A 72,089-nucleotide genomic window follows, 5' to 3' on the forward strand; every position below is an offset into this window, starting at 1 on the left:
CCTATGTCTGGCCTACTTCAGACCGTTCCCCATGCAACCCCTCAAGATCTCACTCTTCTTAGCCCACTGTAGGAGTTGTTGATATTGGATGATTTGACTTGCTTGCTTGGCAAGTGCAAACCTTAATAGTTGCGGTGCAAAATCTACAACGATAGGCAAGTAACCTCTTGCCAGCCGGCTGAGCCACAAAGACACCTCGATACAAAGTAGCGGCCACCACCATCCTAAGCAAGGCTAGGGGCGTGACTATCCTCCCTCAGATGCAAGTTCTAATTTCGGCAAGTCTCCCCTTGCTGGTCAAAGGTAATATCCAAGCAGAAGGTTGACCTCCTCCATGAGATCGAGGAGATGCATCATCGGATGAAGGTCCTATGGAGGCAAAGGGCCGAAATAGAAGATGGTTTGGAGGCAATCAGCGATCTCCCCTTCACTAGGAAGATTTTGGAAAAAACCTTGCCAAAAAGATATAAGATACTGTAGTTCGAGCATTATGATGGCACCATCGACTCAGTGGATCATCTAGGAAGCTTCAGATCTCTCATATTGCTCTAAGGAGCCAATGATGCCGTGATGTGCCGGACTTTTCCAACCACCCTTAGAAAAGCCGCTCGGCTCTTGTTTTGGAGCCTTCAACTCTTTCGATCAACTGAATCGTCGATTCATCAGCCACTTCCTTGGCAACAGAAGGCAAAGGAGGATCTCCACCGACCTGTTAGCCATCAAGCAGTGTGCGATGAGTTCCTCCGAAGCTACATTAGCCGACTCAACATCAGAACCCTGGAAGTGCGCGAGCTAGACCTCCTACTTTAGCTTTTCGCTAGATAAGAGGCCTCCTAGGGATTTAGCTAAGCTCTTCTCCCGAGTGTGGAAGTATATCTGACTTGAGGAGGCTTTGGCTGCTTGGAGGAAGGTAGTTGGAGGAAGGAATGGCAAAAAATGCTCATGCCACGAGGAGAAAGATAAGCCTAGAAGGAAGCATGGTTGAAAAGAAAGGGCCACTGCATGGTCCTCGAGCCTACCTCAGAAGTTCAAGAGGTACACCTATTTCAACGCTCCGAGAGCTCAAATCATGATGGAAATTCAGAACCAAGGATATCTAGGCCATCCTCGAAAGATGAGGACCTTGTAAGCAAAAGTGATATCCAAGTAAATTTTGCCAATTCTACAAAGACTACGGGCATGACTCTGAAGAATGGCTCCAACTATGGGATAGATCGAATTTCTCATTTGATGAGGATATCTCGGCCGACATAGGAGAGAGTGTCAGTAAAACATGTGGACCCTACATGGGCAAGATAGTAATAGGCTACTACTGGAGTGATTGAGAGCTCGTGACATGGAGAGCCAAGTAGCAAGGTTAAATCCTAGACATACCAAGACCACCAGGAGAGGAGAGCATCGGGCATTGTTGTTTAAGAAAAAACTAGGATAAGTCTTGCCAAAATGTGTATGTACACAAATATAAATAAATATATCTATCTATATTTATATATCATGTATGCATCGCCATACTAAAATCACAGTATTACTAAAATATTTTAGGCGGAAGTTTACTTAACAGGCTTGTAGGGTAAAGAAAAAGTCACTTAATATCATATCATACGTGATCTTGCTAATTAGCCGTACAGATTCTTCAAAGCTCTCTGATCTTAGTTTCAAGAACTTTGTCTCCTCTCTCATGGCAGTATACATGGTTGGGAAGACCGCATGCCCACTAAAGAAGAAGAATGCATATACACCCACACCGTTATAGGAATTCCACTCCATTTCAGAAGGGCTCCTCTTTCATGAAACCCAACCCCATCAACCGCTCCAACCCACTGAATAGAGGCTACCACAATGAGAGAGGCCAAGATGCCACCAAGAGAAAGAAATGCAAGCATGCTCAACCTCCGTAACCATGGTGTGGGCAAAATAACTAAGGTCGAAAGCAGAACAAATCCTTGCTTACCTAATATATTGAAATATAAATTTGGTAATAACTTCTCGAAATTATCACCTTCTAACTTCAGGAACTGAATCGCCAATAGGTACAACTCAAGGTACATAATTATTGCCACTACATTCCTCCCCTCGTGGCCAAAAGCTAAGTCGTTAGCCATCCTCCTTGAGACAATGCATATGGAACTGATAGTATTCCAAGTTCTGAAAAACACAGATAATGATATACATTTGGGTTTAGACCTTCCGCCTGTGTTTCATATTTGTGCAACAGAAGATGAAGATAGATAAATGACGTCCAAGGAAGTTAATAGCCAATAGAGTTTCTTAAGGGCGTGTGCTGGGAAATTGAGCTTTCTTAAGCCCATTTGTTGCTGTAGCTGTCTCCACTCAAGCGGCTAAAACTAACTTATCCTAGTTCAAATCAATAGGACTAAAAATTAATCAAGATTTGTGGACTAGGGACTAGAGCTATCAAGCGTTTGTTTGGAAGCAACTCAAGCTCCACTAGTTCAATAAAGAAATGAGACGAATTAGAGTTAGATTTCACTTGGTTGAGCCTGGCCCATTTAATCGCAAAGTTAAAAAAAAGGTTAAACAAATTTTAGATTGGGTGAAATGGGCTCAATGCCTCATTCAAAAGAATCGAATTCTCCTTACAAATAATTTAAGTAAAAAAACATAAATCAACAAATATTGAACACAGTTGAAATATTGATTCATAGGCCACCTGCATAACATGCACCAAGATCCAGTAGGTCTAACAGTACTGCTCATTTGGTTCATTTCACTATGGTTAACCTAACCATCGATATGCCCTTCGCATCAGCTTGTGCCTAGGGGGGATACCGGTATCCTTTTATCACCTACGGGTATCTGATATTAGATATATTCATCTGGCTGGTTGGGTCGAACTCAACCCGAGGTGTAACTAAGATTAGTTAGGTCCAAGTCTGAATGAGCTCGGTATTTACTTGAGCTTCAGGCTTCAAGCTAGGTCTTGAGTTTATTTGTTTATTTTAAGAAATATAGAATGTGGAACAAAAAAGAGAAGAAAGGAGGAGGAGAGAGGACCAGGCTCAGGCCGAGCTAACCAAAATTCAAGCTTGGCCCATCTAACAAATAGCCTCGTATTTTAGGCCCGACTCAGCCTGTCGAGCTTAAAATATAGATCCAAGACTGTTTGAAATGCTTCGGACTTGATTACTTGAATGGCTCATCCGGCAAGCGAGCAGGTCTATTTGATATATCTGCCTATTTTTATAAATATGCATTTGATGGATAATCACATTTGACTTCATCTCTAATGGCAGAGGGGATGTAATAAGCTGGTTGCTTTCTTTGGTCCTTCCCTTGTTGATGAAATATTTAATGTTCCAACGTCTCGTTTTGGAGGATATGCCTTTGATACTTTAGAGCCGTGGTGGTGCAATAACGTCTACTCTTATCCTCTGCAGCCTTTAACTTACCTGCATGATAAATGGCTTGGGTGGAAGATTCTTTGGAAGGTTCCGCGGCTCCTCGAGTTTCTATGTGGAAGCTACTTCGAGGACACCTCCGTACCAAGAAATATCTTCACCGACCGTGGTATCTTCCATGACTCTCTATGTTCTTTATGCAGCTTACATCCTTAAGGGTACTCTCATCTATTTTTTGAATCTCAGGATATCAAATCTACTCGAACTCTCAGGTCTTTGTCTCAATGCTGATGGTCTTTGGCTCTCAACATCACCATTCTTTTCCTGTTGGGGATGAAACTATGAGGAATAGGTTGAGCTCATTGCTAGAGATCTTGATGAGGTATACAAAGTCAAACTAGTATTAGTGGGACATGTATTAGGTATTAGATATACGATGAGTTAAACAATGCATTATCATATTTTGAGGTACGTATCAATAGAACATAAGATATATATAACAACCCAGGATCTCAAATAAAATGACTAGTTGGAAGGTATTTTTTGAGTTTCTTGATTCAATATAAGTACCTAAGATCTCTCCATATAAAATGACTAGTTGGAAGATATTTTTTGAGTTTCTTGATCCAATATAAGTACTAAAGATCTTTCCAACGAATAACTGATATTAAACTAAATGTACGCCCGCACGGATCGTCACATATTCTTCTCATCTAAGCTCCGACATCCTCATTAAGCTAAGCATTTAAATCTATTTAAATCTATATTTTTTCCTACGTTAAAAAAATTCTCTTTTTTTTTCATTTTTGTACTTTTTTTTTCATAACATAAATATTAGAAAGAGAATTCTGATGTGGAAAAGAATGGTTTCGATCCATATGCCGCTACAAGACCCCTGTAAACCACCCTTAGCCAAAAAACACAAAAGACAAACAAAAAGAAAATCCCCAAAAAGGGAGGCTGGAGGTGTACAGTACAATTTATCTTTTTAAGATCCATGAGATGGGATATATGGCATGCTGGAAAAATAAAAAATCCCCAGACGATATACTTTGTTGATCACATCCTGGAGTTTATTGGACTAAACCCAATCTGGATGGATTCCAAGATCCAGCCCGCTGCAACGCAAGGGCGGGCTTCATCACTTTTTTTTAAAAAAAAAAGCAAATGAAGCCCATCATATCTTTTAAAACCCAACCGTCGACAAAACCGCGTCCTGAGATGTTATAAAATCACTCCCTTTAACGAATAGAACGGCCGGGTGATTCCCCGCTTTTGCCTGAAAGGAGTGTAAATATTTTAAAACGAAGAGTGGTTTTATAAAGGAATCGTATATTCGAGATAACAGTCGCCGACTTGATTGCTCCCTCTCTATTCTCTCGATTGGTCTCTAGGTGTCACACCTCTGGCTTTGGCGCGCGCGGGGCGTGCGCGGGCTCTGCCATGCGCAGGTCGTGGCACTGGGCGCACGGCCGGGCAGACCGAGGAAGTGTGCGGCGGAGCACACGCGAGTGGCCAAAGGCCGGTGCTGGCCTGTGCACGGGCTGTGCGAAGGAGGCGCACAGCCAGGCCAGGCGCCGGGGCGTGCGCGGGTGTACGCACGCAGGATGGCCACGGGCGCGCAGAAGGCGTGCCGAGCACTTGGCCAGGGCCAGGCCTTGTGCGCACCGCACAGTGCGCAGGTTACAGCGCAAATGGCAGTGGCCCTGTGCAGCGGAGACAGGCCGGATCCAGCCTGTGCACAGGGGCGCACGCAGCGGAGACGTGCGCGGACGCTGGCCCATGCGCAAAGGCGCGCGTGGATGGGTCAAGCGTGGAGGCCAAGAGAGCGCGCGGTGCGCGTAGGCGTCGGCCCACCTGCAGGCCGTGCGCGGGGCACGGAAGGGCGGACGCTGCGGCGTGCGAAGGAGGCGCACGCACCAGGCCTCGGGACGGCATGCGCAAGAGGCGCGTGCCCAGACTTGGCCGTGAGCAGGCCGTGCGCAGGAGCGCGCGCGGCCAGGCCGAGCGGAGAAGTGCGCGCGCGGCGCGCGCCCACAGTCGGCGGACCGTGCGCGGGCGTGCGCACGGCAGAGCGGCATTGACGCGCGCGGGGCGCGCGCAGAGGTGCTGGACCGCGCGCAGGTGCGCGCGCGGCCAAGTGAGCCAGGGCCGGGCCTTGCGCTAGGGCAGTGCGCGGGGCGCACGGCAGGAAGGACGCGAGGGCCGCGCAAGGGGCGCGTGGACGAGGCCAGACCCTGATCAGCGTGCGCGCGGGGCGTGCGCGCACAGAGACGGCGAGTCGGGCGTGGGCGCTCGGTGGATCAGCAGGGCCACGCGCAGGTGCGCGCGCGGCCGAGCGACCAAGGCCAGAGCAGTGGCCGGGTGGGCCACTGCTGCGCGCAGGCTGGCGCGCGCAAGAAGCCGCGGGCGCAGGAGCGCGCCCGCCCAGTCTGGCGCAGGGCAATGGCCGCGCGCCGGGCGCGCGCGCGCGGGCGAACCAGGGCGCTGGGCGGCCCTGGGCGGCGGGGCAGACAGCCGCACATGGGTTGTTCCCTCAGCAGGCTGCAAGCGGGCAGTCACATGGGCTGTCCATGGACACTTGGGAGGCTGCGGTGCATTGGGCGGTGGCTGGGCAGGCTGCTGGGCAGCTGGGCAGGAGGAAGCACATTCCTCAACCGCCAAGGAAGCACAGATCCGGGTGAAAGGTCTATTGGCCAATGGGAGGCCGTGGAGGGCTTGCACACGGATTGGTTCAGCTTGAGGGAGGCTACAACCAGATGGCTAAGGGCTGGCTATAAAAGGGCCCTAGCCTGATGCGAGAGAAGGATTTTGGCTGAGGTCTTGTGGTAGGATTCTAGCCAAAGGAAGAGAGCTTGGAGGCTTGGGTGGGGCTCTACTTTTGGGGCTGTTTTGAGGGTCGCCAAAGGAGCGCCGAGCCACCAGGCCCTTGGCCAAAAGGGGCTTGGCCAAGGCATTGAGGCATTCGTGAAGGTCCTTGGCTGGGCACTTGCGGAGGCATCCAGGAGGCTGCTGTGGGCACTTCGGGCTGAGGCTTTTGGCCACTTGGGAGGGTTCCAAGTGCTGGCCGAAAGGAGCAAATAGAGGTGAGTGCAGTCCTTGTGTGGATTTCCTTTGGGTGGCTTGGTGGGGATTTCGTGTGCCAAAAAGAGGGAGGGCATTCGGTCCTAGGAGGAGGCGGGTGCATCCCACGGCCAAAGAGGGTCTTTGGCCGGGCTAAGTGTTAGCCGAAAGGGGGTTTTCAGGGCAAAGATAGGCTGAATACGTGAGTTTTGTATTGAGCTAGCCCCTCGGCTTGTGAGGGCACATTCTTGTATTCTTGGGAAGAAATACATGACCCTTTCCCCTTATCCTCGTGTGCACTGATTCGGTTCATGGAAGTTCTTGAGCCATGACAGGGTTTAGAAGGGCTGAGGTGAGCAAAATCAGTGGGGGACTTGGTGGCTGTTCTAGAGCCAAACCAAGGTGTGCTTAGGGGACGATCCTGCCCCGGGTTTGCACAAGGAGGCTGACCAAGGGCTTGGGCAAGGCCAAGACTTGGTTCTGCACACCGAAAAGAGGAAGAACTCAAGAAAAATTTGGTTACTCCATTCCGACCTTTTCAAGGGTGTGACAGTTGGTATCAGAGCCGCGTCGGGAGCGGTTCTTGGAGGATTCTTGGCGGGCAGCTCATGGCACAGTGCGCAGGAGGCGCACAGCAGCCTTGACGGCAGGATGGCGGCACCACAGGCCTTGGCGGGTGGCCAAGGCAGGGCAGAACCTGGGCGCAGCCCTTGGCAGGCGGCCAAGGCAGTGCCCAGGCCACTGTGCAGCCAGGCCGTGCGCAGGTGCGCGTACGGCGCGGCCAGGCCAGACCGTGGACGGCGCGCGGGGCGCGCGCATGGGTTCTTGGCCACAGCAGCATGCCGAGGCGCGCAGGGGGCTGCCGGGCGTGGTGCAGGCCCGTCGGCCAGCAGGCTGGCCAGGGCCAACATGCGCCCAGGGCGTGCGAGCGGATAGGCTGCGTGAGTGTCGCGCGGCAGAGCGGAGGGGCCGGCCATGAGGAGGAGTCCTCAATGGTGGACTTGGACGATCTTCCGGGTATGGGACCGGGAGAAAGGTCCAAGGCCGCGGGTTTGTCCCCACTTTCGGGTATGGGACCGAAGGTGAGGGCAAAGGCTGCGGACGGGCGAGGCAACATGAGGCGGAGGTCCACCATTCGGGTTGCCTTGAGGGGAGCCGTCGACGAGGGCGTCGACTTCTTCCGCCGGGGGAGGATTGTCACACCTCTGGCTTTGGCGCGCGCGGGGCGTGCGCGGGCTCTGCCATGCACAGGCCGTGGCACTGGGCGCACGGCCGGGCAGAGCGAGGAAGTGTGCGGCGGAGCACACGCGAGTGGCCAAAGGCCGGTGCTAGCCTGTGCACGGGCTGTGCGAAGGAGGCGCACAGCCAGGCCAGGCGTCGGGGCGTGCGCGGGTGTACGCACGCAGGATGGCCACGGGCGCGCAGAAGGCGTGCCGAGCACTTGGCCAGGGCCAGGCCTTGTGCGCACTGCACAGTGCGCAGGTTACAGCGCAAATGGCAGTGGCCCTGTGCAGCGGAGACAGGCCGGATCCAGCCTGTGCACAGGGGCGCACGCAGCGGAGACGTGCGCGGATGCTGGCCCATGCGCAAAGGCGCGCGTGGATGGGTCAAGCGTGGAGGCCAAGAGAGCGCGCGGTGCGCGTAGGCGTCGGCCCACCTGCAGGCCGTGCGCGGGGCACGGAAGGGCGGACGCTGCGGCGTGCGAAGGAGGCGCACGCACCAGGCCTCGGGACGGCATGCGCAAGAGGCACGTGCCCAGACTTGGCCGTGAGCAGGCCGTGCGCAGGAGCGCGCGCGGCCAGGCCGAGCGAAGAAGTGCGCGCGCGGCGCGCGCACACAGTCGGCGGACCGTGCGCGGGCGTGCGCACGGCAGAGCGGCATTGACGCGCGCGGGGCGCGCGCAGAGGTGCTGGACCGCGCGCAGGTGCGCGCGCGGCCAAGTGAGCCAGGGCCGGGCCTTGCGCTAGGGCAGTGCGCGGGGCGCACAGCAGGAAGGACGCGAGGGCCGCGCAAGGGGCGCGTGGACGAGGCCAGACCCTGATCAGCGTGCGCGTGGGGCGCGCGCGCACAGAGACGGCGAGTCGGGCGTGGGCGCTCGGTGGATCAGCAGGGCCACGCGCAGGTGCGCGCGCGGCCGAGCGACCAAGGCCAGAGCAGTGGCCGGGTGGGCCACTGCTGCGCGCAGGCTGGCGCGCGCAAGAAGCCGCGGGCGCAGGAGCGCGCCCGCCCAGTCTGGCGCAGGGCAATGGCCGCGCGCAGGCGCGCGGGCGAACCAGGGCACTGGGCGGCCCTGGGCGGCGGGGCAGACAGCCGCACATGGGCTGTTCCCTCAGCAGGCTGCAAGCGGGCAGTCACATGGGCTGTCCATGGACACTTGGCAGGCTGTGGTGCATTGGGCGGTGGCTGGGCAGGCTGCTGGGCAGCTGGGCAGGAGGAAGCACATTCCTCAGCCGCCAAGGAAGCACAGATCCGGGTGAAAGGTCTATTGGCCAATGGGAGGCCGTGGAGGGCTTGCACACGGATTGGTTCAGCTTGAGGGAGGCTGCAACCAGATGGCTAAGGGCTGGCTATAAAAGGGCCCTAGCCTGATGCGAGAGAAGGATTTTGGCTGAGGTCTTGTGGTAGGATTCTAGCCAAAGGAAGAGAGCTTGGAGGCTTGGGCGGGGCTCTACTTTTGGGGCTGTTTTGAGGGTCGCCAAAGGAGCGCCGAGCCACCAGGCCCTTGGCCAAAAGGGGCTTGGCCAAGGCATTGAGGCATTCCTGAAGGTCCTTGGCTGGGCACTTGCGGAGGCATCCAGGAGGCTGCTGTGGGCACTTCGGGCTGAGGCTTTTGGCCACTTGGGAGGGTTCCAAGTGCTGGCCGAAAGGAGCAAACAGAGGTGAGTGCAGTCCTTGTGTGGATTTCCTTTGGGTGGCTTGGTGGGGATTTTGTGTACCAAAAAGAGGGAGGGCATTCGGTCCTAGGAGGAGGCGGGTGCATCCCACGGCCAAAGAGGGTCTTTGGCCGGGCTAAGTGTTAGTCGAAAGGGGGTTTTCAGGGCAAAGATAGGCTGAATACGTGAGTTTTGTATTGAGCTAGCCCCTCGGCTTGTGAGGGCACATTCTTGTATTCTTGGGAAGAAATACATGACCCTTTCTCTTTATCCTCGTGTGCACTGATTCGGTTCATGGAAGTTCTTGAGCCATGACAGGGTTTAGAAGGGCTGAGGTGAGCAAAATCAGTGGGGGACTTGGTGGCTGTTCTAGAGCCAAACCAAGGTGTGCTTAGGGGTCGATCCTGCCCCGGGTTTGCACAAGGAGGCTGACCAAGGGCTTGGGCAAGGCCAAGACTTGGTGCCGCACACCGAAAAGAGGGAGAACTCAAGAAAAATTTGGTTACTTCATTCCGACCTTTTCAAGGGTGTGACACTAGGGGTAAACTCCCAACACTAACCTTTGGTCTGGTCTTCCTCCTCTTCCAATTCAAGTTCATCATTTCTGCGATCTTAGTTGGATTTCGGAGGTTTTTTCTGATTTGAGGTCCGCGAATTCCTCCTAGTATTTCTTTTGGGAACTTTTTCGTGTCTTCTGATCAATTTGGTTGTTTTATGCGATTCCCTTATCTCTTTAAAAAAATAAATTGAAAAATTTTCCATTCTTTCGCTTCTCTTCTATGTTTTTGATGGCTATATAGTGTTTATATTTTTGATTTTAAGTTAAATTTGCTTAAATCTGTTTCAATTTGTTCGATCTTCTCTTCTCCATCGTTCTTCTGATGGCAAATCTAGTTCGAATTAGGGTTTTTTGTGCACAAGAGAAGATTTTGTTTTTTATTTGAAAATAAGGTTTTTTTTGTTTTTTTTTGGTTTTTCTTCAGTTGAAATTGATTGTTTGGGTGAGAAATTGAACTATTACTGTGGGTATTTCCTCTCCTCAGGTGGTATCGGGGGATTGGGATCTTTTATCGCCCTCATGGCGGCGCTCAAGGAACTCCTCCCTGCGGCGAAATCCACCGGTGCTTCCTACTATGATCACTCGAAGGACCCATGGTTTAAGGAGCGGTACAGCTCCTCCTCGGACCCCTCCCGGTCCTCCGCCGTCAAGCCTAACCCGGTCCCGTCATATGGGAAGCGCTCGGGTTTCATCCCTCGGAAGCCGGAGGGCTTCGGCGATGGGGGTGCTTTCCCTGAGATCGATGTTGCCCAGTACCCACTCGGCATGGGCAGGAAGGACGATAAGCCCGGCTCTAAGATCCTTTCCCTTACTGTTGACTCCCAGGGGAATGTCGCATTTGATGCGATCGTAAAGCAGAACGAGAATGCCCTGAAGATTGTGTACTCCCAGCATAAGGACCTTGTCCCGAAGGTGGTGTCAGGAGAAGGGAAGCATGAGGAAGAGGTGGAGAAGGAGATCGAGGAGACTACTGAGAGGGCAAAGGCTGCTTTGTAAAAGATTGTTAATGTTAGGTTGAGTGCAGCGCAGCCGAAGAATGCCCCCTCCCAGTCATTAGAATCGAAGTTTATCAAGTACAAACCCTCCCAACAGCGTGCAGCATTCAATTCTGGGGCAAAAGAAAGGATCATTCGGATGGTTGAGATGCCTGTCGACCCTCTCGAGCCCCCCAAGTTCAAGCACAAGAGGGTCCCGAAGGCATCGGGTTCTCCTCCGGTGCCGGTCATGCACTCCCCACCTCGTCCTGTCACCAGCAAGACTGGAAGATTCCACCTTGCATCTCGAATTGGAAGAATCCAAAAGGTTACACGATCCCCTTGGACAAGCGTCTGGCTGCTGATGGAAGGGGTCTTCAGGAAGTGCAGATAAACGACAACTTTGCAAAGCTCTCTGAGGCTTTGTACGTGGCAGAGCAGAAGGCTAGAGAGGCTGTTGCGATGAGATCAAAGATTCAGAAGGAGTTAATGCTGAAGGAAAAGGAAAGGAAGGAGCAGGAGCTCCGTGCACTGGCTCAGAAGGCCCGGTCGGAGAGTACTGGCATCGCTCCTGCCCCTGCTGCCCATGTGCCTGCGGACAAGAATATGCTTGATGATGATATGAGAGCGGAGCCCCATGAGCAGCGGAAGGAGACGAGGGAGGAAAGGGAAGAGAGGCTGCAGCGCGATAAGGTTCGTGAGGAACGGAGGCGTGAGAGGGAGAGGGAGAGAAGGTTGGAAGCTAATGAAGCTGCAATGGGAAAGAAGAGTAAAGATTACAAGGGACAGGGACCGTGATATTAGCGAGAAGGTTGCTCTTGGTATGGCTAACGTTGGAGCTGGACGCACTGGGGAGGTTATGTATGACCAGAGGCTGTTTAACCAGGACAAGGGAATGGAGTCTGGATTTGCTGCTGATGACCAGTACAATATTTATGATAAGGGCCTGTTTACAGCTCAGCCTACACTTTCAACGCTGTACAAGCCTAAGAAGGATGCTGATGCAGATACGTATGGAGGGGCTGATGAGCAGCTGGAGAAGATTATGAAGACTGAGAGGTTCAAGCCTGACAAGGCTTTCACTGGTGCTTCTGAGAAGCCATCTGGTAGCAAGAGAGAGAGACCAGTAGAGTTTGAAAAGCCAGAAGAGAATGATCCCTTCGGGTTGGATCAGTTCTTGACAGAGGTGAAGAAGGGTATATAAAAAGGCAATGGAAAAGATTGGTGGTGGAGGAACTATGAAAGCAAGCGCAGGGTCTTCAATGAGAGATGACCACGAGGGAGGAGGATCTGGAAGGACTTGCATTGCATTTGAAAGAGGACGTTAAGAAGGCTACCAGGTTCAGATATTTTCTGTTTACTTAACCTCTCAAGCACCTGATTCTTAAATAAAGTTTCAGGCTAAAGGTAAGCTTCGAGAGCTCAGATCTATGATTGTCTCCGGAACAGCATCGATACGGTTGATCAAGTCACTACGCGCCGATAGATGAAACACTTATAAATGTTTGAGCTGTTGTGGATCTTTAATGCCAAAGTCGTGGGTCTTTAAAATGATCGGTGTATGCTTGTTCATGACTGAGAACTACATCAGTGTGTGGTAAACTTCTCTTTTGAAATAATTAGTAAATCTATGTTGTCTTGAGTAGATCCTTTAAGTTAAGGTAGATTAGTCTTTTTATTTCAGATAGTCTAGTGGATTTACAACATCATGAATGTTTGCATTATTGTAAATAAAAATATTTTTCTTATTAGTGGAATTGATCTTAATGTAGAATCATAGAGGTTATATCTTGGTGGAAATTTCTATAAATCTTTGAACTAGATTGTTAGATTTTTGTGGAAAAAAAAATTTATAAATTAAGGCTATGTGTTGATCATGGATTTTGTATCACCATAGGAGAAATGCTAGTGGAATTTCATGAGAGGCATCAATGAGTTTAATCTAGAAGAAAAGATTTGAGGTGGTTGAATATGCTAAGAGTAAGTTAATCTAGTATTTATCAATAGAGCATACCATTAATATTCTTAAAAGAGAGATCAATATCAAATTGTATAAAGAAATTGTCAAAAGAATCTAGAGTTGGCTTAGTTCAAATTGAATCTAGAATATGATTACTTGATCATACAACGGCACAAATATGGGAATTATCTCGAGGGTTAATCATGATCGAGTGTATTTGGAAAGTAAGGATAAAATTTTGCTTAGATTTTATTAAAAAAATGATGATGATCTAGGGTTATTAAGAAATTTTGGTTAATATTGATCAGAGTTGTGCAACGAAAGTATGGTGGATTGAGTCATTTTAAACTTGTCAAAAGTATTAATTGTGTTTTGTAATATGTTATGATAGAAGACTAGATTTTTCAATAAAAAAGGCTTTTGTTAATAAGAAAAGGTGAATACTGTTGATTTTTAGGTTAATCATGATATGACTACGTTATCTTTTTGATAGATTTTTCTATTGTTGATATGCTAAAAAAATTTTGAGCATTTCACGACTAGGGTGAGTTGATCATTGATTGAATATGATCTAAAATTTTTAAGAAACCAAATAAGTCTGAGTGGAGGTCCACGTGAGTGCAGCCAAATCTAGCTCTAAATTTATTTTATTTTGTCAAAAAGATGCAGTATGTATGTCAATGGTTGAAACACATCCGTTATCCCCAACCCCCATTTTCTCCCTCACCCAAACCTTATTCCTTTCTTTTTCTGTTCTTATCTTCTCCATTTCCTTTTTCTTCCTCCCAATTGAGCATGGAGTTTGTTCCTTTCCTTTTCTTCCCTTCCTTTTTCTTTTCCTTTTTCCTTCCTTTTCTCTCTTTCCTTCTTTTCTTCCCAGCAACTCAGCGAGCTTCCTCCTTTTTTTCTTTTCTTCTCATTTTGTTCCTCCTTCTCCCCATCAATTAGGCAAGCAAAGCTGCTTCTCCTTCTCTTTCCTTTTTCTTGTCCTCCCCTATTCCTTTTCTTCTTTATCCTCTTTATCTTCTTCTTCTTCTTCACTTCTTCTTTAACGCAATAATGGGTTAATGTCACCATGCAATCCTTCTCTTCTTTTTCTTTTTTCTCTCCTCCCTTCGTACATTGTCTCTCCACATATGCCAATTGAACTCTGCTTGACCTTTCATTTTCTCTTCTTTACTTTCTTTGTTCTCTCTCTCTCTCTCTCTATTATAGCAATACTGCCCTTCTTCTTTTGTTTCTCTCTTCCATGCATGTGTCCTCACCCTTTCTCTCTCAAGACACTGGAACTTTCTTCCTCTCCAGACATCGGAACCTCTCTTCCCAGTAATACAGGCTCTTCCCATGAGAACCCCAACGGCTCTCTCAATTCAAACTTCCATAACGTTTCAAACGGTTTAAAACGTTTCGTAAATAGTAACTGTTGAGACGGAGAAACGGAAACCAGTTGAAACAGGACTTTGAACTTCATGATCTAGAAACTTCATCCCTTTGAATTTTAGATTAGTTACATTCAGTTACAATTTGCATTGCTTAATAGCTAGATTAGTTACACTTTAAATCCAGCTCAAATGTATATAAATATCACCAATCTGTACACTGAAAGTGAAGAGAAAGAATGAAAACAGCTTCTTCCTTCTCCCCTGTTCCCAGCTTCAGTTCTTTCTTTCTAACATGGTATCAAAGCAGGTGCTAGAATTTCGAATCAAGCTTCTTCTTCTTCTTTGAAGATGCATTAATCTGTATCAGCCATTTCTTTTTGTCATAGGATTGTTCTAAAATGGCAGATGGAGAATCTTCAGCTCATGTATCCCCTGCATACTCTTCAACTCACATTCCTTCTCCCTCCGAAGATCCAAACAGTCCATTTTTCCTTCATCACAGTGATAACGCTAACACTGTGGTGATCACTCCTTTAATAGGATCCAATTATCTCTCATGGAACAGATCCTTCACTTTGGCCATTTCCGTCAAGAATAAGCTGGGATTTCTTGATGGAACTATTCCCACACCAGAATCAACAAGTCCTTTTTACTTACCCTGGTTGAGATGCAATAATCTAATCCTTTCATGGATTCTGAATTCCATTTCAAGGGAAATTGCATCCAGTGTTTTGTATATAAATTTTGCAAGGGAAGTATGGGAAAAGTTAAAAATCCGGTTTGCACAACCGGATAATGTAAGGATCTATCAACTTCAACAACAACTCAGCTCGGTGATGCAGGAAACCCAATCAGTAAGTGATTATTTCACTCAATTCAATGCCATTTGGGAAGAATTGCACAACTACAGACCACTGCCTTCGTGTACTTGTGGATATTTTACATGAAATGCAGTGGGAACTATCAGTGAAGTTCAACAGAAGGATTATGTGTTCAAATTCTTAATGGGACTGAATGATTCATATGACAGTATAAGAGGTCAGGTAATTCTTATGAGTCCTATGCCCTCCTTAGATAAAACTTTCTCATTAGTTTTACAAGAGGAAAGGCAAAGGGAAGCACGTGCATTAACACTTCCTACCTCTGAATCCTCTGCATTTTCTGTAACACATACAAAGAGAAGAGAGAAGTCAGAATTAGTGTGTTATCATTGTGGGAAAATCGGACACATTAAAGACAAATGCTATAGGCTGATAGGATTTCCACCCAACTTCAAGTTTCCCAAAATCAAATCCGGAAATCCCAATAGTATTCCTTGGAACAAATATTCAGCAAATCAAGCAATCATTCAGAGCAAAGAGAAGGAACCAATCTCATCTCAGACAGCGCTCACACAAGCTCAAATGCAGCAACTCATTGATCATTTCAATGCTCAGATGCTTCATCAACCTAAGTCAAATGACTCATCTTCCCTGATGATGGGGACATCAGCTAGGTCCTCATTTTATTTGCATATTTGTTTATTTTTATTTCTGGGTTTATTTGTGTTTTAGGGTTTATTTGTGGTTTATTTTATTGTGGGCTTATTTGCATTTTTAGGGCTTATTTGTGGGTTTATTGGGAATTATTTTATGTAAGGGGTTTTATTTTAATTGTTCTTATGGGGCCCTATTTATAGGGAACTTTTATGTTGATTAGGGTTTAATGAAGAATTAGACATTTTCTCTCCACCTATTCTCCTCCTCTCTTCTTCTCTTCTCCTCTTCTCCTCCTCCTCCTCTTTCGCTTCTCCATCTTCTTCTGTTCTGATTTAAATCCCACTGAAGTTTTTCCTCCAGATTTGGTGCGGCATCAACTTGGTATCAGAGCAAGGCTGGTTTTGCCCCTGCTGCCAAAGCCCCGATCCAACAACAGCCTTCCTTTCCCTCGGTTCTCACGGTGCTTCAAGGAGAACAGGCCTTTCCCTCTATCAGTTCTGCTCAACAACAAAACAAAAAGATCGTTCTTTCGGTTTTCACAAAAAGGGGACAGAGGGAACAACCCTGATTCACCGAGCTTCTCTCGGTTCCTCTCCTTCCTTCTGTCAGCTTCACATAAAAAAAAAGAGAAAACTTTGTGTAGCCGAGAGAGGAGAAAGAACAACAGTCCCTGTGCCGGATTCCCCCTGCCCGTCGTCGCACTTGATCCTGCCGCCGCCATCAGTCGCCGCCGCTTCCCCCACCACCGGCAAACACTGTCAGCCGGTGTATGGCCGAGCGCCGACGGATCCCCGGACTCCTGTGGGCGCACGAGCTCTACGCCGTACCCCGACCACGGACACCGGAGCGTGTCGAAGGGCCACGAGTGACTCCTGCTGCCGGAAAGAGGAAGAGCGTCGCCGATCTATTTTCAACCTTGTCCCTCGGCACTGTCGACGCACCCGCCGACCACCGCGCACAAGGGAATCTCGGCCGCCACCACGACCAGCCGCCGCCTGTCGCCGCCGACAACGGAGCCACGGCTGCGATCTCCGTCGCCGTTTCGTTTGGCCGCTCCGCAACCACCGCCGAAGCGACCGGAATGCCCTCCCGAATCGATCGGGAGGTTGAAGAAGAAGTTATGGTAACGGGTCGGTTCTAAACCCGTTACCCACAACCCGGTAACCCGGGTCTCTAAAAAAAAAAAAATATTTCACGTGACCTGCACGTGCTGGTCTTTACAGTTATCGGAGCGGGTTTCATCCGAAACCCGAAACCGATAACCCGAACCCGTTAAGGTTCAAAAAAAAAAAAAATCCCGTAGGATCACGTGACCTGCACGTGTTCCCAAAAAAAAAAAACTAACCTCTGTTCTGCCGAAGAGGAAACCCTAGGGTTTCCACCGCCTCCTTCGCCGCCGTCGCCGAGCTCAGCCTGCAGCGCCACCACCAGCCGCTCCGCCTTTCCTCCTCGCCGCCTCTGCCGTGCCGTCTCTGCCGCCGACGCCTTCTCCTCCGTCAACCGAGCCCGTGCCGCCCCTGTGCCCGTGCCGTCCGTGCCGCTCCACCTTCGCCGCCGAGAGTTCCTCCACCCGTGTCGCTCCGCCGTCGCCGCCTCTGCCCGTGCCGCTTCCTGCCGCCGCCGAGATCCGCCATCGCCCTAGCCCCTCCGCTACGCCGCCCGAACTAGCTGCGACGCCGTTGGGCAGCTAACACACCTTCCCCTTTCTCTCCACTCCCCTTTCGGTCCCCAATTTACTCCTTCACTCGCGCCCCATTTCTGCGCCCGATCCACCGTATCACCTGCGGCCCAACTGACTGCAGGGCCCGCCACTGATTCAAGGATCAACTCACAAGCCTCCCTCATTTACAGGCCCACTAGCCACACCACACAGTACACCCCAAAGTTGACAGGTTCAGCAGGCCCCCCAGTTGCTGTAACTCGACCAGATTCACGCCATCCGACGAGCTGACTCAGCGCGCCCCGACCGTCGCCCCAGCCCACGAGTACATGATTCTGATTGACTGTATCCGCCACAGGTATCAGGTTTTTCCTCCTTTTGGGCTTGTTTATCTAATTATGTTCTAGTTCTCTTGCATGACAATCCTATTTTGAAACTTATTTTCTTGTCAAACTGCAAAACCCAGAACATTTAACACCACACCCGTCCTACCTACCATTTAAATCTATGTATTAAATTAGCACACCTTAGCGACAGGATAGTTCTCAACATCCATAGATCAGATTACTTTCGGACGTTGAATGACCGTAAAACGTGATTGCAACCTAATTTCTTATAGTGACTAATTTTCTACTTTAATTCTGAAATAACCAAAGTACCAATTAGTAACATTTAATTTTAAGTTACTTTTGTGAAAATTTGCTGATTTCCGAATTCATAGTAGGTTGCATTAGTAGGTCGTCCTGCATCACATTTGGTCAATTAGGGTTCATTATTAGCATTGCATATCATATCATCAACTAGAGTAGTTCCTGCATGCCCACCCGTAGTGGTAGAGAGTACCTCCTTACTGACTCTCAGTCCCCTTTACCCACCATGGACCCCAGAGTTTTACAAGATATTTTGGACCAACTAGCTGCATTACGAGCTGATCAAGACGAATTCAAACGAGAGATCCGTGCTCTAGTGCAACATCCTACGACTCCTGAGCCGTCAACCCCATTCGCGGCTTACCCCGAGCTTGGTTTGGCTACACCACCGGTGGCTTTTTCCCATCCTCCTAGGAACCAACTTCCTTCTGATCACCAGCGCGATTTTGATGAGCGACTACTTCGTACCGTACGAGTAGATGCCCCCACATTTGCTGGTCAATTAGAGCCGAGCGTCTACCTTGATTGGAGAGCAGCCATGGACAATTATTTTGAGTGGTACGATATGACTGAAGATAGAAAAGTACAGTTTGCCAAAATGAAGCTTATTGGGCAAGCTCACTGGTACTGGCATAACGTTGAACATCGGCGTGAGACCCAGAGGCTTCCACGCATCACCACTTGGGAGGATATGAAAGAAAAACTGAATGAGAAGTATCTGCCATTCTCTTACCGACAACGCCTTATGGATAGGTGGCAGAAACTAACTCAAGGAACTTCAACTGTTGCCGATTACATTGCACGATTTGAGGAGTTTCACATGAGGTGCGGTGTAATCGAAGAGGAGACTGTTACTCTTTCTAGGTTTCGGGCAGGACTCCGCGAGGAGATCCAGAAAGAATTGATCCTCCGAGAGATTACTACCCTTGGCCAGGCATACCAATTGGCTCAAGATGTGGATAGTTTTTTACGAGTCGCTGTGGTGAGACGTACCGACTCTCGGTTCTTACCCCCAGGAGCCCGACCTAATCAAAGCTATCTCCCTCAACCTAGACCACTCTCCAATCATCCTTTCCAGCCCGGTTCTAGCCAAACACCGACTAGGACGTTCCCGGTGCCTGTTCAAAGTACATCAACTGATAAAGAAAAAGGCATATTAGGGTCCAACCCGCCCTTAAGAAACCAAACCCAGTGTTTCAGGTGCCAAAAGTTTGGCCACATTGCGTCCCAATGTAATGCCAAGACCTATTTAATGACTGAACTGGAAGCAGGAACCCAGGATACTGAGTGTGTCGAAGAAGTCTATGAACCAAACATCGAGGATTTTGTAGATGACTTTGGAGACGAAAAGACCGGATTAGAGTTTGTTCAGACTGAATACCAAAATGAGCCCACTGATAGGAATGACCAAAACCATAGGCTCCATGTGGTTAGGTGCACACTAGCCCAAACAAAGACCGAACAAGACTGGCGAAGAACCTTCCTATTTTATACACTTATTAAGATCAATGGTAAAACATGCAAAATCTTATTTGATAGCGGGAGTTGCATCAATGCCATTGCGTCTGGAGTTGTTTCTCGCCTTGGCCTGAAATCTACCCCTCATCCTAATCCATATAAAGTAGCCTGGGTAGATAAGACGTCCATTTCGGTATCAGAAAGATGCCTTGTCCCGATTCAATTCCTATCTTATAAAGACGAGATTTGGTGCGACTGCCTTCCGATGGACGTAGGTCAAGTCATTCTAGGAAGACCTTGGTTATACGATAGGGACGTCACACTTCATGGTCGGTCAAACTCGTGTAGTTTTATGTTCCAGGGTCGGAAAATTATACTGAATTCATTGCCTCCTAGAGAGCCCGGCCCTGAGAAGAAGGGTGCTACACCACGAAAAGATGAGTCACTTCACATCATTACTTCGAAAGAGGTAATGAAAGATATCGAAAGCCATTCACCTGTATTCGCCCTTGTGGCTAGAGTTATCAATGTGGAGTCAAATGCCGAGCATCCGGCCGCCGTAGTTCCTCTGTTGGAGGAGTTTCACTCTGTTTTCCCAACTGATCTTTCAGAGGCACTCCCTCCAATGCGTGATATCCAGCACGTAATTGATCTCATTCCTGGAGCGTCACTGCCAAATCTTCCCCACCATAGACTCAATCCAAACGAGCATACTGAACTGAAACGCCAAGTTGACGAACTCTTCACTCGAGGGTATATTCGTGAGAGTTTGAGTCCCTGTGCTGTACCTGCACTCCTCACTCCCAAGAAAGATGGCTCTTGGAGGATGTGCGTCGATAGCCGTGCTATCAATAAAATCACGGTTAAGTATCGTTTTCCCATTCCTAGGCTGGACGACCTTTTAGACTATATGTCTGGTGCTACAATTTTTTCCAAGATCGACCTAAAGAGTGGGTACCACCAGATTCGAATTCGTCCTGGGGATGAATGGAAAACTGCATTCAAAACCAAAGATGGACTCTACGAATGGTTAGTAATGCCTTTCAGATTAACAAATGCTCCAAGTACTTTTATGAGGGTAATAACACAGATCTTTCGACCTTTCTTGAACAAATTTGTCGTTGTATATTTTGATGACATCCTCATCTATAGTCAAACTCAAGAGCTCCATCTCTCACACCTAAGGCAGGTTTGTGATGTCCTGCGGAAAGAAAGCTTCTTTGCAAACCCTAAGAAGTGTGCCTTTCTGACTGATCACGTCACTTTCTTAGGATTCATAGTGTCTTCCAAGGGTGTCTCCGCTGATCCAGCAAAAGCAAGCGCGATAGTCGATTGGCCTGAGCCCAAGACCTTAGCAGAAGTACGTAGTTTTCATGGTCTCGCTACTTTCTATCGTCGCTTCATTAGAAATTTTAGTTCAATAATGTCTCCCATCATAGATTGCATGAAGAAAGGAGACTTTATCTGGACTAAGTCGGCATCCCAAGCATTTAAAGATATTAAGTATAGGATGACCGAAGCACCTGTCTTGCACCTTTCCGATTTCACTAAGGTATTCGAGGTCGCATGTGATGCCTCTGGCGTTGGCATAGGTGGTGTGTTAAGCCAAGAAGGTCACCCTGTCGCGTTCTTTAGCGAAAAGTTAAGTGACGGCAGGTTGCGTTATTCCACCTATGATAAGGAATTCTATGTGGTAGTGCAAACTTTGCGACATTGGCGACACTATTTGCTACCGCAAGAATTTGTCCTCTATTCAGACCATGAGGCTTTAAAGTATCTCAATTCTCAAAAGAAACTAAACCTTCGACACGGCCGATGGATTGAGTTTCTACAAGCCTATACTTTTGTGCTGAAATATAAAGCTGGAGTTGAGAACAAGGCTGCTGATGCGCTCAGTCGACGGATCTTCCTCCTATCCATGATGAGCACTGAAGTAATTGGTTTTGAAAGGTTCAGAGAACAATATACCACCTGTCCCGATTTTAGTAATGTATACCTGACCTTACGAGATGGAGTAGAGAGAGCACGATGATTTCTTTTTACAAGATGATTATCTCTTTCGCTTCGACCGATTGTGTATTCCTCGAACTTCTTTGAGAGATTTTCTAGTATGGGAAGTACACGCTGGAGGACTGTCTGGGCATTTCGGGAGAGACAAAACCATTGAAATGGTGGAAAGACGTTTCTTCTGGCCGAGTCTCAAGAGAGACGTGGCCAAAATCGTCGCTCAGTGCCGCACATGTCAATTAGCCAAACAACGTAAACAGAACACTGGGCTTTACACTCCACTACCTGTTCCTGATTGTCCGTGGCAAGATGTTAGCATGAATTTTGTGTTAGGGCTTCCACGTACCTCGACCAAACACGATTCCATTTTTGTAGTAGTGGACCGGTTCTCTAAAATGGCTCATTTTCTCCCATGTTCTAAGACTTCTGATGCTTCTAGGATTGCGAAACTCTATTTTGACGAAGTCGTTAGACTCCATGGTCTCCCAAAATCTATTGTGTCCGATAGGGATGTTAAATTTATGAGCTATTTTTGGAAAACTCTTTGGCACATGATGGGTACCAAATTAAAATTTTCCTCTGCCTATCATCCCCAAACTGATGGCCAGACCGAAGTTGTCAACCGAAGTCTAGGGAATCTTTTAAGATGTCTGGTAGGTGAGCATGCTAGGACTTGGGATCTCGTGTTACCAACTGCCGAGTTTGCATATAATAGTTCGGTCAATAGGACCTTAGGCATGAGTCCTTTTGAAGTGGTGCATGGATATAAACCTAGGCAACCCATAGACTTGATTCCCATGTCTCATCAACATAGAGTCTCTGAGTCTGCACAATCATTTGCTTCACACTTGCATTCATTGCATCAGGAGATCAGCAAACATATTCACTCTAATAACTTAAAATATAAATCCCTTGCTGATTTGCACAGACGTTATAAAGAATTGATTGTAGGCGATTCTGTCATGGTAAGAATTAGACCTGAACGACTTCCTTCGGGGACGTTCAAAAAGTTGCAATCTCGTAGTGCGGGACCGTTCAAAGTACTAAAGAAAATCAGTTCGAATGCGTATGTTGTAGATCTTCCTGACGACTATGGGATTAGTGCGACATTTAATATTGAAGATTTAGTCCCATACAAGAAATCAACATTCATTCCTTCTGACCCTTTTGTTGATACATCCACTGTTGTTGATCACCCTGATCTAGCACCTGCTAGTGAGCCTCCACCTCCACAGTTTCATGCACGCAGAGAACACATAGAACATATATTAGATGAGCAGGTTATATCTACCAGGAGAGGAAGCTATCAACGTTACCTTGTTCGGTGGAAAGGTCGACCCGAATCAGATGTGTCGTGGATTTCGCGAGCTGAGTTGCAGCGCCTTGACTCGGATCTTCTGGAGCAGTACGACAGCCGACCCGATCTACACTCGACGGGGTCGAGTTTTTCCCACCCGGGAGGAGTTGATGGGGACATCAGCTAGGTCCCCATTTTATTTGCATATTTGTTTATTTTTATTTCTGGGTTTATTTGTGTTTTAGGGTTTATTTGTGGTTTATTTTATTGTGGGCTTATTTGCATTTTTAGGGCTTATTTGTGGGTTTATTGGAAATTATTTTATGTAAGGGGTTTTATTTTAATTGTTCTTATGGGGCCCTATTTATAGGAAACTTTTATGTTGATTAGGGTTTAATGAAGAATTAGACATTTTCTCTCCACCTATTCGCCTCCTCTCTTCTTCTCTTCTCCTCTTCTCCTCCTCCTCCTCTTTCGCTTCTCCATCTTCTTCTATTCTGATTTAAATCCCACTGAAGTTTTTCCTCCAGATTTGGTGCGGCATCACCTGATGACCAAGCCATCCACAGAATCAAACACTCACTCCTTTGCTAACATGGCAGGTACTTCCATATTTACTTCTTCAGCACTTTTTGTCATCAATCAGAATTCTAAGCTAGTCAAAGAACAAGGAACTCCATGGATAATTGACACAGGAGCCACTGATCACATGGTTTGTTCAGTTTCCTTTCTTACTTCCATAATTTCTGAAACACATGCACATGTTCAGATGCCGAATGGAACTAAGGCAAGAGTGACTCATATTGGAAATGTGAAGCTATCAGAACATCTAACACTCACAAATGTTTTGTGTGTGCCTTCCTTTACTTTTAATCTTCTCTCGGCCAGTAAACTCATCCATGATGCTTCTCTGTGTCTTATCTTCTTGGACAAACTATGTTTTATACAGGACCCCTCTTCATGGATGACGATTGGGTTTGCAAAGGTTCATAATGGTCTCTATTTCTTCCTTCCAAGTTCTGCAGACAACCAAACTACCCTTCCAAGTTCTTTTCCCAAAAGTCGGGCTCTTCATGCTAAAGCCGAACATTCTTTTGATCTTTGGCATTTTAGACTGGGACACTTATCCAACCTTCGATTGAATTTAATTCAATCTCATGTCACTGATGTAAAAGGAAATGAGCCAATGCAATGTACTGTTTGTCAGTTAGCCAAGCAAAAAAAAACAACCATTTCCTATAAGCAACTCTGTTACTTCTTCTCCATTCGATTTAATACATTGCGACATATGGGGCCCCTATTCCCAAGCATCCATTCAAGGTCATCACTATTTTCTAACCATAGTTGATGATTATAGCCGAATAACCTGGATATATCTTATGAAGTTCAAATCTGAAGCTAGATACCTTATGCAAACTTTCATTCACTTAGTTCAAACCCAGTTCAATGCCAAGGTGAAGCAAATCAGGATTGATAATGGCTTGGAATTTCATATGCCCGAATTCTATAGTTCCAAGGGAATTATACTTCAAAAAAACTTGTGTCTACACTCCACAATAAAATGGCATTGTGGAAAGGAAACACCAGCATTTACTCACTGTTGCTAGAGCCCTTCTCTTCCAAGCTTCACTTCCAACAAAATTCTGGGGAGATGCAGTTCTAACAGCTACCTATCTAATCAATCGTATACCCACTCCTACTCTCAAAAATAAATCTCCATATGAAACTCTCTTTGGCTTTGTTCCTTCTTATACCCATTTAAGAGTATTTGGTTGTCTGTGCTTTGTTTCCACACTCAAACACAACAGAAATAAACTCAGTCCCAGAGCTAGCAAATGTATTTTCCTTGGATATCCAGCAGGGATTAAGGGATACAAAGTCTATGACTTAGAAGCTCAATCATGTATCATTTCCAGAGACGTTGTCTTCTATGAATCCACTTTTTCTTTTCAAAGTCCCAGTGTCAAAGAACTCGAAATTTCATCAACATCATTACCACCAGCCTTCCCAGACATATACTTACCATATCAAACAGAAATGAGTCATCTTTCCAACTCTCCGACATCCAGTTCTGTAGACATAAACATACCAAAGGAGTCACCATCATAGGATGAACATCACAACACTGATATTCTACTCAAAAGATCCAATAGAATCAGAGTTCCACCAAGCTATTTAAAAGACTACCATTGCCAGTTAGCCACAAATGCAACTGCCGAACGCCCAAAGTCTCGTTCCACCTTTCACCCTCTGTGCAAGCATCTATCTTATGACAATCTTTCATCATTCCACAAAGCATATACACTCTCCCTCTCCTTGATCAAAGAACCCAAGACATATACTGAAGCCATGACTTCTCAGCATTGGAAAGATGCAATGCGAGCTGAAATAAAAGCCCTGGAAGAAAATGGAACTTGGACCATTACTTCTCTGCCTCTGGGGAAGAAAGTTGTAGGATGCAAGTATGTTTACAAGACCAAGCTTAAATCAGATGGAACAATTGAAAGATACAAAGCTAGATTGGTGGCTTAGGGTTATACACAAAGAGAAGGATTTGATTACCAAGAGACTTTCAGCCTGGTTGCAAAACTCACAACCATAAGGGTACTTCTTGCCTTAGCAGCAATTCACGGTTGGCATTTGGAACAATTAGATGTTCACAATGCATTCCTTCATGGGGAGTTAGATGAAGAAATATATATGGAATTACCTCCGGGTTATCAGATTAAGGGGGAGTCATCTAACAAGAATTTGGTGTGCAAATTACACAAGTCCATTTATGGCCTAAAACAGGCTTCTAGGCAGTGGTACTCAAAATTCTCCTCTTCTCTTACTACTATTGGTTTTCAGCAATCAAAATCAGATTACTCCCTGTTCACAAGAGATGATAAGCATGGTTTTATAGCTCTTATAGTTTATGTGGATGATATTATTGTGGGCAGCAATAGTATGACAACAATTGATTCAATCAAAGCATATTTACATACTCAATTCAAGATAAAAGATTTGGGAACTTTGACATTCTTTTTGGGATTGGAGATTGCAAGATCAGCTGCTGGCATTCACCTATGTCAAAGAAAGTATACTCTCGAAATTCTAGAGGACACTGGGCTTCTCGGCAGTAAATCAATCACAAATCCAATGGAAATCAATCACAAATTATCACACTCATCCAAAGATTCCTTGGTTGATGTCACAAGTTTTAGAAGATTGGTTGGCAGACTCATTTACCTAACAATTACAAGACCAGATATAACCTATGCTGTGAATGTCCTCAGCCAGTTCATGGATAAACCAGCACAAATCCATTTACATGCAGCTCACTGAATTTTAAGATACTTGAAAGGTTCTATAGGCCAAGGTATATTATTTTCCTCACAATCTCCTTTTCATCTTAAAGCTTATAGTGATTCAGATTGGGCAGCATGTCCCAAAACAAGGAGGTCTGTCATTGGTATTTGCATCTTCATCGAAGACTCATTGGTCAGCTGGAAGAGCAAGAAACAAGCTACTGTATCACGATCTTCTGCAGAAGCAGAGTACCGGGCCTTAGCTCACACCAGTTGCGAAGTTGTTTGGTTACTTGCCCTGCTAAAAGAATTCAAGATACAGCATGCACAGTTGGCACTTGGATATTGTGATAATCAAGCGGCTCTTCACATCACCAAAAACCCAATCTTCCATGAAAGGACCAAACACATAGAACTGGATTGCCACTTTGTCAGGGAAAAAGTTGTAGCAAGAGTTATTAATCCAGTTCATATCAGCTCAAAAATTTCAACTGGCAGATATATTCACAAAAGCTCTGTCTGCTACCTCCTTTCATTTCTTGCTATCCAAGATGGGCACGATGAACATCCATGCCCATCTTGAGGGGGAGTCTCAAGACACTGGAACTTTTCTTCCCAGTAACATAGGTTCTTCCTTTCCAGACATCGGAACCTCTCTTCCCAGTAATACAGGCTCTTCCCATGAGAACCCCAACGGCTCTCTCAATTCAAACTTCCATATCGTTTCAAACGGTTTAAAACGTTTCGTAAACAGTAACTGTTGAGACGGAGAAACGAAAACCAGTTGAAACAGGACTCTGAACTTCATGATCCAGAAACTTCATCCCTTTGAATTTTAGATTAGCTACATTCAGTTACAATTTACATTGCTTAATAACTAGATTAGTTACACTTTAAATCCAGCTCAAATGTATATAAATATCACCAATCTGTACACTGAAAGTGAAGAGAAAGAATGAAAACAGCTTCTTCCTTCTCCCCTGTTCCCAGCTTCAGTTCTTTCTTTCTAACATTCTCTCCCCCTATCCTCTCTCTCCCTATGCGACACATCCTTCCATTCTTCGATCTATTTCTTGTATGTCCCTTACCTTTTCTCTTAACCTCTCTCTCCCATGCCACAATCTCTCTCTTCTTCATTCACTTCCCCAAGAGAACGCTGACTCCCTTATATCCTCCTTATTTCCTTCTTTCCCATGCTCTTTCTTCCCTTCTCCCATGTGCAAGCATCCCCAAGCACCTTCCCATAATATCGCCGAACATCTCCCTTGTCCTCCACCACCCACTGCTAATCTGTAGTATTCTCTCCCCCCTTCTTTATCTTCATCTTTCTTGCACCCTATCATCTCTCTCTCTCTCTCTCTCTCTCTCTCTCTCTATTATATGTACGATTTGATGATCTCTCTCACACCAGGAGACTAGGCCCTATGATCTCCAAGGGGCATCCATCGGAGTCTAATCCTACATCTAAGGTAATCAATAAATTCTTACTTGACATCATAATTATTTTTATATTATAGGTCAGTTGATAAATATTTTGAAGGGGACAAATAGATTAATTAGGTGTCCTTGTATGTTAGGCTAGGAGATGTTTTCCTATATTAATTACCACTCTACTATCCAGAGGTAAAGCTTCTAATTTACAGATCTAAGGTCACCATTCCTAATATGGAAGAACCTTAACTTGTGGAGCCCTAAAATGGTCTCGCAAACTAGTGAAAACTTCCCTATTACTAAGAGTGAAGAAAAGGTTGGATTGTCAAGATGATGCTTTATAATTTTTAAAAGGAAGCCTAATTGATTGATGCACATATTTTAGGTTGTGGGTAGCTTTTTACTGGGGAGAAGTTTCTAGATTTTGTTTATCTTGATCCATAAGTACCTCTAACACCCTATTATTTACTATGCATTTTATGTATCATTATTTTAAAAAAGATTTGAAATTCGTATCTAGATTCAGTGAAATCATTGTATTTACATGCATAATTTTGAATGTACATTTTGTAAACTTAAATGATTTGTTCTTGCAAATCAAATTTATGGAGTTTTATAAAATTCAATGAATGAAAATAATATTATGTTTTGACATACACTACACGACAAATAGTTTTAATATATGGATCAATTGTTAAGGAAAGCATAAGGTTCGTATCAGTTTCTTAACTTGGTCTTGATTATGTATCGAGAAACAATCTTGTGTTGGATCTATTGGTAATTTGGAGACTGTATCAATTGTTAATGTCAACTTTATATTTATGAAGTTATTAAATTTTAGTGTTGAAATTATTGTTATTTTAGGATTCTTGGAAGATCTGCTATTGGACTAGAAAGATGCAGATAGGCCTTGCACATCTAATAGGGCAAGACCCTACAGGATATGGAACCATGTATCACATTCCCAGCTCATGCCATTGAATTTGGGTGTGACAATGTCTCTCTACAAGAATAATGATGAGAGCATCAAATGTTTCAGTTGAATTAGAAATTTCTCTCCAATGGATGTCAACAGAAGATGGAATCAATTGATGAATCAAGCTTGGATCCTCTCAATTACAAGGACCATCTAGTCAGAATCACAACCTTCTGAGGGTGTGTCACGCTCCAAATTGAGTCTATAACAGATGTCGCATGCTTGAAAGGCAAACCAAACAAACATGCAAGATTATCGATACACTAAATCTAATCATTTTATAATAATTTTGAATCAATAATAAAACAATCTTTATCATTGAGAATTTAGGTCCACTAAAGGCTCCAAATAGTCTAGTATGCTCCCTCAAGTCCTATGGTCAATCATATAACAAAATCTGAAATAATAATTATAATAATAATGAGCTACACTAACCTAATAAGCGACATAATACTTCAAAGTGGATCAAAGTATGTCAATAAATAATACATCAAATACAAAAATATTCATTGACTGGTCCAAATTTCATTCTTATCATATATCATAGAATAATGCTTATTTTTCTTTTCAAAAATATACTTTTCACTAACTAATATTAAATCTAATAATTAGCTATGGACACATAACCTAGTGGCATGGATCAATCAATAGGTAATAGATAACTAGTAATCAGTGCCCAAATACTATTATTCTAATTATCGGTAGTATGGTATTGAAACTTATTTTTTAGATTAAAAATTTATAGGGCCAACGTATAATTTTCATAATCATAATGAATATATAAATATAAAAGTACTTTCATAGGTTATCCAGTCAAGTATTCCAAAATAGTTCATACATTCAAAATAACTTATTTTCAGAAGCATAAAAATGTATATTTAATTCTTATCATTTTTAAAGATAAAATATAACATGCTTAACCAATTAATAAAATAGATGGAGAAATCATAAAAACTATTTTATCAAGCAATATAATTTATAATTTTGTAAATATCTTAGAAAACACACTATGAAACATTAAGTCACTTACCTTGTGGATGTCAAAATCATCTTACCAGGTTTCTTCGAACCTAATAATCCAAAACCATATGCATGTATTGAATTAGTGGCATAATTATATCTTCAAAAATTTCTAAAATTCTTCAAAATTATAAAAGTTTTATTTTCTATATTAATAACTACTATAATAGAGGAATCAGCTACCATTCTACAGCTTGACCACTAATCTTGCCCCGTTTTTCTTTATAGAGCGATAAGAAGCTGAAGGTAGCAAAACAAGTTGAATAGAAATCTTTACACAAATTAAGTAAAGGGTTTTTTGCATGAATACCCTTCTAAATATCGGATTTTGTATGAATACCCTTCCAAATTGATATTTCATATATACCCTCGTAAAACACTTGTTTTGCCATTCTACCTTTTTTTTTATTTTTGTTTTTGCATATGTTCCCATGCTATCTAACGACATTAAAAAATTAACAGTTTCAAATTAAAATGACTAAAATATCTTAATGGGTAGACATGCAAATAGGTCGCGATCCCGATAGCAGGAAAAGAAGACAAGGACAATAACATAATTTTAAAATTTTATTTTATTTTTAATTAATATAAATATGATTTTTCTTAACACTGTTAGAACAACCGTTATATTACGGGCATTTGTATAATAACAGAGTTTTACGAGGGTATACATGCAAATATCAATTTTGGAAGGATATTCATGTAAAATTCGATATTTAGAAGGGTAACCATGCAAAAAACCTTTAAATAAAAGAACGAATTCGTTAAAAATCTGATAACACTTTGTATCAATCGACGATAACCCAATCCAACAAATGAAGGAACAAAGATCAAATGAAACCTTAATTGAAGCATCAGAATTATTTAGCTATGCAAGAAACTATGGATTAGAAAAGAAAAGATGAACAAAATAAACAATAGGAAGCCTACCTAGGATTAATGGATTCCATCACAGATGAGTACCGAAGGTGAGGCTCAGCAAGGAAGAGGAGGAAGATAAGAAGAGAGAGGGAGGGAAAACAACAGTTTGGGTGAATGCAAGAGAAAGATAAGTAGAAATGAGAGAGAAGAGAGAGAATATGAGGAAGAGATAGAGAGAGATGTGGAAAGCAGTGGAGGAGGGTGAGAGAGCGGGCAAGGAGAGGGGATGGAGCGAGCATATGCGAGATTATCCAGGTATGGGTAAGAGTGCTCTATTTATCTATCACACTCCATTCTCCTTTGTTCTTATCCACGAGAGACAGCGGGCGCATGCATGAAGAAAAGAAAATCAGGCGCGTCCCCTCTCTTTGTGTTTATATGCTGGAATGAGGATGGTGGGAAAGGTTGTGAAAATAGGGGACCTGTTTCATTGTTTAACGCTTTAGAATAAGAATGGTATGCCTCACGCTCCTTTTGTAGGCGCCCCATGTATCATAAAGTATTTTGTATAAGGTGATGACCCCAAGATCAAGGGCGATATGTGTACAGATGATGAGATCACAGCATTTGGTTGCATCATGGATCCTAGATGGTAGTGATATATCAAGTCAGCCTCATTCCTCAAATAACCACCCAACTAGAAAATAAAAAATCCATCCTTCAGGACGAGTATCCGAGATCACCTCAAGCCAGTAATCTTAGGCTAAAATTTGGGGACAAAAATACCCCTCTCTCAAATAGAAAACTTAGTATATTAATATACCATCAATAAATTATACTAGTAGTATATTATATTATATTAAGATTACAATATATAGTATTTATATTATATTATATTATAATATTAATCATATTATCATCATATTATTATTCAATTATAACTATAAATTATAACAGGAATATATTGTGGAACTTTATATTTATATTTTGAAATTAATTAATATTACTTCTATTTGACTAATTTTCTTAATCAAAATAAATATTAATATTAAAATAATAATATAGTATAAGTATAAATAAAAATATTAATTTACATAATAATTATATATATAGGATTAATAATTTATAAGATTAATGAATATGTTTTCTATAGTGTCTCTATAATTATTATGTTAATAAATATATGAATAATTTATAATAGCATGTTCTTATATAATTAATAAATATATTTTTATGGAATATATCATGGGCAATTTTGAAATTATATGGATAATGATGTTAGATTTTCATTACTCATAGACATTCAGAATCTTTAACCACTGAAACATAGCAAACCAAATGCGATAATTTTAAATCACGGAGGATCAGATTACCTCAACTTGAGGATCCCCAGTGATCTTTAGTCACCGTGGTGATCCCATGTCGATCACAAACGCCCCCTTTGTGTATTATAAAGTAGTTGCGACACATTGAGACTCATGCTGCACAGCATGGTTACCCCTTTGAATGCATGAGGCCTGAAACATCATTGTCGTCCCACCATACGCAGAGGGTCATGATTGAGAATCGAGTTATGAAGTTGATCCTTGAGCTTGAGAGGACCTAAAGTTTCAAAAGAGTTTATTCTTTGCAAGGGTGAGGGTTGGAATGAAATTTTATTGTGAATAAGACCAAGTTCATTGGATCTCACCTCTTTTATATCTAGGCTATATAACTTTTTTTTATTTTTTTATGCTTGGAAAAATATTATGAGATATCGTTCATCCACACTTTTTTTTTGGGACCCATGCGCTGCTTTGATGACAATTCATCATTTGATAAACCCTAATGTATCATACCAATTTTTCACTAGTCATTTTAATCCTCTATTGCCACGTAGAACGTGGGACATTTTGTGTATGAGTGGGTACCCCTACCACCGACTCTCCCTTGGCGAGATACACTGCATTTGTCGGAATCTCAGATAATTTGCGCGCAGAAGCATTGTAGGCGAAAGTGCAAATTTGCTTATGCGATAACAGCAGTGATCCATCCATTAGACGGTGGGATACCGACATCCTCTGAACTCTAGACGCTTCGTCATTTGTCTGAAGACGTTAGCTCGTTTAAGTTACTGGACTCGTAGGAGCACGTTAACTTCTCACTTCGTGCTATAAGTCCTCTCCAAAACAACGTTCTCTCTCACCACCTGTTTCTGGCTTTAATCGCCTCGTCGTGTCCGCCGACTGTGTTTTCTGGTGCAGGTAAGCTCCCTGTTCTCGTCTCTCCATAGAGATCTCAAGTACTAGTTAAAAATTCAGGGGCTTCGATGTTTGGATCTCATCATAGGTTTCTTCCTCTTCAGATCGATGTAAAATTTATTTGAGATTTCTGCTCTATTTGGTGGATTTTATTTATTCCCCGTTTTATGATCTATGTTCAAACGTTGCTGCAGCTAAAATCTAATCTCATTCTTTGATGATTAATATTCATAAGATTTAGTTTCCGTATGAAATAACGAGAATTTGTAACTGTTCCATTGGAATGTGATTTCTTATCTTTATACTACGTATTAGTGTTGCATATTTTTTGTAACATATTTTTGCTTGATTTGGGGAAACGTCTGGATTCTTGACACACATGGGATGAATTTCACGATGGTTAGATTCGTATTATCTACTTAACAACTTCTTCTTGCATAGTTTGTTTTGGCTTTGCTGTCCGCACGAACACCTTTAAGGTGCAAATGACATTCTAGGGTATTCGTGCGAGCAGGTTGGCTCCCCAGATCTCGTTATATACTTCCAGTATCACTTTCATGTTTCCAGTTTTGCAGATCAAGGCAAAAAAGACCATTCCCTAGGATGATGCATTTGATCTTTTCTTATTTTGCTTTTTAGTATTTAGAAAATCTTAAAGTCATGGTTCAGAAGTATGTGTTGCGATATTGGTTGTTCTTAAGAAATATCATGAGGAAGGGAGGGAAGCCAAAAAGGCTCAGATCAGCAGATGAATAAGTTAGAGGGTAAGAGATCGGCAGAAGAAAGAGCCTTGCCTTTTCAGCTAAAATAGGGCAGAAGGTGGTTGGATACAAGGAGAGAATAGAGGATGGAAGAGGATGGATGGAAGAGATCATGGATGCCATGTGAATTTGTTTTGTTGTTTCTTCCATCGAGTTAAATTTTCCTAGATCCATATTCCATCTCATAACAGGAACTGAATTCAGAGAGAGTTAACTAACAGTTGTTGCATTTCTAAATGCTATGCATGAATTTAGGGTTCCTTCCTAATGTTTGAAGGTGTATCACTAAAATTCAAGAGTCAAAAGATGTCATCCTGATGGTTCTGAGACTAATTATAGACATAAATATCAGCCTTGATTCATCTATTTAGAATCAGCCTTATGAGAGAGAAAGTTAATCAATCATTGTTATTAGCAACTGCAAGATTTTCAAATCTTGTCTTACTACCTAAATACTTTTTGCCTCAAGGTTTCTCCTTCTAGATACTATGACAAAAATTTGAGAACCTCTTGAGTAGGGTTTGCTTGGATTTTGCAGCACAACGCCTCCTTAATTTTGTGATGTATTGAACCTGTAAGCTAGGTAGGCCCGTGCTCGAAATCACGCTTGAACTGTGTGTCAACCATAATCGAACCATGCAAAACCTTCAAAATTCAAGGGCCATCATTTTGGAAACTTGAAAGAGGGACACTTAGCTCACTCTTTGCTGTAGAAATCCGCAGATTATTTGAGAGCATGTAGAACCAAATGATCACTTGCCAAATAAAATCGACCAGTTCAGGATCACCATAAACAAGTACCAATAGTACTATAGAAAAACATTGTAAAAAGAACATAATTGAGAAGGATTAATTTAGAGAGAATTAATAAATTTTATTAATTAAAAAAAAAAGACAGGCCAAGGATTTTAGTTTTCACTCCAAAATGCCTCGTAGAAGCTATCAAACAGTGCACACACCATGATCCAGAGAACTCCTTTAGCAAGTCAGAGGGTCCCTTTATATAAAAGCTGAAGACTTAGGTCCTCTTAAAACTCAAACAAGGACACTGTAGGTCGCTTTCCTAATATAATGTTTTTCAGAAGCCAACTTTTGCTCCAACTCAAATCCAAGTCACTTTTATCTCAGCTAGAGCAATTACCATACTAGGAATATAATCCTTTTTGTAACTAGGACAAGCAATTACCTGCCAACAACTACTAAATCTCTTAACCCAATATACAACGGCCATTGCTTCTCTAATAAGTTTCAAGATTAAGCTTATGATACTCTTCCCAACAAGCTTCTGTATCTTAAGCTTATGAAGTGGCCATGAATGTTAGAAGTTAAACCTATTTATGATAACAATTTTCATCAAAATGTGTCTTTTGTTGGCTAAAGTTAGTAGCATAGTGAAGGGACGGTATAGGTGCCTCTAAATTTAAAAATAAAAAAAATCTATGGGGATGTCTTTTTGTAGGGATATAATTAAGAGCGATCTTTTAGTTTGAATGTGTTGAAGAGGTGTCTGATGTGTAAGGACATGACTTTTGAGTAAAAAGTTGCTATATAGAGATGTGTTAAAGAAATGTTTTTACGTGTTTTCAAGTTTATAAATACGTATCAATTTAAGTGTTTAGAGTTTAGTTGTAAATGAGAAGATTAAAGAGTATAAACTCTTATTTCCACCAAAATGTTTTTGTTTCCTTCTTTCCTACAAGTTTGTCTTGTCTTTTCCCCACCAAATTTTTAGTCTCTTTTGCAAGATATTCTTGTGCATACATATCTTTGCCAAAATTGCAATAGAAGATTCACTATTTTTGCCTTTGTTCCTCAAAAATAAAATTTTACCATTCCAAGTTCAACTCATTCATTAACTCAAACTAGGATAATATCTTCATTCTTGTATCAACATTTTAAAGGCTAAATTTTATATTAGTGGCTACAAGAGCCTTAGAGTGGGCATATATTTTAGGTCATATAGGCCAGCCAGTTTAGCTGCACTCCTTGAAATCAATGACTGGGACTATAGTGAACTTTGTTTTACTCACGCCCAACCTCACAGGCCTTGTTCACTTAAAAATCCTAATGCAAAGTGTGAAAACTTGAATCTGGAACCAGTCCCCTCTTAGTAGCACTTGGGCTGAATGATTTGAGTTATTATTATGTCTGGTCGCTTTTATTTTAGTTTTATCATCTTGATGTTTGGCTTTGGAAACAACGTATCAAATGTTTCTTGTAACTATCAATGAATAATGCTTAAATTAATATTATTTGCTTTAGATTTTGGATAAAATAACTAATCTTCTCGATTCTATATTTCATCCAGATGCAGTCATCATCTATTTTTCTGTTTGCTTATTTTTCTTCAGTTTTTTTATCCTTAGTTTTCTTTATAGAAAAACGAATGACCACTAGTTTTATATAATTGGCACATTAGGAACAACATTTGACGGCTACTTTATATTGAAAAATTGATTCTTAGTACAGTATTCTATTTATGAAGTTATTTTGTATGTCTTGTTGGAATTGGTGGTAGACTGGATTCCATATTTTGTTGATCAAGAGCTATTTTCCTTTCTTTGTGTTATGAAATATATAAGATGTGTTAATAACATCCAAATGTTATGTTCCCACAAATTTAGTATTCATGCTTAGCGTTTATTTCTATGTCCAACCAAAGATAGTCTAGGCAATTTAGGTAATAGATTATTTCTTCTTTGAGAACTAGGATGGAAGCCCAACCAAATATCAGAACGAGGGAAGGTCGATCTCTTATGAGAGAGACTTGGCAAGTTGACACCCTCAAGAAATTAATAAATCATGTTGGTTGTTCTAATTTTGAGATTAATTGCAATCATATTAAAAACCTTGTTCCACGTTCCTAGAGTTTTATTTTCTTCTAAAAAAGAAAAGAGTTGGTTTTCTGAACCTTTATTTATTAACTTTTGATATTGCCAAGACTATCATGTTTCCCTCAAACATAGAAGGGGAGAGTGAGTGATTGAGAGAGAGAGAGAGAGAGAGAGAGAGAGAAAATCTGGTTTTACAATGAGGTAACCTAAATCCTTTCTAGGAACATACATCTATTTTGGCTTAACTAGATCTTCTCCACCATCTAGATCTTTCCAACCAAACTTGAGCACCTTGTAATATGATTCCCTATCTAAAAATGAAAACTGCATCATTGACCCAAGCTAGAAGTCCAATATTTTCTAGATATATTTTTCCCTATATATTTTAGTTTCTTAGTATTCCTAATATATCTACTAAAGGTTTTGCTTTTTGCTATTCAAGGCATCTATGTAAGACATATGAGTAGAGGTTATAAAAAATCAGTTAATGAAATTGGCACAAAGGCTTTCAGAGGTTCGAATGCCTTTAAAGCGGCGAACATTTTTTCTTCTTTCTCTTTTTTCTTCTTGTTCTTTTGCTTAAATAACTATTTATAGGGAAATAGGTACTTATAAACTTAGTATCAAAGCATTTATGTTAGTACATAAACCTTATATGAAATCAAAGCAAAAAGTCTTGACGCCATAGGTTAGGCATCCTACACGATGGCCATTTAAAGTTCTTAACAAATAAACGATGAAGCAAGAGGTTTGAAATGGATGGCTAACTTTGAAGAATGAATAGAGGCAAAATTTGATCAAAAGCTCAATCAAGTCAAAGAATTTCTTCTAGCCATAACCAATCAAGGCCTTGAGCAACTTATGAAGGATTGCCATAACTTGATTTCACATGGATTACTATTGCTAAAGAGCCTATTTGAATAAATAGTGGAGGATATTAAAGAGCATTGCCTTTATGCAAGGAATGCTAAAGATATCCACAGAAAAGTTAGACATTATTATTGAGATCTAAATTTTCCTCATATGAAGGTGAAGTTTCCTCAATAGCAAGAATGTGGTTCTTCACAATGGATATCATGAGAAGAGAAGTATTTCCAATCACATAGCATTCTAGGTAATTCGATGGTTGAGTAATGTTGTTTCTACCAAACTCACTAACAATGCCATTAGGTGGTACCATTGATTTATATCATAACATAGCATGCCTATTCAAGAAGAATATGATAAGGCATGCATGCAAAAATCATAACAAAGCTTTTGAATGGCTTGCCAACTAAGCTCCTGATTGTTCAACACAATAGCTTATTGCAATTGAAACATTTATTCAGGGATATAGATGCATTCCTTGTTTGGTTAAGATATACGTTGGAATCCATCTCCTTTTCAAATAACGAGTAGAAAGAATTTGAAGTTAGTTGGTGCTTCATTAAGGAAAATAAATGAAGAAATTTAAGATGTTTCAAGAAGATAATATATATGTTTTGCACATATTAGACAGCTTATACTAATAGCTTTGGAAGTATGGTTGACTGATACATTTGAGCGCTTGTACTACTATATTGAGGGTAGCAAAAGCCAATAGATTATAAGTTACTCTATTTTGATATAGAGGTAGAGCGTAGGAGAAGATAATAAAGAACGCTAATTAGTATTTTTCATCACATCTTCTTATTTACTTACAAGATGATTCATTACATGGCTCTGTATAGTTATATAATGGCTCTTGACATACCTCTTACATAAATATATTAGAACATTCAATAGACAGCTATGAATATTAATAGGGAACATTAAAAGTTTATAAGTCACTTGTTGGTAACATGACAGTACATCATGAATACTCTAGTAATTATGACTTAACTTATACATTAATATATACTTTGCTATACTTTATTTGTTGTTGTTTATTTTTCTAACATATTAGAGGAGCTCACAAAATAGGGATGATCAATGAAAATCAACATAAAAAAGCTACAATCTTGCAAAAGGTAAATCTCAACTTATACAACTACATTATCTTCAGTCGTCTTATCTAATTCTTTCTAGATTAGAAGGTATGCCCGGTCATAATCTTTTCAAAAAGGGAATTTTAATTTTTCCTAGAAAATCTAGATGGGTCAAGCAAGGGAGAACTAGCTAATTGATAGTTGAGACCGGTCATTTTGCATGAAATTCACTAGAATGGGCATAAAAATTAAGTTGCGCATCATTAGGGCTATTATAGCTACATCCCCAAATGGCGTCAAGACTACAATGATACTATCAATTAAATGAGTTATTAGCCTAAAATTTCATCCAGTTTCTAAGTTTCATGGGCCAAATAAATTCAAATCACCTCAAAATTACACAAGCACAAACTTTACTTTATCATTTTGGAAAATGTACAATCAGTTTTCAACTTCCCAAAACATAAGGGTTTGTCTACATTAGGCAACCTAGGTTTAATGAAATTTGAATTGATTCTAAATCTATAAAAATGGACTTGAATCTATGTCAATAATATATTATGGTGTAGCTTTTCCCACCTCTTTCCTATCCTTGTGCATCTTTTTTCCCTGCCAACATGCAATTTCTCTTACTACTGCATCAAGACTTTCTTAAGTGGGAGTGCTTCTCTTTTCTTAAACCTTTTCCATATTTTGACATCTAAAACTTGCACCTCTGGATTATGAAACTTATACCACTAACAACTTCTCAAAATTTATATCCTGTGAACTGCTATTTAGAGCATCTTCCTTCCCTTGTCCGCATATCTTTGATTGCCTAAAATTTACACAGCCAAATAACTTGGTTGAGATAAAAACTAGGAATTGTTGGACTTACAGATGCATTACTTCATTTCCTTTTTTTTTTTTTTTGCCCTTCTTATCTTTTTCTGTACTATCATAATTTTTTGTTTGAGGGACCCCACATTGCTCAGTAGTGCATGATTCTTATCGCCGTGAGTATTTACTGGCCAACAATTGTATTATTATTATTGAATTTAGTTCATCACTGGTATTTGCTGAAGTTTTCACACTTGAAATCAAGATGGAGGACAGGCTAAGCATTTTGCCAGAAAGTCTGCTGATTACCATTCTTTCCTTGTTGCCCACAAAAGAGGCAGTACGAACTAGTGTTCTTTCAAAGAGATGGAGAAACCTCTGGACCTATATAGTCAATTTGAATTTTGATGTGTCCCTGCTACCACCTCAACTTCACTACAAGAAAACCTATCTTGATAGGCTCCGTAGAGAGCTACGCTATGTCAAAAAACAGCAAAGAGCAGATCTGTTTATCGCTATTGTAAGCCAGTTCATGCGGGCTCATCGCAGTACTAAACTTGACACATTAAAGATTGGATTTTGCCTCTTCTCTGATCATTCGAACTCTATTGATGAGTGGATTAGTACTGCTATTGCAGCTGATGTGGAAAACCTGGAGCTTGACTTGGAGGCAGATATGATCTATATAACTGAGGACGAGGTCGCACCATATGAATTTCCTCTTCATTTTTTAGCTAATCAGTCTGTAAAGTGCCTGAAGCTTCTTCGTCTGGTACGGTGTGATCTGAGAGGTGCTGACTTTATTGGTTTTAGAGCCCTTACTTCCCTGCACCTGGAAATTCTGACACTGGTTGATGAGCAGCTGGAAAATCTCTTATCGCATTGTGTACATCTTGAGAAGCTGAGACTGATAAAGTGCTCCAAACTTGTCACTTTGAAGATTACATGTAGCATAGTGCATCTAAAGTATCTCATGGTGTTTGGGTGTTTTGATCTGAAAAAAGTAGAGCTTCAGTCTGAGAGCCTTGAGAGTTTTGTTTATGGTACAAGGACAATACCTATAACATCTCAAAAGGCTCCGAATCTAGTGAAGTGTTATTTGCGTCAGGATAATGGCTCTTTTATTCGTCTGGCCGTCACTAGTGTTCCGTATCAGTTTCCTCATCTTCAGAAGTTGATGCTGGATGTGCGCCTTGTAGCTAATGTACGTGAAAGATATCAAAACTAAAACACAGTGTTGCTTTAAGTTCCTCTCTCTCTCTCTCTCTCTCTCTCTCTCTCTCTCTCTATATATATATATATATATATATATATATATATATATATATATATTTGAGTTCAACTAATGATCTGTTTGTTATACAGATAGGGATACTGCCAGACGTCCCTGCAATGTTTACTAGCCTCAAGCATCTCATATTGTCCGTTGAGATGGATATTAATAATGTTGTTTCATGGATAACCAGATTTCTTAAGGCTGCACCGTTGCTGCAAAAGCTTGAACTGCATGTAAGTTCGTCTCATTCTTTCTTCTTTCTTTTTCGGTCTACCTCAACTAATTGTGCGCTATTTGTGTTCTTTGTTTCTGGCTATTCTAGTAATTATTCTTGAACTTCTACTGTAGAGATCTCAAATTTATCAGCCATATGAAGGCAAAAGAATCCAGGAACCACTTAAGTGTACACACAACCATCTTGAGACAGTTGAAATAAGTGGTCTTGGCAGACACTGGATCGTGGAGGAAATTGTGTCCAATCTACTAGACATTGCCAGTAAATTAAGGGTGCTGACATTTCGACGACAATGGACTGAAAAGGATCATGAAACGTGGGACACAGAGAGAGATTATGAGTTTCAGCGGTATGCTGTGCTGAGAAGGCAAGATGTACTCATGCAGCTTGCCGGGCTACTCGCAGGCTCAGCTGATTGCAAAATAACGATTCTGTGATCCTCTTCCAACCTCATGTAGTGTTTGATACTTGAATTATAATCATATGTAGGAAAAGATATTTGGATCGTACTCTTAGTTTGCTTTTGTTGTTATTTGCTTTTTACTAGCGGTACTGAGAACCCTCCGTGATGGCTTTTTACTTTCATGAATGAACTATCATGCTTTTCTAATGGCTGAATGGCTTTCTACCTTTACTTATGTTGATCCTCAGCCTCAAGGTTTTGATATTATTGTTCGCAAATTGCCTGATAGAAGTAGTTTAATATGTTTATTTAAATAAATATTTCTATTTTTTTTTTTGTGGATCCTCAACCTCAAGGTTTATGCTTTTCCTGATACAAATGTTTGACTAGTCTTGGCACGCATATTGCCTGATAGAAGTATTTTGATATGTTAATTTAAATAAATCTTTCCATTTTTACGAAAAAAAAGAAATCTTTCGATTCTTCTATCTAATAAAACTATCCAAAAAATCCGTAAAATGTGCTCAAACCATCAGATGGAACTTTGGATGCATTTCACGTTTGGACTTGGTCCCAGCACGTTCAAACTAAATAAGCTACACATCAACATATTTCAACAATAGGATGTTCGCCTTCTAAAATAAAACGTCTAGATCTTTGCCTGCAATTCTGCAAAGTTCAGTTTTGGCATGAACTCAATTTGTGCTCAAAAAGCAAAGTATTTTATGCAAAATTAATAGTGGTTGCACATGGTGTTATATGAACAAGACAATAGCAGATGATTAGCTCTATCAAAATGATACTGGGCAACAAAGTAACCAGGTAGGAATAATACTGGGGAACAATGATACCGGAATAATACCGGGCAGAAAAAAATAACAAAAGGATAAAGAAAAAGGACTCCAGTGAGATACAGATTTCACCACCCAAAGAAAAATAAGCTCACCACCCGAGCAAAAACACCAAAGGGATACAAAAATCACCACCTAAAGGAATCTTACAAGGGATACAGAGCAAAAACTCGCCACCTATCGAAATCCCCTGAAGGATAACAGTATAAGAAGAAGCTCTTCTTCACAAGCTAAAGGCTATATTCAACTCATGTCTGAAAATTCAATGAGCACGAAGGGGTTTAAATAGGAAAGCTTGGAATAACCCTCCAAGCATGGATAATTAAAGCTTACTACTTTTCAACACCTACTAGATAAGATTAATGCACCTAATTCTCGAAAAGACCAAAAAAGTAAAGAAAAAGACGAATTTTCATGGCATCCCGCCACCCTTGCGTAGTCTTGGGTAAAATCACCATAACTTCTTCTAGAAGACTCCAAATTGCACATCGTTTGATGCATTGGAAACTAGAGACATAGATCTTTCCAATGAAATATAGCTTGCTGGCTAATTCATCCAGGATCTTTCAAAATTCGAATTCAAAAAATGATCTGGTCATTGCACTATATAGCGGGTTGGTCTTGAGATTCATCAGGCTCAACGGGCAGATTCTCAAACACTCCCATGTCACAAAACTATTCTAACAGCATCTAAATGATCTAGTGTTGTATGAACAAGACAACAGTGGTTTAGAATTACCATTCCAAATTTTGCAACGTCAGAGAAAGACATCTACCACGTCCCTCATAGGCTTCCTCTATATTGTTCATGATGTTCCTAACCTAACACTATTTAGATAATCATCTTCCTGATGTTGAATATAAAGGTTGTAAGGCAGGTGGTATAAGTCTATTAAAATGTTTAATATGAAGCTTGATGTGCCTGATTTGTTCGTTGTTACGGTTTATTTTATTTTTTGCCTATTGAGCTTGGTCCAGGTGCGCTCCTTACCGATGTTCTTCCGTCCCTCCTCTCCCTCATCCTTCTATTATTTATTTTTTCTTTATTTGCCTTTTTCTTTCTTCATTCCTTTCGGCATGCTTGTGCTCATGTATAATTTCATTCTCTTAATGAAATGGTAATGACTTGTTCAAAATGTTTCTCATAAAAAAATATAAATTTCGAATTTCATTTTAGGTTCCTTTAACCCGTTTAAAGGGTCTTCAATTTTATGAGCAAAAGAAAAACATGTTTTCTCAAGTTTCATAAGTAAATTTCACATTTCAGAATTCAGTTAGGCATAAATGAATTGCCTGCGTAATCTGATTCTAGATTAAAATTTTATATCTATCTCAAAGGTGAGATAGAGCAAGTGCTAATTGGGTTGGGTTTAGGTCTTATTTGATAATAGGGATGGAAATAACTTCATCAACCTACTCAGCTCGAATTCCTTAATAAAATTTAGAAAAAGTAGAAAAAATAGTAAAGTAGGGTGTAAGTCCTTTTATTTGCAATTAACCAATTATATACTGAGTTACATTGTCTCTATTTATACCAGTAAGGTCAATGTTTGCATAATTTGGGCCAAGTTTCTCTTTTGTTAAAAAAACACAAAACTTTTAAGAAATAAATATGACTAATAGAAATAATTATAAAAAAGCTAAAATCCTATGGGAGTTAGATTTCTATATCGATTTTGTATTTAACCGCTCTACCTAATTCTTCCCAAATTGAGAGACATGCTCCGTCAAAATCTTATCCAAAAGAAAAAATTTTGCTTTGAGTAGCCCATTTTGGGATCCAAATTGTGGAATTTAATTGGTTGACTAGTGAGCCACACCTTCAAAAGCTAGCGCCATATCATAAAGCTCCAAAAATTATCCAATTTCTCTAAAAAAAAGCATCTCAATTGGCTATTATACACACAAGTTATGTCTTCCGGATATTTGGCACACAATTTAGCTTCTTAATGCGGTGGATTTTGCTCTTAGATTCTATACATCGAGTTTGATGATTATCTTGAATCAAGGTCTAGTGCATATTACTTTTTGATTTATTATGGATTACCCCCAAGATGTAGCACCTGTTTTTGATGGATGACACAAAAGAACATATACCTGTTATGATATCATTTTTATGAACTTTTTGTGGGAGACAAATATATTAAAAAGGAACAAGAATGCAAATGTGGATCGATTTTTAGTCTCAATAAAGTGGGAGAACAAGTTCCCTAAAGCCTTATGCAGATCCTTGCTTCCACCATATTTCATCACATTCTAATGTTGTTGGACTTTGGATGTTGTTTATATGGCGATCACACATTTTTATATTTGAAAACGTTTGATGAAGTCATTTTAACCTTGATAAGTTTTTTGCCCATTATCTGAAACTCATACTTTAGTTCTAATTTTAAAACATGGAATAAAGAGAATACCAAGGCATATACAAACTGAAAGAAAGTAAATCTCATCACAAGTTTGTTTGTTAGATGAGGAATAAGGTGCTACGAGAATTTCTTTTCAAAAGAAGGAAAGATGTGATCGATTCGAAGCGAGATCAACAGCAAAACCAGAGCAGATGATTGCATTATGTCTCTTTCCTCAAGGTAATGGAAGCGAGATCAATAGCAATCCGATAGCAGCTCCGTGGCCACCTTGAACGGCCGCCGATCCCGCTCGACCGCCAAGAGAATTGCGGCGGTAAACGAACCACAATCCTATTCAGAAACCACTATAAATCTTCCTTTTCCCCTACATCGGACCAGCACCAAGCCTCTCCTCTCTCTTCTCCCTCCTCCTCCTTCTCTAGTGGCGGCATGCTGCCCCGGCCAAGCTCTACCAAAGTTTTTCCGATGGCCCCATTTTTCCTCTGTTCCGAGATCGGTTTCGAGCTACCACCGCCACTGCCACCATGATATCCACCGCCACCGCCTTCTGCCGGTGAGTTCTCCCACCTTCACTTCTTCTTCATTGGTCGAGGAAAATGCCTCTAAGGCAGTTAGTGGGGCACTACCCCCTTTCTTTCCCCTCCTCTGCTTCTCCTCTATTCATGGTCGCTCCTCCATTCCGAGCCAAGTAGTTGGCCCCTTCTCGCCGGCCGCGCCACCTCACCGCCGGCCATGCCTCCACAAGCCACTGGCAGTGCCACCGCCAGGCGATCAGCCACCCCTTCCTCTCCTCTCTTCTCCTTTCTCTCTTCCTTCTTTTTCTTCTTCCACCATATTCAACAGCATGAAGAAATTTATGTTGGCCCGTGTTCATGTACTTGGGACAACTTCATCTATTTGGGTCGTGCTGGGCCGTGTTTGTCTATTTAGGCTGAGTTCATCCATTTGGGTTGTGTTAGGCCTTGTTTATCTACTTAGGCCGAGTTCATCCACTCAAGCCATGTTTATCATTTTGGGCCCACTTCATTTATTTTGGGTCGTATTGAGCCGTGCCCATTGTGGACCTAATTTGGGCCTAGTTCAATCATTTTATACCCTACTGGGCCGTGCACATTGTGGGCCAAATTTGGGACCAATTTAGTCTTTTTGGGCTCTGTTGGGTCGTGCCCATTGTGGGCCAAATTTGGGCCCAGTTCAACCATTTTGGTGCTTGTTGGGCCGTATCCATTGTGGATCGTATACCTTTTGGGCCCTATTATACATGTGGGCCGAGTCCATTTATTTTGAGCCAGAAAAAAAGTATAAAGAGAGAAAAGAGAAATCCTCTTTTCTCTCTTTCTATTTGACTCGTGGATCAGATATATTGATACAGGTTGACCCAAGCCAAATCTCCCTTTTTCTATTTTGGTCAAACTGAACTAAATAGGCCAAGCTTCTGATTGGACCTAACCAGGTGGATTAGGCCCAAACGCACAGGTAGCCTTAGATCTTGTATCTCTTTCTCTTTCTAAACAAAGTCCACATTCTGACTAGATCTAGATATTTCTCCTAATGGTCGATCTGAACCACTCGGACCAAGCCCAAGACTAGGATCAGACCAAATCCAGACCTGAGCTAAGATTCTCTCTCCTCTTCTTTTCTGTCTCTAGACATGCTTGGGGATCCTAGTGTTAGCCTTGTTCTTCTTGTCGTTTGGATCCAAGTTGACCTAGTTTAGAGACCCTGAACTGCCCCGGTATTCAGACAGTAGACTGGCCATTACTTCAGTGCCAGCAAGATGTGGCCACTTTTGATCTTTATCTGACCCATTAAATCTTCCTGGCTCAAACTGACTTGAGCAGTCAAGCAATACCACCCAACCAACCTAATCTGGATACATGAGACAGTAGTGTTTAATTTTAACTTCTAAAATGATATTAAAATTAATAACATTTTAATGATATTAAATAGATGTATTTGACATGTTTGTCTGAAGTGGGATTTAAGCGAGAAGAGGTAAGTGACCTAATGTTTCAAAATGTATTTTTTAAGTTTTTGGTAAATTAATAATTAGTTAATTAAATTTTGATATTTATTTGTACTTTGTAAAATGGGTGAGGCATGTTAATAATTACTTTAAAATTATAGTATATATTATGAAATCTAAAAAATTTGACTGGGCAAGTAATCTATTTTGTATGTATGTACTCTCAGCATGGCTATACTCTCGCTCCGCCAATGAAGATTATTTGTTAGCCTTGAGGACTTGTAATCTTTATGGAATCGATTTTGACACCGCACCATCGGTAATTAGAATAGTGGTATTTAGACACCGTTGCCACTAGTGATTAATAATAGTAGTTTTTTGGACTTTGTGCAACTCATGCCACTAGGATACGTGGCCATACTCTATTGATATTGGGATCTTAGTATCAGTTTTTATGAAAATGCTTAATAATTTTTTAAAAAAATTATGCTTATTTGGGATCTATTTTGCAGTATTATCTTGTGTTTTAGTTAAATATCTGGCATGCTTTGATCCCACTCTGGGGTATTGTGTTGCTTTACACTCATTACTATATTTCTCTAGTTTTCAGATTCAGATGCATAGACGCATGATCACTTGAGACTTGAGGAGTGTGCTAGATTTCTGAAGATTCTTTGGTTATTAGCATTTTAGTTAGATTATTTGATTTATGTTAGCACATGCTACTTTGAAACTATTGTCAGAACTATTTGAAAAAAATTAATATTTAAATAAATTTTAAGAATTTGTTATTGCTTTGATATGATATGTAGCCTTGCATGCTTGTACAGTCCGTCGTACTAGAATGCGGCATCTGTCGCGCTCTAAGTTGGAGGGGTGTCAGATTTGTTGATATGAGAGCTTAGATTTAAGATTACTAGAGGTTGTGATTGAAATAGTCATATGGAGCCTAAGATTTTGGATCCTTAGGATTTGTCGAAAAGTTTGAGAGATGGGTTGACATTAATCAATGAGACAAAGGTCTTTGTTTGATTTTTGGGATGCTTATTATAATCAAAATGTTAGCTATTTGTGCTCGTAGCCAAAGTATGAATAAACTATTTGGGAGTTTTCCTGATGGAGCAATTCATATTTAAAGTTATAATTAATTAGATTTTGACTAAATTAAGTGATAGAGTATTAGTTATGGAATATTATCATGCGATATTATTTCTAGTTTGAAATTAGTTATTTTGGCAGCAAGTTAGGGTTCATTCATAAGTTATTTAAGGCTTGGACAAGAAAAGATTTTATGATATTCATTGATATATTTTTTGAGGTTGAAATTTGTATGACAATCATGCATGAAACTCTTATGTTGAAGAAAAATATATTTGGAATGAGACTCAAGAATTTTTCTTTGTCTTTGCCTAGAATTTGAAATTTTAGATCCTTTCAGTTCACATTGCAGATTGATTTTTAATTTTTAACTAGAAGTTATTTAGTAAATTCTGAGAATATTGGTTGTTCAAATTTTTTTAAGCAGGTCAACAATATTAACTCTATAATTTGAAACTATTGTTTGATAGTTTTTCTTGTTAAAAAGAATTTCGATGTCAAAGAAAAGAATAGTGTTTTTGATTTTGACTAAATCAAGGTGGTTGAATATGCTAATGAGTAAGTTAAACTGAAATTCTTCAATAGAGCATACCATCAATATCAAATTGTATAAAGGAATTGTCTATGGAATCTAGACTTGTCTTAGTTCAAATTGATTCTAGAATATGATTACTTGATAATACAATGGTACAAATATGGTAATTATCTCGAGGATTAATCATGATCCAATGTACTTGAAAAGTAAGGATAAAATTTTGCTTGAATTTTATTTAAAAAAAGATAATGATCTAGGATCATTAAGAAATTTTGGAGAATATTGATCAAAGTTGCACAGCGAAAGTATGGTGGGCTGAGTCATTTTAAACTAGTCAAAAATATTGACTATGTTTTGTAATATGTTATGATGGAAGACTAGATTTTTCAATAAAGAAGGCTTTTGTTAATAAGAAAAGATGAATAAGTACAATATGAAATATACTCAAGTGTTTTGGGCTCATCAAAATGACAAAATCGGATAGGCGATCAACAAGTTAAATCGATACTTCATTTATAAGTCTATTACTCTCAGTATATTTGTATAAATTGATATAGATACATTTCATTGTTTATTTGAATGAATCTAACCTTGAGATGCAGCAAAGTGTGCATTGAGTCGACCCAAAGGATGATTGGGTCGATCCCGGCACATCAAGAAAGCATTTGGCACACTTCTGCAAAAATGGCACAAATGAACAGTGAGTTGGGTCGACCCAAGGAAAGCATGAGTCGACCCAAATATCAAGATCCTCAAACAACTCAGAAAATGGTTCTCTGGATTTACTGAGAGGGTCGACCCAAGATATAGTTGAGTCGACCCAAGCTTGAGTTGACCCAAACCCTGTGTGGGTCGACCCAAAGGCAAGACAGAACAGAAGACAGAAAAGGTTCTCTGGAGACCCTGTTAGGGTCGACCCAAGAAGAAGTTGAGTCGACCTAAAGAAAGGTTGGGTCGACCCAAGTGAAGGAAGGCTGAATTGCAAGTTTCTGTGTTTCTGAGAGGGTCGACCCAAGGAATGGTTGAGTCGACCCAAGTGAAAGTTGGGTCGACCCAAGGACAGGTTGAGCCGACCCAAACACGGGCAGAAGCATAACGGCTAGTTCTGTAGAATTACTTTTTGTCCTTTCAAAAGTGAGTAACGGCTAGTTTTTGAATTCTAACCATTGGGGCTTGTCCAATGGATGTAGAAAACTATTTAAAATGGCACTATTCATCAGATAGAACATCCTTTCCAAAGAATATCAAAGAGTACACAAGAAAGAGAAAGTGCCCTAATCTTCTTCATCCAAGTGCTTCATTCAAGAATCAAAGAAAGGGGTTGAGCAGATTCAAAAAGTCATCAAGAGCTCCATCCTCCCTTGAAGAGTGAAGCATCCTTGACAAAGAAGAGAGAAGTCACTACAAGCGATAAATACTTTCTAAACTCTTCTTTGTAGATTACATTGTTTTATTTGCTCATCTAGGAGTTTAAATCTTCTTCCTTTATTTGTTAAACTACTTGTAAAGGTTGGTTGGTTAGCCCGCAAAACCAACGGAATAGGTTGATTGGTGAACCCGGAAAACCAATTGTAAAGGTTCGTTGGTGAGCCCGAAAAACCAACATAGGTTCGTTGGTGAGCCCGTAAAACCAACATAGATTTTTGGTGAACCCGGAAAACCAAAGTGTAAAGGTTTTTGGATTGTGAGCCTGAAAAACAATCCAACTGTAATCCGCGGGATTATAGTGAATTCCCAAGGGGTCGCTTGGGGAGTGGACGTAGGTGCTAAGGAGAGCACCGAACCACTATATTTCTTGTTGTTTGTATTGTGAGTTGTTTAAGTTTACTAACTCATCATTTAACACAAGTAAGATAATTAAAATTAAAAGAAACCAATTCACCCCCCCCCCCTCTTGGCTTGTCACCTTGGGCAACAAGTGGTATCAGAGCAAGGTGTTCCAATAGTACTCATTGATCTCACAATCAAGAGTTAAAAATCATGACAACCCAAGTGGGATGTTCTATGAGTGAGGGTCAATCCACAAATAGACCACCTCTATTTAATGGCACAAACTACACATATTGGAAAGCTAGGATGAGGATATTCATTCAAGCTTCAGACTATGAATTATGGTACATCATAACTAGAGGACCTCACACACCCACACTTAATATAGAGGGCACTATCATACCCAAACCAGAAATGGATTGGAATGAAAGTGATAGAAGATTGGCACAGTTAAATGCAAAAGCTATAAATATACTTTATTGCTCATTAGATGTAAGTGAATTTAATAGAATATCTACTTGCATTACTGCTAAAGAAATTTGGGACAAACTTGAGGTCACTCATGATGGGACCAATCAAGTTAAGGAGTCAAAAATAAATATATTAGTACACAAGTATGAATTGTTTAAAATGGAATCTACTGAGTCCATAACTGATATGTTTACTCGTTTTACTGAAATTATAAATGGGCTTAAGAGTTTGGGAAAGTCTTACACTAACTCTGAATTGGTGCGAAAAATTCTCAGGTCTCTATCAAGAATTTGGGAGGCCAAGGTAACCGCAATTCAGGAAGCTAAGGACCTCAACACACTGCAATTAGAGGAGCTTCTAGGATCACTCATGATCCATGAGTTGACAATGAGGCAAAATTCAGAAGATGAGGTTAAGAGAAGAAAGCCCATTGCCCTAAAGACTACCACCCCTAAACAACAAACTAAATCGGAAGATTCAGATGATGATGATGAATTTGATGAAGAAGGGATGGCTATGCTTGGAAGAAAATTCAGAAAATTTATGAGAGGTAAGAATAGATTTTATAGAAAGAAACCCTTCCTCAAAGGTAGCTCAAGCAAAGAAAAGGGTAAGGACAAAGAAAAGGAAAAAGAAACTCCTATTTGCTATGAGTGTAACAAACCCGGGCATTATAAGATAGATTGCCCAGATTTGAAATGGATGGCAAGAAAACTGAAAAAGAAGAAATTCATGGCTGAATGGAGTGAAAGTGAGGAGTCAAGTTCGGAAGAGGAAGATCATCAAGAGACGGCCCAAATGTGTCATATGGCCAATGACGATGAGGGGTGTCTTGCAGCTGATAAAGTGGAAAAACGATGGTATCTAGATAGCGGCTGTTCAAGACACATGACCGGTGACGTAGATCAATTTGTCATCTTGGAATCAAAGAAGGGTGGAGTAGTAACCTATGGAGACAATGGTAAAGGGCATATCATTGGAAAGGGTAAAATTTTCATTACTTCATCTATTTTTATAGAAAATGTCTTATTAGTTAAGGGATTGAAACATAATCTGCTTAGCATAGTCAATTTTGTGATAAAGGGTTTAAAGTCACATTTGAAGCATCTGTATGCATAATCACAAATCCTAAAGATAATAGCATTGTACTTATAGGACAAAGGCAAAGAAATATTTACTTGGTAGATCTTCATGATTTAGACAAGAAAAATGGATTATGCTTAATTACTAATGAAGAAAAGAAAAATGAAACAAGTTGGCTTTGGCATCGTAGACTAGGACATGCTAGTATGGAATTAATCTCAAAACTAGTCAAGAAGGAATTAATAAAGGATGTGCCAAAATTGATTTTTGAAAAGGACAAAATCTGTGGACCATGTTCTTTGGAAAAACAAACTAAATCATCTTTCAAATCAAAGAATATAGTATCAACAACTAGGCCTTTTGAACTTATACACATGGATTTATTTGGACCCACTAGAACTGCGAGTCTAGGAGGGAAGAAGTATGGACTAGTTATTGTTGATGATTTTTCAAGATATACATGGGTTTCATTTTTGGCACATAAGAATGAAGCATTTTCAGAATTCTTGAAACTATATAATAATATCATAAATGAAAAGAAACTCACCTTAGTAGCAATTCGAAGTGATCATGGTACTGAATTTGAAAATCAACACTTTGAAGAATTTTGTACTAAAAATGGTATTTCACATCAATTTTCAGCACCTAGATCGCCTCAACAAAATGGGGTTGTTGAAAGGAAAAATAGGACATTGGCAGAAATGGCACGCACGATGTTGTGTGAGTCAAATCTTCCAAAGTACTTTTGGGCTGAAGCTATAAGCACTGCTTGCCATATTCTAAATCGAGTTTTAATACGACCAATAACCAAGAAAACTCCTTATGAACTTTGGAAGAATAAGAAACCAACTGCTAAATATCTTAAAGTATTTGGATGTAGATGTTTCATCTTAAACAATGGCAAGGAGGATCTAAGTAAATTTGATGCCAAGTCAGATGAAGGTATCTTCTTAGGATACTCCACATCTAGCAGGGCATACAGAGTATTCAATAAAAGAACTCTAGTAGTGGAAGAGTTAGTCAATATTATATTTGATGAGTCTGATAGTGAGTCTGTTAGGAAAGAAAATATTGTTGATGATGATACAGAAATTATCGACTTTGAAAAGTTGAATATTGATGACGTGCCAATTCAAGATAAGGGAGATGATTGCGTGCCACCACAATCCCAAAGCTTGCCAAAGGAATGGAGGTATGCATATGGACACCCTAAAGACTTACTCATTGGTGATCCATCTCAAGGGGTAAGAACTCGATCATCTCTTAGAAACTTAAATGATTATCTTGCTTTTGTTTCACAATTAGAACCTAAGACTTATGAAGAAGCTGAAAAAGATACTAATTGGATAAATGCCATGCAAGAAGAATTAAATCAATTCAAAAGAAGTAAAGTATGGATATTAACTGAAAGACCAAAGCATAACTCAGTAATTGGAACAAAATGGATATTTAGAAATAAATTAGATGAAAATGGGTTAGTTATAAGAAATAAGGCTAGACTTGTAGCTAAGGGATATAATCAAGAAGAAAGAATAGATTTTGATGAAACATTTGCTCCTGTAGCTAGATTAGAGGCTATTAGATTACTTCAAGCATTTGCATGTTTCATGGATTTCAAATTGTATCAAATGGATGTGAAGAGTGCATTCTTAAATGATTTTATTGAGGAGGAAGTATATGTAGAACAACCTCCTGGTTTTGAGAATCATGAATTGCCAAATCATGTGTTTAAACTACATAAGGCATTATATAGATTAAAGCAAGCACCTAGGGCTTGGTATGATCGATTAAGCAAATTTCTGCTTAATAATGACTTTAGTAGAGGAAATGTAGATAAAACTCTATTTCTCAAAAGAAAGGACAAAAATCTATTAGTGGTACAAATATATGTAGATGACATAATCTTTGGTGCCACAAATGATACTCTTTGCAAAGAATTTGCTGATTTAATGCATGGAGAATTCGAAATGAGTTTGATGGGAGAACTAAGTTTCTTTCTAGGATTACAAATCAAACAAACTAAGGAAGGCATTTTCATTTATCAAACTAAGTATACAAAGGAAATACTAAAGAAGTTTGAGAATGAAAATCATAAGAAAGTAGGCACTCCAATGAATCCTACTAGTAAGCTAGACAAAGATGAAAAAGGGAAGAGTATTGATATTAAGCTCTATAGAAGACTAATTGGATCCTTGCTCTACCTTACTGCTAGTAGACCCGACATCGTATTTAGTGTAGGAATATGTGCTAGATACCAATCGGATCCTAAGGAGTCACATTTAAGTGCTGTTAAAAAAATTCTTAGATATTTAAGAGAAACTACCAATATAGGATTATGGTACTCAAGAGACTCCTGTCTAGATTTGCTTGCATATTCAGATGCTGATTTTGCCGGATGCAAATTAGATAGGAAGAGCACAAGTGGCACATGTCAATTCTTAGGAAATAACTTAGTATCATGGTTTAGCAAAAAGCAGAATTCAGTGGCACTGTCCACAGCTGAAGCTGAATATATAGCTGCTGGTAGTTGTTGTGCTCAAGTACTATGGCTTAAGCAACAACTAGAGGACTATGGAGTTAAGCTAGATAATATTCCTATTAAGTGTGATAATACTAGTGCCATCAATCTTACTAAAAATCCAGTTCAGCATTCTAAAGCCAAACACATAGAAATAAGGTATCATTTTATTAGGGATCATGTGCAAAATGGAAACATATGTATTGAACATATATGCACTGAAAAATAATTAGCCGACATATTTACAAAACCCTTGAGTGAAGATAGATTCTGCATGCTAAGGAGGGAATTAGGCATATGTAATCCTTTTTATTGAAGAAATATAAAAGGGAGCAAGTAGTCTCATGATACATTCCTTCAATTTCAAAAAACCCATGAAACATGAGTCATACTTGTTATCTATAGATTCCTTACTCATGTATCATTGTCCCAGAAAGAATTTATAAGGATTGGAAGCAAGGAAAATTTTTAGAAGCAAAAAGGAAGAGAAAAGAAAAATTCTGCACTTGGGTCGACCCAACCCAGATTAGGGTCGACCCAACGTTGAGTCGACCCAAGAAATTTCTTGAGTCGACCCAACGTCGGGACCCCACTGTTAAAAGGGGGACCCGAGAGCTCTATTAGGGCACTGTTTGCCCTTGTCCTCTTCTGAATACTCTATTCTCCACTCTCCAAACTCCTCCAAACTCCTCCAAACAGTAGATTACCTTAAGATCTTGGAGAAATGGGACCCAAAAGAGCCGTAGCCAAGAGATCCGGAAGAGTCTCATGGATCTAACGTGAGGAAAGGCAACCTATGGAGCCATCTACAGTGTCTCCACAACGTGAGGCACGTGCGGAGCCACCTCCTCCTCCTTCCCCCTCAGTTATACTTGCAAGATTTGCGGGGAGACCAGTTACAACGGGGAGAAGGATCCATTCCGAGTTCTTTGATCAAGAAGGGTTCCGGTTGCGGGAATGGATCCAAAGGCAAGGTTGGGAGTATCTTTGCTCCCTAGATGTGATGATCTACCCCAGATTAGTTCGGGAGTTCTATGCCTTCCTTAAAACTGGAATGGGAGGGCTTATTTCGGAAGTTCGAGGAGTTAGGGTTCGAGTTTCTGAGAAAAGTTTGAGTGAGCTACTTCATCTTCCCTGCGAAGGAGCCACTCCGGAAAAGCCAGAAAACAAGATGAGAGCTCTGCAGTTGATTATGGAAAATGAGGACTTTGACTTCTCAGAAAAGGTAATAGCAAGCTCTTTATCTGCTGAAATGAGATTATTGCTCAGTATCATAAATAGAATTTTATTTCCAAAGAGCGGGAGATTCGATCTCATCACAGAGCGAGATCTAGTAGTGATGGAGTAAATTATTCAGGGTATTCCCCTGAATCTCCCGGCCATGATACTGAAGCAGATGAGGAAAGTAATCTGCAACTCCAGAGTATCACTACCTTATGGTATGATACTCACGTTGATTTTTCGACAGCACGGTATATCTGTCGAGGGGGAGGCATCCAGAAGTCTGCTTCATACTGACACATACACTGCACGGACACTTATACGCATGGGATATGAGAAAGTGAACGGGCAGTGGATTAATACTGGAGCAGGGATTCAGGGTGAGGCACCAGAGGGTGATGCACCAGATCATGGAGACCCTATCCCTAAGGATGAGGAGCATATGGATCATCCTACTGCACCTTCGGAGGCTGGACCATCGTCATCTGTTCCTCCGAGAGATACAGATGAGTTCTGGAGTAGGATGATTGAGATCATGTCAGCTCAGGCGAGGACTATCACTGACGGGCTGACGAGCAGATTAGATAGTATGTCAGCACAGGCGAGGACTATTACTGATGGGCTGACGAGCCGACTGGACATCATGTCTGCTGAGATCAGTGATCTGAGGCAGCAGATAGGAGCACTCTGGAGAGAGAGAGAGACCCATGGACCATCTGTGCCACAGGCTGCTGAGTCAGAGATTTCGGCACAGAGTCATCCAGCTCGTCGTGCTCCACGCCAGACACAGTCTCACCAGGCTCGACCTCCCCTCGCCACGTACACTAGGAGGATGAGGACTAGATCCCAGCCATTAGATACTCCCTAGGCTGATATTAGCATTTCTGTTTAGAGCCTAGGCTAGATATCTAGTTCTCATATGTATTTTGTGTTTATCATGTATCTTTAAACTTTGACTGAGGAACATTGTATTTGTTTTTGTTTTTGGGCATGAATGTACTAAAATGTTTCTATTTTTGATCAATGAAGTTTGAATGTTTGTTATTTATTGTGTCTTTTCCCATGCATCTATTTGATGATAACAAAAAGGGGGAGAAGTAAAGAAAGAGTAATAGGGGGAGAAGTAAAGATAGAGTGATAAGAGGAGAAGTAAAGAAAGAAGGAGAAATAACGAAATAACTTGTAAAACAAATTAAAAATCATATAGGAAAGCATATACATCCAAGGGGGAGCAATTTGCAACAATGAAAATGATCAAATCAAAAATTTCTATCAAATTTCAGAATTTGGCACATAGAATTTCAGAATTTGGCATGCACCTTTCACACCTTGATACATAACCTGAAACTCATGTTTTATCTCAAATTTTTGGAGTTTCATCTTTAATGAATTATAAATGAAAGGAGGAGCAATTCAAAAAGTCAAATTGGCAATATTTGAATGATATAGGGGGAGACTTCACTCTTATATATGAAAAGCTGAAATTCAGCAAGCTAAGCCCTTTCAAAAAAAAACTGATTTTAAGATAAGTATCAATAGGCTCATACTCTTTATTTTATAATCATCAAAAAGGGAGAGATTGAGGATGATAGTGTTATTTTGATGATTAACAAGCAATTATCTAGAGTATGTTATAAGTTAAATCGATACTTCATTTATAAGTCTATTACTCTCAGTATATTTGTATAAATTGATATAGATACATTTCATTGTTTATTTGAATGAATCTAACCTTGAGATGCAGCAAAGTGTGGATTGAGTCGACCCAAAGGATGATTGGGTTGACCCCGGCACATCAAGAAAGCATTTGGCACACTTCTTCAAATTTCGAGAACGAAATTTTTTTAAGGAGGGAGAATGTGAGAGGAGATTTGGAATGGGCTGAAGCCGGCATGCCCAGCCAACTTCAACCCATAAAAAAAAGAAAAATCAGAGCAGAGGATCACATTCTATCTCCTTCCTTGAGGTAACGGAAGCGAGATGCGCGGCAGCTCTGCGGCAGCTCCATAGTGGCTCCGCGGAAGCTCTGCGGCCGTCTTGAATGGCCGCCGATCTTACTCAATAGTCGCAAGAATTGCAGTGGTGAATGAGCCACAACCCCATTTGAAAACCACTATAAATATCCCTTCTCCCCTGCATCGGACCACCACCGAGCCTCTCCTCCCTCCTTCTCCTCTTTCTGGTGGCCGGCATGCCACCCCAGCCAAGCTCCATCCAATGTTTTTCCCATGGCCCTATTTTTCCTCTATTCTAGGATCAGTTTCAAGCTGTCGCCGCTGCCGCCACCAGATCCACCGCCACCACTGTCTGCCGATGAGTTTCCCTGCCATGACTTCTTCGTTGGCTCAGAAGGCCACCTCTAACATAGCTAGGGGGCGCAACCCCCTTTCTTTCCCCTCCTCCACTTCTTCTGTGTTCATGATCGCTCTTCTATTTCGAGCCAAGTTGTTGGCCCCTTCTTGCCGACCGTGCCACCTCGCCACCGTCCGTGCCTCCACGAGCCGCTAGCCAGGTCACCGTTAGGCCATCGGCTACCCCTTTCTCACCTCTCCTTCGCCTCTTCCGTCTTTTCCTTCTTCCTCCATGTTCAACAGGATGAAAAAATTTATATTGGCCCGTGTACTTAGGCCAACTTCATCTATTTGGGCCGCGTTCATCTACTTGGATCGAGTTCATCCATTATGGTCGTGTTGAGCCGTGTTCATCTACTTGGGCCGTGTTCATCAATTTAGGCCCACTTCGTTCATTTTAGGCCGTGTTGGGCCATGCCCATTATAAGCCAAATTTAGACCCAGTTCAATCAATTTGGGCATGCATGGTCGTGCCTATTGTGGGCCAAATTTGGGCCCAGTTCAGTTATTTTAGGCCCTATTAAGCTGTGCCCACTATTGGCCAAATTTGGGCCTAATTCAGTCATTTTGGGCCGTGCTGGGCCGTGTCCATTGTAGGTCGTATACCTTTTGAGCCCTATTCATCCATGTGGGCCAAGTCCATTCATTTTGGACAAGAAAAAAATATAAAGAAAGAAAAGAAAAACCCTTTTTTTTCTCTCTACTTGACTCGTGGACCAGATACGTTGATCTAGGTCGACCCTGGCCAAATCTCTCTTTTTCTATTTTGGTCAAAATGGACTGAATAGGTGAAGCCTCTGATTGGACCTAACCAGGTGGATCAGACCCAAAAGCTTAGTTAGCCTTAGATCTTGTATATCTTTCTCTTTCTAAGTAAGCCCACGTTCTGACTAGATCTAGACCTTTTCTCTAGTGGTCGATCTGAACCACTCGAACCGAGCCCAAGACCAGGATCAGACCAAATCCAAACGTGAGCTAAATTTCTCTCTCCTCTTCTTTTCTTTCTCTAGACATGCTAGGGATCCTAGTGTAAGCACTATTCTTCTTGCTGCTCGGATCCAAATTGACTCTGTTTAGAGACCCTGAACGGCCTCGAGCGGTAGACTGGCTATTACTTCTGCCTCAAGTAGATTGGGCTATTTTTTATCTGTTGCCCAGATAGACAACCCAAGAGGGAGGGGTGAATTGGGTTTTAAAATAATTTGAATAATTAAAACGATGTGGTTGACTAATTAAAAACTATTGCAAGTTATTTAATTAATGCTAAGTGCTGTGAGTGATGTGAGGGGAAGAAGAAGAGAGACAATCCAACACAAACACAAGGTTTTATAGTGGTTCGGAGCTAACCCTTGCTCCTACGTCCACTCTCCAAGTCTCACTTGGGAATTCACTATAACCCCCTTGGATTACAGCCGGTTGTTTTCCAAGCTCACAACCAAACTTGTGGTTTTACGAGCTCACAACGAACTCGGTCGGTTTTTCTAGGCTCACCGACTAGAACCGCCCCGATTGTTTTCCCGGGATCACAATCAAACCCTTACACACGTTGGTTTTAACTCGGCTCACCAACCAACCTCAATCCCCTTGATTCAATCCCCGATTGAACCAAGTAAATACAAGATGTAGAAAGAAACAGAAAATGAGCTTCTCAAAAAGCAGATGAAAACAATATGAACAATAAATGAAGTTAAGAAGCCTCAAACGCTTTTAGATTGGAGATGAGGAATGGCTTCTTAAACTTCTGGTCTCCTCTTGAAAGAGTAGTCGACTTGAATGCAGGAGAAGGAGGCTTTAATTGCTGGGAAGATGTAGTTGGAAGCAGTAAATGCAGATCTTCCTCTTTTTCGTTGAAGAGCACGTTGCAGAGCTTGAATGCTTGATTAGTTGGAGTGGAATGGTTGTTCTCTGCCTTGCTACAGTCCTCTGTGGCTATTTAAGCCAACCCCCACGGAAACTAGCCGTTAGAGTGCTTTTTCTGCCCGTTCTGAACACTCTGCGCAGCCTGACAATATGACCGTTGGTGGGTTGGAGTCGACTCGTGCGATCAGGAGTCGACTCGGCTGTAGCGGGAGTCGACCCAAGCTTTTCCGGAGTCGACTCGGCAACTGTTCTAAATTTGAATTAAAGTTGCCTTCACGACTGGGAGTCGACTCGTCTTGACCTGGAGTCGACTCGTCAACTTCTGGAGCTGACTTGGCAATTTTGGAGTCGGCTCATCCACTGAAGTCCGTGGATCCAATTTTGAATTTTGTCCACTCGAGTCGACTCGACTGTCCTGGGAGTCGACTCGAATCTCAGAGCCCGAACTCCCGATCCTCTGTCTTTTGGCTCGTCCAGTCTTGGAGTCGACTCGAACTTCCTTGGAGTCGACTCGGCTCTCAGTTTCCGAAAGATGGTCTTCTGCCTTTTGACGTGAAGCTGTCTTGGAGTCGACTCGAGCTGTCTGGGAGTCGACTCGAATCTCAGAGGCAGTAACTTGGTTTTCTGTCTGCCTTGGGGTCGCGGTGTCTTGGAGTCGACTCGCGTATTGTGGGAGTCGACTCGAATCTCAGAGTCCATAAAATGCTCTCTGACTTTTTCTTTGTGTACCGCTGAGAGTCGACTCTTGCTTTCTCTGGAGTCGACTTGCCACCTATCGGAGTCGACTCGCGTTCCACTGGAGTCGACTCGAATCTCAGACCCGAAAACTGTTCTCTGACTTTTCTGCCTGTGACTGCTTGGAGTCGACTCTTACTTCCTTGGAGTCGACTCGGTGAACATCGGAGTCGACTCGCGCACTTCGGGAGTCGACTCGCTGACAGGTTCTGAGTTGAAGCTTTCTGTCCTTCTGTCTGTTCTCAGTCGGAGTCGACTCGTACTTATCTGGAGTCGACTCGAGCTCGTCCCAGTGAACTTGATACGCTTGGAGTCGACTCGTGATACTTGGGAGTCGACTCGAGTCTCAGACATTGGTTCAAACAGACTCCTTAACTTATCCAAAAATTATGAACCAAGTCTTGGGACACTTAGACAGGATTTTTACTGAAACACTCAATTGAATTCATTAGTAATCAAAAGATATACTCAAATGCTTTGAGCTCATCAAAATCAAATGGGGTTTTAATCAATCACTCCACAATCTTTCCCTTTTTGATGATGACAAAACTTTGAGTATATGTAAAATGAATTGCTCAATAAATAATGAAATAAAATCCATAAATGAATTCAAATGTCTGGTAATTCAATTTATCCAAGCTTGAAAGGAGTGAAACAATAAATTTCGGAGTTAAAGCTCCCCCTTTCATTTGGAATTATATAAGCCTTCATATTATGCAATCAATTGTTTGGCTTATATGTCATTAATGATTTAGTTTGATTAAAATTTAGATTCTCCCCCTCAACATATGCATTCAACTATGTTTTGATTCTCTGAATTTCCTTTTAATGCTTTGAAGTTTTTGAACTGAATTTTTTTGTATTTAGAGGGAAAATCTGTCAATTTGTTCTTGTATAGGATTCAGCTAATCTCCGAATATCCCTTGAATAGATTCTGGAGATTACTCCATTAGGAGCTCCAAAAGAGAGATAATGAGCCTCGAGGTACCGAATCCACTTAGAACAAATTTGTGTGTTTTTAAGAGTTTTATGTTTTTATTGATTTCCATTGATTTCTTTTACATATTTCGCCCCTTTTACATACTTTATACATATTTCTCCCCTTTTTTTTTACATATTTTATTTCTCCCCCTTTTTGTCATCATATCAAAAAGGAGGTAATCACACACAATCAATGGCACAACCAATCATCAAATGGCACATAATTGAAGATAAAATGTCTATTCATTGTATTGATATGAATGTGAATACATGTGAGAATACAATAAGTAAAGTAAAACAAGACAAAACACAAAAACATCTATGGCCTCCTCGAGGATGAGGCACCTCCTCTCGAGGATGTGGGTCCTCCTCTCGTGGATGTGGCTCCTCCTCTCAATCGGCTCTGCTCCATGAGGAGGGTGACTGCATCTGTAACATGGCCAAGCTGCGTGATAATAGACGTAGTGGCTCTGCTATGTGTAGTGGAGAGCTCAGTCACCGACGTCTGAAGCCCAGTCACCGACGTCTGAAGTGCGTCCAGCTTGTCGATGAGTACATTCGACAAGCGCTCGGCCCCCTCGGTGGTGGTGTGCATGTCACGACCTATGTCCTCTCGCATCTGTCGAGTGGTGCTCGTGACCTCACTCATGCTGTGGAACTGGGCCTGGACCAAACTCCGGACATTGTAGTTCTCTTCCCGTACATGAGCCGTCATGTCAGTCACGACTGTCAAGGAAGGGACCAACTGAGAAGATACGGGTGCAGGAGTGGGAGCAGGCACCGCACCTCGGAGCTCCCGAAGCAGCTCATCCCTCACATCTCTGACTATCTCCTGTCGTAGCTCCCGGAGCTGCTCAGGATCAATCCGGACTTCCATGGATGGTGGAGCCGAGGAGGAAGGTCCGGCGGAGGTGGTAGGAGCAGGAGGAGTGGATGGAAGGTCTGAATGGTCTGGGTAGTCTGAATCGGGCTCAGGACTGGGTGAAGGTCTGGTGGTCTGAGCGGTGAGGGTAGACTTCCTAACCCATACCCCCTCTCTCTTCCGAAACCCCATCCTGTGTAGGGTCCCCACACGCGTGCGATCAGTCCATCGCAAAGCGCGAAAGGGCTCCCCCTCAGGAATGGGAACCTCGTACTCCCTAAAAAGAAGGGTGAAAATCATGCCGTATGGGAGGGTGAGCCTAGGTCTATCTAGGGGCTCACACATATACCTATAGATGAGCTTAGGGAAGTTGATTGGGGTGTCCTGAAGGATATAGAACATAAGAGCTAGGTCTCTCTCATTTACAAAATCAAATCTCCCTGTCTTAGGGAAAATGGACCTAGACAAAATACTCAAGAGGATCCGCACCTCAATCGGTAGTGAGCTCACGGATACCTCGTCTAGAGGTGACTGGGGTGGATGTCCTAGAACGGCCGTAAGGGCCTCAACCCTATCCTCAGGGTGTGCGGGAGCCACCCCTGCTAATGGAAGATGGAGGATGTGGGCAATAAGATCCTCCGTGACACGCAAAGGGACACCGGCTACTGTGCCCTCGATACCTCCATCTCCCCGATGGACGGTACCATAGAACTCTCTAATAAGGCCCGGGTATGTGGGGAGGTCCAGTGTAAGGAAGTACTCTAGGCCCTGGGCCCTAAGTCTATCACCTATGGTGAACCCTTCCCGGGAGAGGAAGTCGAAATCGACATACCTCCCGGTGGAGACGACCTTCCCGGCCAATGGCCTCGCGGGAACCGCCCTAGGCGGGGAACGAGCCGGAGGTGGTTGCCTCGCGGGATCGTGCCGCGCCTTGGAGCGCCGCTCGGGACCGGCCTCGGGTCGGGACCTATTCCTAACTACGGTCTTATGCGGCATTTTGACCTAAACTGAGAGGAAAAACCTAGAGGACGGTGAAGGACCGACGGAAAAGACTCGGAACCGACCGGGAATGACCTAGGAAGGGAGGAGAACTCAATGTCCGGCGAAGAATCGACGGGAAAATGGCTTGGAGACGATCGGGGACGACCTAGGAGTCGGCTCTAGGGCTTTTTGAACAGTGGCGGCTTGAAAGAAAAGTGTTTTTGAAACGACAAATCTATGGTTAAAAAGTCGGATCCCGACTGCGAGTCGACTCCACTGAGTCGCGAGTCGACTCGACCTCGAGTCGACTCCAGAATATGCGCGAGTCGACTCTCCTTATGCGCCTGTGGACCTCGAGTCGACTCCCGACAGTATGCGAGTCGACTCCCCCTCTGCTGCCATCTTTGCGAGTCGACTCTCGCCAATGCGCGAGTCGACTCCCCCTTAGGAGCCGGCTCTGAAACTTACTCAAGTCGTCTCTAACTTTGGCACGCACCTAAAACTCATGCTATAATCGTGCCGAATGACGGAAAATTACTTAATTAAGATCTGATTTGATGATCATTGGAAAGAAACTCTATTTTTAACCACATTGTAATCATCAAAATCAATGTATCTAGTGGAACCACTAGGATGGATCAATCACTCCTAATCCCCTCCTAAGCACACTAAACCTCTCTTCACTTAGGGGTTTTGTAAAAATATCTGCTAATTGATTATCAGTACAAACAAATTGGAGTGTCACATCACCATTCAATACATGATCTCTTATGAAGTGATGTCTTATCTCAATGTATTTAGTTCTTGAATGTTGAATTGAATTTTTAGTTAGATTTATGGCACTTGTATTATCACAATTAATGGGAATTTTATCTTGTTTAATGCCATAATCTTCTAATTGTTGTTTAATCCATAAGATTTGAGCACAGCAACTCCCGGCTGCAACATATTCAGCTTCAGCAGTAGACAATGCAACCGAGTTTTGTTTCTTGCTAAACCAAGAGATAAGATTTTCTCCTAGAAATTGACACGACCCGCTGGTACTTTTTCTATCAAGCTTACATCCAGCGAAGTCTGAATCTGTGTATCCTATTAAGTTTAGGCTAGATTCTTTAGAGTACCATAGCCCTATGTTCTTAGTTCCTATTAGGTATTTAAAAATTCTCTTAACTGCAGCTAGGTGTGATTCTTTAGGATTAGCCTGATATCTAGCACACATGCACACACTAAACATAATATCAGGTCTACTTGCAGTAAGATACAGTAAAGATCCTATCATACCTCTATAAAGTTTTTGATCTACAGATTTACCTGATTCATCTTGGTCTAACTTGCATGATGAGCTCATGGGGGTGCTGATTGATTTGTTTCCCTCCATATCAAACTTCTTGAGCATCTCCTTGATATATTTGGCTTGATTGATGAAGATGCCTCCTTCTGACTGTTTGATTTGTAGCCCGAGGAAGTAGTTCAGCTCTCCTATCATGCTCATCTCAAACTCACTCTGCATCAAATCAGCAAACTCTTCGCAGAGGCGATTGTTAGTAGCACCGAAAATGATATCATCAACATAAATCTGTACTAATAACATATCTTTATTTTGCTTTTTCAGAAATAATGTTGTGTCTACATTTCCCCTAGAGAATTCATGTTCTAATAGAAATTTGCTAAGCCTCTCATACCATGCTCTAGGTGCTTGTTTTAAGCCATAAAGTGCTTTGTTCAGTTTATATACATGATTAGGGTATTGATGATTTTCAAAACCAGGAGGTTGTTCTACATATACCTCCTCATTAATATACCCATTTAAAAATGCACTTTTTACATCCATTTGAAATAGTTTGAAGTCCTTAGAGCATGCATATGCTAATAGTAGTCTAATCGCCTCAAGTCTAGCTACGGGAGCAAAGGTTTCATCAAAATCTTTACCTTCTTCTTGATTATACCCCTTTGCTACTAGTCTAGCCTTATTCCTTATAACAATTCCATTTTCATCAAGTTTATTTTTATAAATCCATTTAGTACCAATAATTGGATATTCAGAAGGTCTCTCTACTAGATTCCACACTTTGTTTCTAGTAAATTGGTTTAGTTCTTCTTGCATTGCATTTATCCAATTTACATCATTTTCGGCTTCTTCTATATGTTTGGGCTCAAAGTGTGAAATAAAAGCTAGATGGTTATTCAAATTCCTAAGGGATGCTCTAGTCCTAACGGGTTGAGATGGATCATCTAGGATTAGTTCCTTAGGATGCCCATGAGCATACCTCCAAGCTTTAGTTAGCCCATGATCCATAATAGCCTCTTGGCTTGATGATTCTCCTTCAATCAACTTTTGATTATCATCTTCTAATCCCATCTCATCTATCTTTTCTTCAAGTATTTCAACATCATCATCAAAATTAACCTTTTTACTAGACGAGATGTCACTAGAGTCATCAAAAACAACATGTATAGATTCTTCTATAACTAAGGTTCTTTTATTAAAGACTCTATAGGCTTTACTAGTTGTAGAATAACCTAAGAATATTCCTTCATCAGATTTAGGGTCAAATTTCCCTAGATTATCTTTCCCATTATTATGCACAAAACACCTACATCCAAAAACATGAAAATAATTAACCTTTGGTTTTCTGTTTTTCCACAGTTCATAAGGTGTTTTCTTTATAATGGGTCTCAATAGAACTCTATTTAGTATGTGACAAGAGGTATTAATGGCTTCTCCCCAAAAGTACTTAGGGAGGTTACTTTCACATAACATAGTTCTAGCCATTTCCTCTAGTGTTCTATTCTTCCTTTCCACCACTCCATTTTGTTGTGGTGTCCTAGGTGCTGAGAAATTATGGGTTATCCCTTTCTTACTACAAAATTCATTAAATGACTGATTTTCGAATTTGGTACCATGGTCACTTCTAATGGCTATGACTGAAGACTCTCTAGCATTTGTTACTTCCTTATGGAACTTCTTAAACATAGAAAATGCTTGATCCTTATGCATTAGGAACATGACCCATGTGTACCTAGAGTAATCATCTACTATAACTAGACCATATTTATTTCCACCTAGGCTTGTTGTTCTAGTTGGACCAAATAGGTCCATGTGTAATAATTCTAGAGGCCTAGAGGTAGAGACACATTTTATGGATTTAAAAGAGTTCCTAGATTGTTTGCCAAATTGACATGCTTCACATATTTTGTTCTTTTCAAATTTTAATTTTGGCAAACCTATCACGGAGTCTCTTTTAACTAGTTTAGTTATTGTGTCCATGCTTGCATGACCTAACTTACGGTGCCATAACCAACTAGCATCATTATCTTTAGTTTCATTTACAACTAAACATTGGTTATGTTTTGCAAGATCTTCTAGGTCTACAACATATACATTTCCACGTCTAATCCCTTTAAAAACTAAACTATTATCATTAGGGTTTGTTATAATGCATAGTGATGGCTTAAACATAACATCATACCCTTTATCACATAATTGACTAATGCTTAATAAGTTATGCTTAAGACCATCAACATATCTAACATTATCAATAAAAGTAGAAGGGGTGATTTGAACTTTACCAATACCAATGATGTGACCTTGGTTGTTGTCTCCAAAAGTCACAGCACCTCCCTTCTTAGCTTCAAGGGTGAAAAATTGATCTTTGTCACCCGTCATGTGCCTTGAGCAGCCACTATCCAAGTACCAGCAGTTTTTGTTGACCTTGGCTGCAAGACACTCCTACACAAGCAAATCATGTCATCTTAGGTACCCAAGTTTTCTTGGGTCCTTCATGGTTAGTCAAGTTGGTTCCTTTTGGAACCCATACCCTTTTAATTTTCTTTTTTGTTTTATTTTTCCTAAAATTACACACATTTGCTTTATGACCTATAGTACCACAGCAAAAGCAAGTTATTTTCTTAGTTTTAGTTTCCCCAGCTTTAACAAAGAAGTTACTAAGAAGTTTTTGTTTATTTCTTGGTTTATACCCCAAACCCACTTTATTAAATACGGCTCGTTGACTATTAAGTATCATGTTTAATTTTTCAGAACTATATGTAAATTTTTCAACTAAGGGTTTGTATTTGTTAAGTTCTTTAGTTAGAGTTTGATTTTCTGCTTTTAGGTCATTAAGTTCTTTTGTGAGATCCTTATTTAAGATTTGTTTATGATTTTTAAGTTCTGAAAGTTCCTTAGTTAGTTTTTCATTATTTTTAGTTAAGGTACTATTCTTTTGAGTTAGAAGTTGGTTGCTTGTCTTAAGTTCTATATTTTCTTTGATGATTAAATCCTTATCCTTAACTAATTTATCGTATTTATGTAGGTATGATTGATTAGCTATTTTTAGTTCTTTATTCTTAAGATTTATGGCCTTATATTCTACCATTAATTCATTAAATGCATCATAAAGTTCATCAAAAGAAAAATCAAGATGCGTATCAGAAGTTACCTCGTTTTCGTTGGCCATGAAGCAGAAATTGGCCTTCTCTTCTTGTTCATCATCTGATGAGGAGGATGATGAGTCGGAGTCGGATAGTGTAGTGACAAGAGCCTTCTTCTTCTTGTACTTACTCCCCTTCTTCAGTAGGGGGCACTCTGCTCTTATGTGACCCGGCTTCTTGCACTCGTAACACCCAATCCCCTCATTTTCCCTTTCCTTACCTTTGTCCTTGCGGTAGGAATTTGAGGGGCCTCTCCTTTGATGATACGCCTTCTTGTGGTTGATAAATTTCTTGAACTTGCGCACAAGAAGTGCCTCACCATCATCTTCCTCATTCTCTTCTTCGTCACTGCTGCTACTGCAAGACAAGTCCTTGTTAGATGAAGTAGACTTAAGAGCTATTACCTTTTTCTTGTGGGAGGACTCCTCTTCGCTGTGTTGCTTCATGGTTAGCTCGTGAGTCATTAGGGATCCAAGGAGCTCTTCAAGTGGAAGCTTGTTCAAGTCTTTAGCTTCTTGGATTGCCGTCACCTTGGCTTCCCATGACCTTGGTAGGCAGCGAAGTATTTTCCTGACAAGATCACTGTTAGTATAGCTCTTGCCAAGGCTTTTTAGGCCATTGACAATGTCAGTAAACCTAGTGAACATGCTAGTGATTGTCTCATTAGAATCCATTTTAAATAGTTCATACTTATGAACCAATATATTAATTTTGGATTCTTTAACTTGATTCGTGCCCTCATGGGTCACTTCAAGTCTATCCCAAATCTCTTTTGCAGAGTTGCAAGTAGAGACCCTATTGAATTCATTTCTATCCAAGGCACAATAAAATACATTCATAGCTTTAGAGTTTAGTTGTGCCTTCCTCATGTCATGTTCATCCCAATCCTTTTCTAGTTTGGGTACCTTGACACCCTCTACATATATGGATGGGATGTATGGGCCATTTACTACAATGGTCCACATCTCATAGTCTTGGGCTTGGATGAATATTCTCATCCTAGCCTTCCAGTATGAGTAGTCGGATCCATTAAAGAAAGGGGGTCTTTGGGTGGACTGACCCTCAATGTGGGAAGATCCAAATGGGGTTGTCATTTTGATCTTTTAACTCTTGGGTGGAAGAGTTTAGGCTCTGATACCACTTGTTGCCCAGATAGACAACCCAAGAGGGGGGGGGGGGTGAATTGGGTTTTAAAATAATTTGAATAATTAAAACGATGTGGTTGACTAATTAAAAACTATTGCAAGTTATTTAATTAATGCTAAGTGCTGTGAGTGATGTGAGGGGAAGAAGAAGAGAGACAATCCAACACAAACACAAGGTTTTATAGTGGTTCGGAGCTAACCCTTGCTCCTACGTCCACTCCCCAAGTCTCACTTGGGAATTCACTATAACCCCCTTGGATTACAGCCGGTTGTTTTCCAAGCTCACAACCAAACTTGTTGTTTTACGAGCTCACAACGAACTCGGTCGGTTTTCCCAGGCTCACCGACTAGAACCGCCCCGATTGTTTTTCCGGGATCACAATCAAACCCTTACACACGTTGGTTTTAACTCGGCTCACCAACCAACCTCAATCCCCTTGATTCAATCTCCGATTGAACCAAGTAAATACAAGATGTAGAAAGAAACAGAAAATGAGCTTCTCAAAAAGCAGATGAAAACAATATGAACAATAAATGAAGTTAAGAAGCCTCAAACGCTTTTAGATTGGAGATGAGGAATGGCTTCTTAAACTTCTGGTCTCCTCTTGAAAGAGTAGTCGACTTGAATGCAGGAGAAGGAGGCTTTAATTGCTGGGAAGATGTAGTTGGAAGCAGTAAATGCAGATCTTCCTCTTTTTCGTTGAAGAGCACGTTGCAGAGCTTGAATGCTTGATTAGTTGGAGTGGAATGGTTGTTCTCTGCCTTGCTACAGTCCTCTGTGGCTATTTAAGCCAACCCCCACGGAAACTAGCCGTTAGAGTGCTTTTTCTACCCGTTCTGAACACTCTGCGCAGCCTGACAATATGACCGTTGGTGGGTTGGAGTCGACTCGCGCGATCAGGAGTCGACTCGGCTGTAGCGGGAGTCGACCCAAGCTTTTCCGGAGTCGACTCGGCAACTGTTCCAAATTTGAATTAAAGTTGCCTTCACGACTGGGAGTCGACTCGTCTTGACCTGGAGTCGACTCGTCAACTTCTGGAGCTGACTTGGCAATTTTGGAGTCGGCTCATCCACTGAAGTCCGTGGATCCAATTTTGAATTTTGTCCACTCGAGTCGACTCGACTGTCCTGGGAGTCGACTCGAATCTCAGAGCCCGAACTCCCGATCCTCTGTCTTTTGGCTCGTCCAGTCTTGGAGTCGACTCGAACTTCCTTGGAGTCGACTCGGCTCTCAGTTTCCGAAAGATGGTCTTCTGCCTTTTGACGTGAAGCTGTCTTGGAGTCGACTCGAGCTGTCTGGGAGTCGACTCGAATCTCAGAGGCAGTAACTTGGTTTTCTGTCTGCCTTGGGGTCGCGGTGTCTTGGAGTCGACTCGCGTATTGTGGGAGTCGACTCGAATCTCAGAGTCCATAAAATGCTCTTTGACTTTTTCTTTGTGTACCGCTGAGAGTCGACTCTTGCTTTCTCTGGAGTCGACTTGCCACCTATCGGAGTCGACTCGCGTTCCACTGGAGTCGACTCGAATCTCAGACCCGAAAACTGTTCTCTGACTTTTCTGCCTGTGACTGCTTGGAGTCGACTCGGTGAACATCGGAGTCGACTCGCGCACTTCGGGAGTCGACTCGCTGACAGGTTCTGAGTTGAAGCTTTCTGTCCTTCTGTCTGTTCTCAGTCGGAGTCGACTCGTACTTATCTGGAGTCGACTCGAGCTCGTCCCAGTGAACTTGATACGCTTGGAGTCGACTCGTGATACTCAGGAGTCGACTCGAGTCTCAGACATTGGTTCAAACAGACTCCTTAACTTATCCAAAAATTATAAACCAAGTCTTGGGACACTTAGACAGGATTTTCACTGAAACACTCAATTGAATTCATTAGTAATCAAAAGATATACTCAAATGCTTTGAGCTCATCAAAATCAAATGGGGTTTTAATCAATCACTCCACATTATCTTTATCTAACCTATTGAATCCTCTTGGCTCGAATTGCCCTGAGCAGTCGGGCACTATCATCCGACCAACCTAACTTGGGGGCATAAGACAGTAGTATTTAATTTTGACTTCTAGAATAATATTTTAATGATATTTAACAGGTGTATCTGACACGTTTGTTTGAAGTGGGATTTAAGCAAGAAAAGATAAATAACCTAATGCTTCAAAGTGTATTTTCTAAACTTTTGATAAAATTAATAATTAGTTGATTAAATTTCGATATTTATTTTGTACTTAGTAAAGCCGGTCAGGCATGTTAATAATAATTTCAGAATTATGTTATATGTTATGAAATCTAAAAAATTTGACTGGGCAAGTTATATATTTTGTTTGTATGTATTCTCAGCATAGCTTTGATGTAGCCCCACCTAAGGATTGTTCGTTTGTCCTGTTGACTTGTAATTTATGAGAAATTGATTTCGACACCACACCATCGGTGATTAGAATAATGGTATTTGGATACCGTTGCCACCGACAGTTAATAATAGTGGTTTTGGATACTTTGTGCAACCTATGCCATTGGGTTGCGTGGCCATAATCTATTGATGTTGGGATCCTAGTATCAGTTTTTATAAAAATATTTAATAAATTTTAAAAGAAAAATATGATTATTTGTGATTTATTTTTCAATCATTATTTTGTATTTTAATTAAATATTTGGCATGCTTTGGCCTCACTCTAGGGTATTATGTTGCTTATTAGGCTAGTGTAGCTCATTACTATATTTCTCTATTTTTCAGATCCAGATGCATAGACATATGATCGCTCGAGACTTAGTGAGTGCACTAGATTCTTGAAGATTCTTCGGTTATTATCATTTAGTTAAATTAGTTAGATTATTTGATTTATGTTAGCACATGCTATGTTGAAACTATAGTAAGAACTATTTGAACAAATTAATGTTTAAATAAATTTTAAAGATTTGTTGTTGTTGTTTTGATATAATCTATTGCCTTGCATACCTATACGGTCTGCCGTATAGGCATGCAGCGTATATAATGAAAATCGTGTTTTCAAAGAGGTTAACAAAAATACCATATTTTCTTCAAGTAAATTAAAAAGTAGTAAGAAAATTATATGTCCTCATTTGTATGATTAAAAAGTCACCCTCGGCGAGATGAATATGCACGTCCTTTTTACATGCTAGTCTTCTCCAATACACTTTGGAGGCAAGTTCTCTTCACAGACTCTCCCTACTACATTAAAATCTTTAAGTTTTATTTTCTATACAACTGCTCTTTTGCAAAAATGAAGTCACACATTTTATTATGGATATTGTTGCATTCATGATGTCAAAAGAATTTCTAGTAATCTATAAAATAGATTATAAAAATAGAGCCAATCTAGTATAGGATACAACTAGCAAATACTATGATCAATTGGACCGTTCGAAGCCTCATAGGAGTCGATATATAGGTTCGTAACATGTTAATGATCAAAATTTCAATGAATTTTCCATTAGAAACATTATTGATTTTTCAGCTAATTTTTGGATTTTATAATCGAGTTGTCCTAATATATTTCCAGTTACTTTTTAGATGGGTTTTCTATTTTTGGTTAAATTTGTAAGGCTTGGTTATATAATGTGACCTTGGGTTTAGTTTGAGATAGGCTTGTTTTGATTGACTAATAAAAGAAAGATTTATTTTGTTAGATTTTCTCTTCTTGTTTCTAGTGCTTCTTCTCCCTCTCTATACATGCAAGCACGGCCTATCAAGAATTTTGAGTTTTACATAATGAGACTAGATTAATTAATAGCTAAATTACATTGTTAGTTTTGAAACCCTAATTATGGATCTATTCATAATATGGAAGAGGGGTGTCACGCCCCTAACTCAAAATCGCGAGCCGAGGATGAGATAACCACCACATGCTCATAGAGAGCTTTCTCCGCAAATATGTAAAGCATCTCATGACATCATAAAGTAAACAGCGAAATAATTAATTAATTAATTAAATCTAAAATTTAAAGAACTACCATTCGAACTTAATGTATTATAAAATTTTAATAATCTAATAGTTTTACATGAAACTTAAATAAAATCCTAAACTAAAATAA

At 41.2% G+C, this 72,089-nt stretch overlaps 1 protein-coding gene and 1 pseudogene across 4 annotated transcripts; both read left to right on the plus strand.

The window, feature by feature from the left end:
- The first annotated feature begins 9,836 nt into the window (after window positions 1-9,836).
- LOC103716177 (SNW/SKI-interacting protein A pseudogene) lies at window positions 9,837-12,774 on the plus strand (annotated as a pseudogene). The gene is made up of 2 exons (XR_016395970.1): window positions 9,837-9,941; window positions 10,339-12,774. The product of XR_016395970.1 is annotated as an SNW/SKI-interacting protein A pseudogene (transcript).
- Window positions 12,775-32,449: 19,675 nt separating this feature from the next.
- Window positions 32,450-40,988, plus strand: LOC103698306 (F-box/LRR-repeat protein At3g26922-like). 3 transcript variants are annotated; one of them, XM_089924355.1, is made up of 5 exons: window positions 32,450-32,541; window positions 39,164-39,670; window positions 39,761-40,102; window positions 40,264-40,407; window positions 40,523-40,988. In XM_089924355.1, the coding sequence occupies exons 2-5, from the start codon at window positions 39,164-39,166 to the stop codon at window positions 40,844-40,846; spliced, it is 1,317 nt and encodes a 438-aa protein (XP_089780481.1). In that variant the 5' UTR covers window positions 32,450-32,541; the 3' UTR covers window positions 40,847-40,988. The 3 variants fall into 3 exon arrangements, with proteins under 3 accessions (XP_089780481.1, XP_089780480.1, XP_089780482.1); XM_089924354.1 differs by having other exon boundaries at window positions 39,164-40,102; XM_089924356.1 differs by having other exon boundaries at window positions 39,164-40,102; window positions 40,497-40,629.
- The last annotated feature ends 31,101 nt before the right edge of the window (window positions 40,989-72,089 follow it).

The sequence above is a fragment of the Phoenix dactylifera genome, chromosome 7 (genome assembly GCF_051530095.1).
Source record: "Phoenix dactylifera cultivar Ajwa chromosome 7, Ajwa_hap1_PhDact_Kaust_v1.1, whole genome shotgun sequence".
Lineage (NCBI taxonomy): Eukaryota > Viridiplantae > Streptophyta > Magnoliopsida > Arecales > Arecaceae > Phoenix > Phoenix dactylifera.

Bases quoted from the DNA above. Each gene is read 5' to 3' on its own strand.
- LOC103698306 (XM_089924354.1), top strand. From the start codon at position 39,164: ATGGAGGACAGGCTAAGCATTTTGCCAGAAAGTCTGCTGATTACCATT. The intron at 40,103-40,263 runs GTACGTGAAAGA...TTTGTTATACAG, and splicing joins ATGTGCGCCTTGTAGCTAAT to ATAGGGATACTGCCAGACGT. The intron at 40,408-40,522 runs GTAAGTTCGTCT...CTTCTACTGTAG, and splicing joins TGCAAAAGCTTGAACTGCAT to AGATCTCAAATTTATCAGCC.